This window comes from Mus musculus, chromosome 10, assembly GCF_000001635.26.
Source record: "Mus musculus strain C57BL/6J chromosome 10, GRCm38.p6 C57BL/6J".
NCBI classification, from domain to species: Eukaryota; Metazoa; Chordata; class Mammalia; order Rodentia; family Muridae; genus Mus; species Mus musculus.
This window is the reverse complement of record NC_000076.6, coordinates 37,341,043-37,413,131: the sequence shown is the minus strand read 5'-3', so window position 1 is coordinate 37,413,131 and position 72,089 is coordinate 37,341,043. Positions and strand designations below refer to the sequence as shown.

At 39.5% G+C, this 72,089-nt stretch overlaps 1 long non-coding RNA gene across 1 annotated transcript; it reads left to right on the top strand.

The window, feature by feature from the left end:
* Window positions 1-48,770: 48,770 nt before the first annotated feature.
* Window positions 48,771-52,434, top strand: Gm31202. The gene is made up of 3 exons (XR_380243.2): window positions 48,771-48,893; window positions 51,852-52,122; window positions 52,317-52,434. It is a non-coding gene; the product is annotated as a predicted gene, 31202 (long non-coding RNA).
* Window positions 52,435-72,089: the final 19,655 nt, after the last annotated feature.

Sequence of the window (72,089 nt, the reverse complement as noted above, 5' to 3'; positions counted from 1 at the left end):
GTTTGCCCCCCCACACACACACACACCTTGGAAATAGGTACATGTTTTCAAAATTGTACTCACTAGAAAGCTTTTAAAAATCAAAGTAAACAAAATTTGTGGTTGGAAGTCATCTTTAAAAAAATAATGATAATTACTTATTTTAAAGGCCAACTATATTTTAATTAACTCATCCACAAATACAAAAGATTCTTATACATTTAATTCTTAAAAAATTAAGCCTTATTAAATTACTCAAACTAATGTATGCAGTGATACAATTTCCAACTTTAGGGTCAACTGGAATGAGGCTAGAGTTTCCTCCCTCTGACTAGGCCTCTAAAACTCCGTGGCTGGTATGTGAGTCTAGGGGAGGTAGTGTGACCTATCCAGTGACAGTCTTATTCACACAATGCACTGCAGTCCTGCTCTGAAACACATAGAATATCTTTTAAAAACATAGAAGAGTAGGAGCTTTGTCTGTGTCTGTGGACTATAAAAATAGACATTGCTGGTTCCAAAGAGCAGTTGAAACCATACAACCAAGTATGGACAGACTCCAAGTCCAGTATGAAAAGACTGGTACATACCCACTCATTCTCTTTCCTAAGGGAAAATCAAAGGAGCATGACATGTTGTCGGATGAGTGAGTGTTGAGCATTCATTTCCAGCTGAGAAAGGAGAGGGTTTGCCAATCTTATTAACTCAAGAGGAAGAAAAAACTATTACCATTTGTATGTGTGTTTGTGTTTGTGTGTCGTATGTGTGTGATATGTTTTTTATATACATGTGTATATATATATAATATATATATATACATATACACACACATTTACATGTATATGTATTCATATTGTTTTTCTACAAATACATGTATCCTCTTCTTTACTTGTTATGTGTATCAAAATGAGCCTTTATAAGAAATTGATTCTTGGGTAGAAGTTAAGTTTTAATAATTTTATTTTTATTTTTTAAATGAAACAGTCAAGTAACACAAGACTGACAGAGAATCCTTCTGCACTTATCAGTCTGGCCGAGTAGGACCCTCACAGACTGAGCAGGAGATCTCACCATTGGAGACCCAGGCATCATGGGCATGTGGTCTTCCATTGGTGACCTCATTCCAGGAGCAGTACCTACGGACATCATCCCAAGAGGAGGAGAGCCTATCAATGACAACATGGGAAGGCCTCCCATGTGGGGTACAAGCATCATACCAAAACAAGAAGGAGTGGGAGACTGGGCAGGGTGGGGGTGGATCCAGGATCATGGTCCCTCTAAGAGGAGAAGCAGAGATTAGAGCTGAAGTTCTCCTTTCCATGTTGAGACTCAGGTGTTATTTTGTCAACCAGACTTCGGGCCTGCTCTTCCATCCTTATCTGTGTGTTTTCTGTCACTGCAGTGTGTCTTTCTCCCAGATGGAGAATCAATGGTAAGATACACATCACCATAGTGACAATAAAACTTAAGCACGTTGTTTCAGAGGCAGTCAGTTACCACGTTGTTCCATGCCACTGGGAAAATCGAAGTTAAATATTAAAATCAAATGGGCCAATGCAACCTGTATTGCAAGGAAAACATTTATAACAGCTATGAACTCAACACTGTCGCATTGTAATCCAGTTTCCTTAGTTTCAAACATTCTGCTGAAGTCATGTCCTCAACCACTCCTTCTGGCCAGTAGGTAACTAGAGCAAACCTGTACTATTGAGTAGTTTAAAACTCTTCCTTTTTTTTTTTTTTCCTTTCCTCGGGAAGCTGAGATGATTTACCTATGGGAGTTCTTCCCTAAACATTTCACTCTGGATGCACACGAGACTCCAACCTGTCCCGCATTCCATGAAGAAGAACTGAGGGAGCTGAGAAGGAAATAGGAAGCTTCCAAATGCACCAAAGCCCAAAGCCATCTTCCCTGAACACTGTCCTGGTGGTCAAAGGCTCAGCCTAGGGTTGTTTGTTTGCAGACAGCCCTGGATAAGATCTCTGAGTATTCAATTTCCTCTTCCCAAGCTTTTTCTTAAGAACAATAAGAATCTAAGTCAATACTATTCAGGAGCAAAGACCTGGGGGGGGGGGGGCAGTGAAGGAAGAATACTAGGGATACCAGTGCAAGAGAATGCATACTTATGAAAATACCATAATTGAATCCATCACTTTGTATGCTAACCTTAAAACCTTTTTGAAAATTGTATTAATTAAATAAAAAAATCTAAGTTATAAATGGTAACATACACACACACACACACACACAGAGACAGAGACAGAGGCAGAGAGACAGAGACACACAGAGAGAGACAGAGACACAGAGAGAGAGAGAGAGAGAAAGAGAGAGAGAGAGAGAGAGACAGAGACAGAGAGAGAGAACTCCACTAGTATGTAGCCCTCAATCCTCTCTTCAGGGTGTCCATTTAACCAGTGTCATCAAATCCATGTGATCCAACTCCATGCTCTAAAGGAAGTCAGCATGCAAACATTCTCCCTGTCTGTTCTTGAATCCCCATTTGTGCTTTCTGTGCCAATATTAATGATGTCCCCCTCTTCAGTATCAACATCTGAACAGGAAAAGTCTAGGCCGTGGAACAAGAAGAGCAGTAAGATGCTCCTAGGTTTTTTTTGTTTTGTTTTGTTTTTGTTTTTTGTTCTGTTTTGTTTTGTTTTTATTGACATGACAGCCTGTCTAATTCCTAAATATCTCAGAGAACACCCAGGAGTCTTACCTTTATTACCAGAAAGGCAAAGAAAATTCAAATACCATAAATAGGCTAGAGTTGGTTTTATGTCAACCAAAACACCAATGGGTTTTGAGATATCATAATAAAATGATCAGTTTAGAGAATTTGAAGAGCTAAGTTCTGAAAAGAACGTGGTTTTTAGCAGTTAATAGAATTTGGGATGCACTAATTGTCTGGCTTCTGGAGATAAGCCCAAACACATGTGGGCTGTCTATCATTCCTCCCTAAATCTTACTATGCAGAGGCAAGTGTTTTCCAAAATTACTTTGGTATTTTTGTCTGACTCTAGCTGATATATGTTGAACTAATATGTTTATATACTACCTATTGATTTCCAAGTATGGAAATACTACATTAAGCCAGGCATAGAATGATAATGGAGCAGCCCTGGCTGCTCTTCCAGAAAACCTGGATTTAATTCCTAGCACACACATGATGGCTCACTACCATCTGCTACTCCCGGTCCCAGGAAATCCAACTCCCCTTCTGGCTTCCTCAGGCAATAGGCACACAGTGGAGCACAGACATGCATGCAAGCAAACACCCAGACAATATGTGTATATCATTAAACCTTTGATTTCCAACCCCATCCACTTCCCAATACAGCAGTTTCTGCTTATGAATCCTGATTTTCAGTATTTGAGTTGCTTCATAATAGGAATGTTTTCAATGCTATAAAGCTTTCAGTATTTCTTAAAGTTAATAAACATAGAAAGTTTTACTTTGCTTAGAATTCTAACTTTTCTTTGAAATTTCAATATAACACATACATGAAATAGTTTGTGCTGTGTGTGTGTTTCTGTGTGTGTGTTCTCTCTCTCTCTGTGTGTGTGTGTGTGTGTGTGTGTGTGTGTGTGTGTGTGTGTGTGTGTGTGTGTGTGTATGTGTGTGTGTTTTGCAAGGAGATTGAACCATGGACCAACATATGAATGTCAATTGTTCTGGAACCACTCTACTGCTGACCACCTGGCCAAATGCATCACATAATTACCAGTTTTATATTTTTCTATATCCTTCCTAGACTCTTACACACATGAGTAATGTTTCACGTGTTTATGCACACACACACACACACACACACACACACACACACACACACTCTAATCTAAATAATTGTTTTTCTGCCCTGTTGTGCTGTTATATAACACACAGGGAGAGTCCTGTGACTCTGCCACATTCCTGATGACCTGTTCTTCTGTGTCTTCACACACTTCAAATCCCTTTCTATGAGGAAACACTTCTCTGACTGCCTCTCCTTTCCATGACATGAATTTTTCATGCAAGTCTACTCTGACTTCCTGTCTCCAGGTGCCTTATATCCAGGAAGGCACATGTGATTGGTTCTCTACAACAGGGTTGTGAAAAGACCTGTTGCTGGGAATAGCAAGACACACCTGTGAGGTCAGCACAGTGGAGGCTGAGGAGGGAGGACTGTGAGGTCAGCACAGTGGAGGCTGAGGAGGTTCAAGGCCAGGGCAGGTGGCATATTGATATTAATACCCTGAAAAGAAGGAAAATGGAAGGGGGGAAAATCAGCAGTCAATGTCACACGCCAGAGAAGCAGGTGGCTGGTCTCTTCTTTATGCCAACTGGATTTCCATTCAGTCTACTTCAGAAGGCATGTATTGTAGTTGCTTTCTCTCAGCCTGTGTCCTTTATTGACTAAGAGTCTCAGAGCTCTCCTCAGCTCACTCTTGAATTGTGAAATTACATAAGTGAGGAATATAATCTTCAGATGCCTTCAGCCATTGAAATATGTTTCTCTTCACCTTAATGTGACTGATAATCGAAGTTAGAAATCTTCAGAATAAAAGCATTGCCCTTTGCCTTTTCATTCTAATTGCTATTAAAATTACCTTAATCCTCTTCATCTTTCCTATTATTGTATTTTATTTGCATTCTCATGTATTGTCTCTGGATATATTCTTTTAATTTGAGCTATTCTTTGCAAGCAAAGCAACTTGCAATAGTTTAATAAGGGCATGGCCATGTGTGCCTTTGCTTTGGCTGGGCAGCAAGCCATTGCTGTCCTTACTCGCAGGTACTCACTGGTTATTTCACTGATTCTTTTTAAGGCTTTTCACGTCTTTTTTCTTACTGTTTCTCAGAATTCTAGATGGAAGCCATTGTTGGCTAATCACGCCAATTCACCTGAGCCCATTAGATCCCTTTGTCTTTGATTTTACCTTCTTTCTACAAAGTTATATTCCAAACCTTATATTACTTTTTTGGTCATATATTCAAAGTTGAAGTGCCATTTGCTAGTTTTCTTCTATCTCAACCATTTAAACATGTAGTAACTTCTATTTTTAACTGGAAAAAGTATTGTAGTTTATTTAATTTTTTTCTTATTGAATGTGATTGTATAATTCATACCGTGTAAAGCATACCCTGGGCAATTTCCTCTCAGTAAGCAGCTCTGTATGCTGCATGAATCTGTTTTCTGGTCTGTCTCTCTGTTTATCTTACAAACATCCCAGGATGTGGGTATAAATGACTGTCATGTATAACTTATTCTGTCGTTAAAATATTTTTCTAAGGTAGCCATTCTCAACCTTCATAATGCTGTGACCATTTAATATAGTTTGTCATGTTGAACCCCAACCATAAAATTGTTTTCGTTGTCACTTCACAAGTGTAATTTTACAACTATAATGATTCACAATGCAAATTTCTGTGTTTTCCAATGGTCTTAGCCAATCCCTGTGTAAGGCTGAGAACAGCTGTTCTAAGCCATGAAACCCAAGTATGTCACAGACAGATTGAAGACTTGAGAGAATGTTGCTTTGCTGGCTTTGGGGAAGGATCTCAAAACTGTTGATGGCATGTAAATTGCATTTAAAATAGGAGGCAAAAATAAATGGTGGGCTATTTTCTGGTCTGCTGTGTAACGTTTAATGCTATCAGAAAAAGTTTCTGTTGCTTCTACCAAAAAGTAACTACTTTTGACTTGATTTTGAGCATAATTTTTAAAATAATATTCCTCCAATTATAGGAAAAGAACATGCTTACTGTAGACATTTACAAGTGTGTAATTACAGAAAACCCCAAAGGAAGCAACAAAATCATTAGCAACTACCCTACTCAGGGAAGCCCCTCCTTATCAGTTTGTTTTATAGCCTTCTATCCCAGTGCCTGCAATAGACTTTTGGGAACTTAGAAGGCTGTGAGAGCTGATTTCATTATTATCAACACATAGTAAATATCTTTCATGTCACAGAAACATTATTTTAAGGTAAAGTATCCAAACATAAGGATGGATAGAATCTACTTAATCTCCTGCAGCTAACCTTAGCCAATTGCCAGTTCTTTGTCATCAGAACAGTGCTACAGACACATCCTAGCATATAAGCCAGTTGATACCTCACAGCTATTTCCATGAAGTGAAAGCTTAGAGTGGGCTGGGAAGGGCATTAGTCATTAATAGTTTCAAACCTCTGATATTATGACATGAAAACTTCCAGCCAGACCCTTCCAGTTTTAGAGCACCAATAGCAATGTGCTAGAGCTTATTTGTCTGTGACTTTATTAAAGCAAATTATTGTTTAAGGCTTGTTTTACTTTAATGACTGATCCATGTGAGGCCACAGCCACTGTGTTCAGACATGAGGGCACTTTAATCTCTCACTCCTCAGACAGAGCCTTGATGATCTTCTCCTTCTTGGCCTGAAGGTGCTTCCCCGTCCCCCCTTCCTTTCTTGCCGTGGTATTGATGACTACAGATTCATAATTAAGAAAGAGAGACACTGAAGGCTTCCGTGCTAACCTCCTCCAATCTCTCCCCAAAGAAACAGTTAGGATAGGAAGCCTTTGAAGAGAGTCCCTTAAAGTTGTGATAAGGATGCTGAAGCGTAGCTCTTCATAATTGATGGGCTTTTGAGGGGATGAGGTCGGGGGTGTGAACAGGCATAGATAACCTGACTCAGTTATCTTTAAGACACGGCCACTGGACGTTTGACCATGCTCCAAAGCATATATGGGCAACCCAAATTTGACTTGGTGTATTTTATCTTCTTTTTGTGTGGGGAGGACACAAGGGTGGGAGGAATGAGACCTGGGAAGAATGAGAAGAGAATGTGATAAGGGTGTGTGAAATTTCCAAATAATCAATAAAAATATTCTGGGAAAAAGGCAGCTTATTTCATTTATACTTACTTAATGAGTTCACTTCTATTCAACCAATATTAAATGAGGAAGAGTTAAGTAATAAAGCAAAAAAGTGTTAAGTTCCTATGTAGACATGATGGTACAAACTTATAATCCTAGGACTGTAGACTGAATTGGACAGCTCAACTTAAATGTAACATGTAAATAATTGAGACAAATATTGAATGCTTTCAAAATGTCATGTGGTTGCTGTCTTTTTCTCTATTATTTTAACTTGAGATAAAACATTTCATGGATAGAATAGAAATTTCTCATTTTCCATTTCCATCAATTGCTGTCAACTATTTAATTTCATAAACATCCCCATATCAGTAGATTAGAAGCACAGCAGAAGCTGATATGTGCATGGACAGGCTGTTCCAAATTATCACGTTTAAAAGTGTGAACACTTTGCCCCTTCTTAGAATTGGGTAAAAAACAACCATGGAAGAAGTTACAGAGACAAATTTTGGAGCTGAGATGAAAGGATGGACCATCTAGAGACTGCCATACCCAGGGATCCATCCCATAATCAGCCTCCAAACGATGACACCATTGCATACGCCAGCAAGATTTTGCTGAAAGGACCCTGATATAGCTATCTCTTGTGAGGCTATGCTGGGACCTAGCAAACACAGAAGTGGATGCTCACAGTCAGCTATTGGATGGAACACAGGGCCCCCAATAGAGGAGCTAGAGAATGTACCCAAGGAGCTAAACAGGTCTGCAACCCTATAGGTGGAACAACAATATGAACTAACCAGTACCCCCGGAGCTCGTGTCTCTAGCTGCATATGTATCAGAAGATGGCCTAGTTGGCCATCATTGGAAAGAGAGGCCCCTTGATCTTGCAAACTTTATATGCCTCAGTACGGGGGAACACCAGGGCCAAGAAGTGGGAGTGGGTGGGTAGGGGAGTGGGGGGGGGGGGGAGGGGGATCTGGGGGACTTTTGGGATAGCATTTGAAATGTAAATGAAGAAAATACCTAATTAAAAAATTAATTAATTAAAAAAAGTAAATGTTCACAGAAGCAAAATTATGGTGGCTTAGTGATGCCACTACATTCTGTACGAACTGAATTATTCCTAATCAGATTCATGCAAGCCACATCGTCTCGTTGATGCCTTAGTGCCTGCTCCTCTAATTACCAGCAATGTTGAGCATGTTTCCTTTAGTGTTTTGATTGGTTGTTGTTTCTTAATTTCCAGCATATGCCTTTCATTTACATTGCAATGTGTGTAATTTAGAATTATAAATGCTATTTATGAATCGAGAGTATAAAAACTTGTCATAATTGATTTGAATAAAAATATTTAATTGAGCATAGTTAATGTCTGCATATGGTTTATGATGTGTGTGTGTGCATCTGTTTGTTTTAGACCTACAAATGCTCTCAATTCTTATGTATGCAATCAAGCAGCTCAATTTTTCCTTGAAATTATTTTGTATATTACTTTAAAAGATGATCTGATCTAATTTACCCTCATTTTCTTCTTTTTTTTTTTTGTGAAAGATAGAGATAAGGTAGGCCTTGTTTACATGTAAGTAAATCAATCTCCATCTGTTATTTTGGTTGGCTTAAGTTAGGACTCTTAACTATATTCTATTACATAATGTAACCAATTAGTTGAATTGCATTTTTTTTCTTTTTTGAGGACCAGACTAGGTGGAATTTGCAGAGAATCTGCCAGTTAACTCTGCCTTTCCAATGTTTCTGTCAACACTTAGCTAAAGAGCTCATATCCTCCTCTGTACCCAGCATTTTTAAACTTTTTCCACTTGAATTGACATATTTACATATTGTGTTATTTACATAGTATTTAGATATACTTAAATTTTTAATCCAATTGGTTCTTCATTAATTCATATCAGTGATTAACTCAGGAAATTTTGCATATTCAATACTGTTTTTTTTTTCTAACCACCTTTGTGCTGTTAAGTCATGCTCCAGTAAGAATATAAAATTGGTAGGATTGCTCAGTGGAAAAAGCACTTGCTAAGCAAGCATGGGAGCCTGAGTTTAATTCAAGGAACCAACAATGGAAGTTATCCTCTGTTCTGCATACATGTGCATGTCACATACATGCCTACACACACACACACACACACACACACACACACACACACACACATACAATTAAAATGTTAAAATGTAAATAAAAAGAAAAAACACATTTATAGGCTCAGAAAATCATGCAGGTTTTCTCATAAGATCCTGCATATTTTCAATCAACATCTTTGTGATAGTATTACTGTGATTTTCTCCCAAACTTAAAGTGACCAGCTTTCCTTTTTAGCCCAGGACTATGAAATTTAGATATCTGAGAGCAAAAATCAAGGAGGCCCAGATAAACTGAAATGGCCACCCTATGTCTGCCATACATCTGACACAATGCCAACATTTGGATTTGTCTCATTTTAGCATGTTCAAATTGTTTCTCTAAAAGTCTGTTCTAAGTGGATAGATTTCTATTTTCATTTTGAACATGACATATAAAAAGAGAATTTGAAGCTCTGGGTAGTGTTTTCTGTCTTCAGAGAGATTTAACTTTGCCTGAACATTGAAGTAAGAGTGTTGCATTCTCAAATGGTTGGGATGGCTCAACGCTGTCATGGTTGTCACTGAATGAACTGGTCCCTCTCTAGGAAGGTGTGAGTGAGTCTTTGGGAAAAAGCCCAATAGAAATAGAGAGATTTTACCAAAGTAACTCTTCTGTAGGTTCTCTACTCTACTTTGAGCCATTAGCAAGTCAAGACTGCAAAATGCTTCCTCTGCCCTGCTTCCTCCAATGAAGACTTCTGAGAACTCTCTAGCTTTGTTCCTGCCACCAGTGTTTCTAGCTGATGGGTGCTTTAAAGCAGGAAAGCTTGCTAGTGTAAAGCCTGCCTGGGGTGCCTTTTCCTCTAAGAGCTGAACCCCTAAGTCCTTACTCCTTGGTGGCTCTTCCATGTCTTCAGAGTGGGCTGTTGCTGCTATTGTTATTCAGGTCACTTGAGTTTTTCTCAGTGGACAAAGTTGGTTTTGAAGAAAGTCACCTAACATGGCCCTAAAGAGGAATTGTTCTTTTCTTTCACTAATGAATTTCTGCTTTTCTTTTTATTAGATCTTTTCATCTACTTTCCTTTGGTTTGTTTTATAGACTTTTTTTTGGCCTTTTGGAGTTGAATGTTTATGCTTGCATTCTTTCCACACATTTCCTTGATGGAAGCTGATTTTGAGATTATGAACTAATTTTGATGATTAATAACTAACAATACCATAAGACCTGCTATAGCTCTACCCTAAAATGTTATTCGATAAATAGTTAATGTTTGGCTGTCTGATGTCTAGCATCCACTTCCTACTTTTAAACAATATTCAGATTTGGTTCAGGTATCTGCTTCTCCTCCTCTAGCTAAACTGCTTTGCCCAATTCTGGTTTTGCTCCCACCTCCAATTTTAGGCTTCAAAATGGTTTTGAGTCAAATTATACATTCTGTTCCTTTCTCTGCAGTAATTGGTTCAGGTCTACACATGATCTAATCAAATTTAGCCTGAGTCATCTCAAGAATCTTACTTGGAATCCTACGATAAGAATATTCTTTTTCTCCTCCACAGTAGAGAGACTGCATCATGCTCTGATTTTTCCTCATCTTCATTTTGCAACCATGAGAGAAGCCTGCCAGGGATGAGCAGGATACATGTGTGGAATGGGACAGAGCTGTAGGAGTCTGGGAGCAGTAGACCTGGAGCCCTGATTATACTACACTGGAAGCCATCCTCCAGCTGGCATTTCTCACTGCTGAGCCAATAGATTCCTTTTATTTTTAAGCCACCTTGAATCTAATTGATTTAACACTTTTCTCTCACTCAAAGCCAGTTGTCTTCTAACTAATATACTTGGCTATTCTACACAAACATGTGTAAGAATGATTACATTTCAAAATAGTAAAATTAAAACAAACAAAAAGAAAAAAGGCAAAATAAAAATTAGATTTATGTTAAGATTATATTCATTGGCCAATTAAATCAAAACACAAGCCACTCATTTTAGACATCAAGAACCTTGTTTGATTCCTTACTGCATTCCTAACACCTAGTGTTTGACATTTTTAAAAAGAAATACAGAAAAGTCCATGTTAAATAAGCCTATAGTTATGGTTATGTAGAACATTTTTGTCTAAAGCTATTGGCACGAACTTTCAAGTACTAGGAATTATCATTTTCTTGGTATGTCAGATATCTCAAGCCTGTGACTAAGAAGGCATCTAAGCATCCATGTGGTCTTGTTCAAGTGAAATGACTTGGTTCTAACCTTACCAAAACTGAAAGGGTATATTACAAACAATATATATATTTACATATATTCCAAACGCTTCTATCAATAAATGCTTGGATGTGTTTAGATAGAATATCAGTTTACTTGTAAAGCTTATAAAGAATGTATAACCAAGCTACAAGATGCCTCTAGCTTCACTATTTGTAAAATAAATAACACTAAGATCATTTCTAACTCAAAAACTAACATGAGTTTAGAATTCCTAAGCTATTCTCTCTTCATTATGGTGATCAAAGCTATTCACATTTGCAGCCTATTTTCCTGTTAGTCTTTGTGTGTATTGGGCCTACTGGTTCTGTTTTGGTACTCAGACTGCAATAGCATAATAGGCAAAGATTTCCATGTCCAGAGACCAACAGCACTTCAGCAAGCACTGAAGCACAACTGATTAAAGACAGCATGAATCAGCTCTCCTCTTTACTGAAGGAAACACACACACACACCTCTTCAGAAAGGAGAGGGGATGGGAAGCTTTATGGACAATATGAATCTAAAAGGATAGTATACCAAAAAATGGCAATGAATGGGGCAGGGGTAGTTGAGAAAGGCAGGTATGCTTATACACTCTCCTTGGGGTCAACCATCACCAATATGCTTATATTTTGTTGATGGAGAAGAATTTGAATCTCTGCCAAACTGGTAATAGGAAATGCTTGGCTCTCCATGTGTTCCCCACCCCAACATCTGTCACTGGAGGAGAAGTTGCAGGCAGGAGAAGGCTGAAGGGACTCGAGTCCCACAGCCCTGGATGGTGGAGGAGTGACAGGAGTCCTCAGCACAGTACAGGTGGCAGCCAAGTGGTAACTTTCATGCCAGATGGGAGAGTGTTACATGCTGCCCTCTGGCAGACACAAAGGCCATTGGAGGGATCTTAGAAACCCTCTACTTCTCAAATGGACATATGGTGCCAAGAGGAAGATGCAGAATTTTACCCTAAAAAAATAGTGAACAAAACAAAGATATTTCTTATTTGGAAGGGAGCCACACGCAAATGAAATTACCAGTTTGGATTTTCTGATAAACATAAAACTCTCATAGTAATCTGCAGAACGAGAAAACTAACAAAATCAGTCTTGTCAGTAAAGGACATTCTTCAAGGGAGATATGCCCAACTTCCTTTTACAATCCAATTTCTTCTCTCCACATTAAAATATTGCCTACCCTTTGTCTATCTGCTCATCCCTAAGTTAAACTTTCTTCATGTAACTGACTAGTGGAGAGAGCAATTCCACTCAACCAACATTCCTGTTGGCACGGTAATGGATTCCTTCAAATAGGAAATTGCTACTTTAAAAATCACAGGACGCTTTGAAATCAAGAGAGCTGAGATGTCATTGTGAATTAGCACGGCAGACAAACAGGATCTGGAATGAATTCCTTCCACATTATTTGGACGTGAAGGAGGAAGTAGGTCAGAAAATTATGACCCCTGCATATTTAGCCCAATATACATCCTCATTCCAGGGAGCTAATTGTGGGCTATTGAAAATGAAAGTTTAAAGAGAATAGCATGAAAAAGACATTCTCATAGCTTCTCCTCTGAAGAGCCCATAAATAGCTTGGAAGTTGTCTCCAGGGGACCTTTGCAACAGCTTGTGGGCGGGTAGCTGTAATTAAGAGCAGCCAGATGAAATGTAATCTATTTAAACATCGCCACCATTTTTTTCTTAAAATTATGATTTTTCTCTAGTTTCTTGGCTCAAGAGATATATTTCATTACCCTCCTCGTCTTTCTCAGATATCAAAGCAAAAGTGCAACCCAGTGAGGCAGAAAGGAAAACATTTCTATGAGTGCATAAAATCTTTCAAACTGGGAAAGCACTTAAAAGTGACTAACAGCATCTTATCCTTGATTTCTGTATTTATTACCTGTGTATGAGAACATGGGATATGTAATCATTATAATATTAGGTTCATTTTTTCCCCTACTGAATGTAAAAATGTTCAATCATGAAACTGGAAAGGGTTGGGAGTGATAGGAGAAAGATCTGTGCTTCTTTGAGGAATTCAAATACTGGAAGAAGAAACCTGAAAAGTTATTTTAAAAATTTATGAAACTATACAGAACAAACTAATAATTTTTAAGAACAGTGAGTCAATATATTTCCTAGAGGAAGAAATATATTCAAACACTATTTTATCCCATGGATTAACTGTTGCCAGGACTGAGACATTACCTTTTCTTTCTTTTCTGGAAAGAAATGGGTGCCCCTTTTTGCCACATAAGATCTTTGCAGAGTGAAGGCTCATAACATACTTAGCTAACTAGCACCCTAATTCTGTGTGTACATTTGGGAAGCAATATGGTGTGAAAATGATCCCCATGGTAACCATTCAACTAATAAATTTAGGTTCAGAACGTAATTAGATTTTTAAGCCTTTGGTTGGCCTTCTGTAGAACATCTAATTCAAGGGGTTCGAGGAAAGTTACAGTTTGATTCATTCTTGTACCAGATTGAGTCTTAAATGTCACACCCTAGGTGCCTCTGTCTGTCTGTTCATTCTCATAAACTTGAATGGTTCATGAAATACTATGATAGAATGGTGTTCATAGTTATTTTATAAGCCCCATCAATACCAAATTAAGTCATTAACTCTACCTAAAAATGTAGGCCAATTGCATTTAAAAGATTTGTTTGTTTGTTTGTTTGAGACAAGTCTCTCTATGTAACCCTAACTTGCTTATAGCTCACTATGTGAATCAGGCTGGCCTTAAACTCAAAACTCACAGAGATCTGCCTGCCTCCAAAATACTAGGATTTGAAGATGTGCCACTAAGTCTGGCCCAGCTCAAAAGTATCAATTTGTGGGCTATGGTGGCATATTCCTTTAATCTTCGCTTTCTAGACTCCAAGACAGGCAGATCTCTATGAGTCTGAGGTCAGCCTGGTTAACATACAAGTTCCAGGATAGCTAAGACTTCATAGACCCCCCCAAAAAAAAGTTTTTAAAGAAGTATAAATTTCAAACTTGAGCCACCACAGAGCAAAGAGTTCACATTCTCTGAAATAATGCAGTGTACCTATAAACACGTGTGCCTTAGCATTTGCACACTGTGTAGACATAGCTTTCAGCGAGTTAGAAAGCTGCCTTGATTGAATACTTAAAAATTCTGGACTCATGTCTGCCATCTTTATGGGACCCAAAAGCTCACCTGTTAGTATCCTAAACTCAGAGAATTTATTGTTTCAGAGATTGGGGCACACATACATTCAGGTTAGCTGGATGAGGACCAGAAGTGGCAGCTACTGAGAACTTGCTGGTCTCACCATGATGGTTTACCTCTTAGATTCCAGATGCCACTTGCAAGTACTTCTGTGGGCTTAGTGTTAGGTTTGTCAGTATTAACCTGTGTTCATTGTCACTACTCAGGCTGAAAAACAGGCTCCTCCTTCGTAGTGGAATTGGGTTAGCCGCTGGGGTAATAAAAGAAATATTATGGTTTCCACCCTGAAAATCCCAGCACAGAAAACAGAGATTTACTCTCATTTATTTCATTAGCCCATAATTAACACATATCCGATCATGTCTTTTTATTCTCCCATGTGGAACTTTATTGTATTTTGCTTGCTTGTTTGTTTTGTTGTTATTTTGGTTTTTGTATTTTTTTTTTTATTTGTTTTTGGTGCTGGAGATTCTGGAAGATTCGAGAGCTTATAAAGCTTTGGGATTATCTATTAACTACAACCCATGGGCTGATAATATTAATTCTTTTTTATGTTAATTCTTTTTAGCTATAGAATACATTCCCCAACACAATAATATTTTGTTAAAGCTGCCTTTTTTATCCCAGTAAATCTTAAATATCCACTGAACATATTTTGGAGAAATTTTTATTTTTTTAGTAAAAAGGAGACCACATGGTTTCAATTGGTATTTCGAATAAAAAAACTTATTTTTTAAAATGCACTGAAAATACATTTTGCTTTTTAAACGCACAAACATCTCAGCAGCTGTTATGTGTTTAATTAAATGAGTTGCACATGTGTTTATAATGCACAGCACTGTGGTCTGAGAAAAGCGTCCCTGGGGTGTATGGTCAGCCTTTTGCCTCACTGAACTTTCCTCCGGAGGTCATGGGAAAGGGGTACAGGTTTGGGTTTCCTCTTTTCCAGTCCACATGTCCCCCACCAACTACTGGTGGGTAAACAAACCCATGTTCCAAAGGCGACACCGTGGCTGACCTGAATCATTCTGAAGTGCCAGACCTGTGGGCATAACCTCCGCCCAGCCAGCCCAGCGTGCAGGTCCAGTCTCTCTTCCCCAGAGCAGCAGAAGCCTCACTGGGGATTTGCTTCTTGCTCTCTGCTTTCCCCGGGAGTCCAGATCCCAGATCCCAACACCCACTAGGGCGCATACAGGCGGAGACACCGGTTCTTCCTCAGTGAGCTGAAGTTCTCCAGATGGCAGCAAGCGCCCCGCCCCCACCCCCATGCAAATTCCTGGCAGCAAGAAGCTGTCAAGTGGCTACTGCTGCTTATTGTTATGACCACTCCCCACCCCCTTCACACACACAGGCAGAAGAAAGACCATCTGTCGCCATGGGGCAGAGAGGGACTTTGCAAGTGGCACTCTGTGCAGTTTAGCAGACCCGCGACAGCCTTGGGCTCAGCCATGTCCTTCCTAAGCCATGTCTAACCCGCCCCGCCCTGGCTGGATCCCCAACCCAGCTCCACGAAAGGAGGTGCAGTTTGCTAGATTTCTTTTATGATATTTATTCCACACAGATAGAAAAGCCGGTTGTCTTCCTGTTTTAGTTCTGGGAAAGGAACTGACTTAACACAACATCTCATAATCACTAGTGAGAAATGGGAGCGGAGAGCTAGATAAAAAGTGGACCTGGAAGAGAAAAGTATAACCCGAAGTTCAAAGGACACCGAGGTTATAAGTGTGATTTCCATTCGCTTCTCCAGCTCGACCAAAAGCTACGCGTTAAACTTTGATTTTTATAAAGAGAGAACGAACCATGTCAAAAGATTCTAGGCATTAGAAAGTCCCCAAATATCTTGTCCATATTGGAAATTTGACCCTATTGTTGCGGTCTTTTTTCTTGTTGTCTGATGTTTCTGGTCATATATATTAAAGCACTGCTGTGCTGTAGTTTCTACATTCTTGGTGTTTTCTTAGTAAGGAAAGGAGTTGTCCACTGACATCACTTCAAATCACCCTGTTTCCCTTTATCTGCGTAAGTCTCTTTTATTTAAACAAATAAATAAAACTACGTCTCCATAGACACAACTAAGCTTACAATGCATGTAATTTCTTTCTTTCAAACCTACCACCTATGAATTCTCTTAAGTGTATATCTTTTTTAAAAAATTCCTAGTATTCAATTGTGCTCTGTGTGTAGCTTTTGATTTGCATGTGATAGTAAACTATAAATTGTATTCTCTCATTTTTTTCACTAACATGACACTTTGATCTCACACCAGATACTACCTTCCTCTGAAGAGCCTTTTTTCCTCTGTGTCTTTCATTATGGTTCTAAGAGAGTGTATGACTTCTTGATAAGCACACTCTGCTCTGTCCCTTCTCAGGGGCCCTGACTGTGACAGTACACCCACTACCCCCTGCTCAGGTATGAAATCCACCAGGATACTGGGCACAGCATTGATGTGCTGCCTTCTATTTTCCAGTTTAACCCTTTTCCTCTCTAAAACACCTGCAGAGTGCTGCCATCAGTAACGAAGGTAACATTTAGACAGTCCATTGTTTTGGAGATTTGGATTGGTTGTTTGGTTGGTGGTGGTGGTCGCAGGTTTTTGTTTGTTTGTTTGTTTTGTTTTGTTTTTGACATAGGGTTTCTCTGTGCAACAGTCCTGGCTATTCTGGAACTTGAGTTGTAGTCCAGGCTGGCCTTGAACTCACAAAGATCCACCTGTCTTTGCCTCTCAGAGTGCTGAGATTAAAGGTGTGGTCTACCAATGCCTAGCAACTTTCTTTTTCTCATTCCTCAATTCAGAATCCAAGCATGGTAGAAGATATATTTGATTTTTATTGAGGGCCTCCTGGAAGACTATGGCTTGAATGAACCTAGGTCTCATGGTTTACATCCCTCTATTGATGAACACATATTGTTCTCTCTAATCCTGGCATAAAAAGCAGAACTGCAGTATAAACTGTAATTGGTCTTTACTACTTTGTGGGTTCTTCTTTTTCCTGCCCTTTATTTCACCCACCCGCCAGTTCATCCCCATCACTAGATAAGAGAGAAAGGAGGAGAGAGGGGATCAAGAGATAAAGATCCCTGAAACTAATTTCTCTCCTTCTTTGTTTCTTCTTTGAATGTGACTACTAAGAAGCCGTATCCAAATCCTCTGAATGACCAACAATCACCCCCAACCCCATCTCAAGGCCCTAGCATTTATAGACCCTCTGAAAAGTTCCCAGAATTTCAAACATCACACAACTGCAGAAGCTAACTGTAGCTGGCAAAACCGCACCTCTGGTAAAGCACATGGCAAAGTCAGCTGCTCCGGTCCAAAGCAGCCCCATATCTCCGCACTTGGGATTAAAATAAAAACATATTAGTAAAATGTTTTTATGTTTTTAAAATAAACCAAATTTCTCATGATAATAAACAGGTCTTTCAATGATGGGAAGAAGTTCTCTGGGTGCATACCAGAAGTGGGGCTCTTGGAGCCTAGCATTTTTCTGGAGTACATACAAAATGGGGTAGTTGGATCACAGATTTTTCTCTGGGGCGCATACAAGGAGAGGGGGTAGTAGATCATCACATCTCTCTTCGTGCATACCAGGAGAAGGGTGGGTGGATCATAGTTTCCAAATATTCAATTTTACTAAATACTGCCAAATTACTACTCAAAGAGAGGTTACCATCCTGTACCCAGCATTTTTAAGGATCTGATGTTCTATTTTGAATAACTGTTGGGAAACATCTGTTCCTATTTGTATTCTTCATTTGCTTCTCACCCCCATGCATTTGTGAACTTCCATTTCTATATTCTGTTCATGTTTTATCGGGTTCACAGAGTTTCTGACTCATTTGCTTGATAGCAGCAGATCGATGCATTGGTCCAGCATGTATGTATCCAGTGCAATTATCGCCTGTCGGTTTTCACATCACAAAGGCCTTCCATTCTACATCCACCTACTCTTTGCTTGTGGAGTTCTTTGTTAAGCAGAAAGATTATATTTGGATATTGAGGAGTGCACTAACTTTTCTTCTTTTCATTTGTGTTTCAGGCACTGCTGGGGTCTCCACAAATGAAATCACAAAGATAAATTCCTGTATTATCTTCCATAAAAGCTTTAGAGCTTTCCCTTTCAAAGGTAGGCCATTAGTCAATTGAAGAGTGGGGTTGTTTTCCTTTTCCTCTTTAAATGCAGTGTGTCATGCCAAATTATTTTCTTTCATGTGTAAGCTAATTTTTCTCTCCCTTATGTGAAGAATGTTATCTCAGCCATTTGTATTTTTCCCTATTTTCCCCACTTTACCCTGTCCCATTGTCTACTTATCTATGTGTTTTCTGAACCAGTGGGTTTTTTTAGACAATATTTTTACAATACTTTGTTTTCACTTGGTCTTGACTCTTTATTTTCTCTCTTCACAGTCTTTTATCTTCCTATATAAATTATAGGACTAAGTTTTGAAGTTACTCATAACTTGACTGAAGAAGATAGGACTCAGAGATCAAGTTTTGAATGCTTAATGTATATTATGTGAAGTTTGTTGTTACTTTCAAGTCCTTTTATTGAGCTAGGTCTTTTATCTTTGTCCTACTAGTTGTTATTTCTTTTACTTATCTTAATTTATGTGTTGGAAGGTGCCACATCTTGTGAATCACTATAAGAATCCTTACCGGTGGAGTGTCCTTACTTGGAAGATGTCCAGAGCACTCCATTAAGAAACCACTGGCACTTTCTTTAGATTTTTATCCCATAGTTTTACCCTTTGTTGTGAATTAAAATAGATCAAATTATGTTTTAAACTGAAAAAGCATAAAACCTATCATTTTCAAGTGGCGATTGCAATAAGATGGTGAGTAAACCTTAGAAAATATTATAGTAAAATATGATTTCAAACAATTATTAACTTTTCAGAAATAAATCCATCATTTATTTTTAGATAAGGTCTCATACAACCCAAGATAGTCTCAAAGTCACTATGTCACCAAGGACAACTTTTTATTCTCCTGCCTCTACCTCCCCAGTGCTGGATCTAGACATGCAATCCCATCCCTCATTTCCATAGTGTTTGGGACTGACACCAGCATTTTATGATTTACTAAGCTATGTGCCCAACCTTAGCCATCTTTTTGATGGTCTATCTGATCTGAAATGTATGTGTAAATTTCAAAATTCTAAAAGCATCTCTTCCCTTCTGATGCTATTCTAGAAGACCTAATAATCCTAACCTCAGGCATCTCCTTTCTTTTTACTTGTTTTAGTTTTTCAAGATAAGGTTGATCTACGTAGCCCTGGCTGTCCTGGAACACATTCTGTAGATGGCAGGCTGGCCTTGAACTCAGAGATCCACCTGCCACCTCCACAGGGATAGATTTAAAGGCATGTGCCACTACACCAAGCACCTCAAGCATTTTCTAACAAAGCAATTTCTAATCCTATACTCTAGCTTCAATACCAACCTTGACTATAATCTCAGTGTGGAACTGAGTAAATGTAGTGATTTGAATGAGAATGGTCCCTATATACGCTTGTATTTGACTGATCCCCAACTGGAGAACTGTTTGAGCATGATTAGACAATGTGGTCTTGTTGGGAAAGTGAGTAGGCTTTGAGGTTTTAAAAACCCATACCATTCCCAATTGGCTCTGGCTCTCTCTCTCTCTCTCTCTCTCTCTCTCTCTCTCTCTCTCTCCCCCACCCCTATCTTTAAGTCAAATGTTAGCTCTCAGCTACCCCTCCAGTGCCATGCCTGCTTGCTTTCTGTCATGCTCCCTGCTATGATGGTCATGGACCCATCTTCTGAAACTATAAGCTCCCAGTAGATTCTTTCTTTCATTATTTGCCTTGATCATAGTGACTCATCACAGTAGTAGAGAGGCAACTAAATTAAAACACTATATATGTGACTCTCATGGTTTAGATATACAATGTCCCCTATAGGCTCATGAGTGGTCCCTAGGTGGTGGCATTGTTCTGGGAGGCTGTGGTACCTTTAGAAGGAAGGAACTAAGTGAAGGAAATTAATTCCTGGACATGGCCTTGAGAGATTCTAGCCTAGCCCATTCCTTGTCCTGTTCTGCCTCCTGATCTGCGGCAGTGACAGCAAACAGAAGAATTGTGCACCTCACTACCACAGTCACTCACTACCAAGCCTTACCCATACAATGGACCACATCACCTCAGATGAAAGCAAAATCAATCCTTCATCGGCAGTGTTGTTTCTTGCTAGGTATTTATTTATGGCAAGGAGAAAGGAAACTAATCCAGCCTCCTGTCCTGCAGGTCTTCTGGGAGACTGTACCATTTTTATCTTTACAGTCATTGATGTTTTGCCTATATGCATGTCTAGTAAGGGGCCCTATCCTCTGAAGCTTGAGTTTCAAAAGTTGTAAGCTACCGTGTGGTTGCTAGGAAATGAACCTGGTACCTCTGGAGAAGCAGCCAGTGTTCTTAACTGCTGAGCCATCTCTCCAGACTGTACAATTTTTAAATCTCCTTTTCCTGAGCTCCATTTTCATTCCTTATCTTTACTTTTGCAATTGGATAAGAGCACCATCCAAAAGGAAGATGAAAAGTTTTAATTTGTATATTCACTTTTGTGAGATGAGAGTCTCTGTGTACACCAAATGTTTTTAGTCAATTCTTTGACATCTCATCTTCTTCCTTGTAGAGTTCCTCTGTTTCCAAAATCTTTAAAAATTGTAGAATGAAACTTTAGTGTAAGACTAGAGATGTAGGACAGTGGTAGACTACCTACCTCACATGGGAAAGGCTCTGGGTTCAAAACCTGATACTACAATTAATTGATTGGTTAAATTTTAAAAGTATAACATTAAAGAACAGATCATAAAGACATAATTTGATTTAAATATAATGTTTCTAAGTAAACCAAATGACTCAACAGTCCTATACTTATCTATATTCAGCTACGCAGGCTGGGGAGTCTGATTTGCTTTGTCAGTTTTAAGTTACATCCAACTTATCTTCAAAGCGAAACACAATTTTAAAAAAGGAAGATTTTCTTTTACTTTGCTTAAAATTATCAGTATCAGACAGGAAATTTTGAAGAATCACAATAGCATGTCAATCCAGGAATGACTGTAGCATTTAGGGTTAATTTCTTCTAGGACCTAGGCTGTTTCCCATATTAAAGTACTCAGAAACTTGTCTTTTAATGTCTTGCATGATATTTTATCAACAAGAAAACAGGCTACTTTGTCTTTATGAGGTCTATATTAGAAATTTTTAAATCATACCTAGCAAAATGCTATTCAATTTCACTTAGTTTAGCTCAAAATAGTAAATGTGAACAATATAATTACACAGACTGAAATTTTCTAATTTTCCCCTACATTGATACCATATAGTGACAGATGATGTAACTATCATTTGTTAAGAGATCTGTTCTCATGATTTTTTTCTTTTTTCCTTCTTCTTCTTCTTCTTCTTCTTCTTACTCTTCTTCTTCTTCTTCTTCTTCTTCTTCTTCTTCTTCTTCTTCTTCTTCTTCTTCTCTCTCTCTCTCTCTCTCTCTCTCTCTCTCTCTCTCTCTTTTTACACAGGAATGAAATTCTTATTTTAGATGATTATAACATGGAAAAATTCACTTTGTGAGACTCAGATGAAACTAATTTCCAGAGACTGACTTAGGCATTTACCTGTAACTATCACACACCATATATCACAGTTTTACCTTATGTTCTAGCCAGTCAGATTACACAAGTCTTTGTCATACTCAATTTTGTTGCTGGTCTACATCTGGCCAAAGATCTTACATCTTCACAGAAAAGTTGGCAGCATATGGGCAGTGAACTCCTTATAAGGAAATTCCGTAAGTGCTGAAAACATGCCCTGCTCTTTCAAACAAAAGTCATTGTTTTTAAAATTGTTGGCAATGAAACTTCCATTAATACCCTTGTATTAATACCCTTCCTAAGGGGAGATAGGACTTTTTGTTGTTCATGCTCACTAATTCTTTGTTCTCTGTTGTGTAGACACTTCTGCCCCCCTTTTTTTTTTTAATAATCCTATCTATTTTATATTTTTATCTTTGCGTCTTCTATAATTCAGTTCTGTGTTTGCAATTTTTGCTAGCAACTTATCCTGTGGTTCCAGAATCTTTCTGGAGTGATTTTGAGGTGGGAAGTATATTTAATTGCATATATCATAATGGACATGGTTTTTGAAATAGGTAAATTATAATCAAAATTGTGTCACTTACCTCTGTGACAATGTTAGACCATTTACTTAATACTTTGAAGCCACAGACTCTACCACTTAAATATTTAAAGTTTATTAAAAATCAACAAATATATGAAATGAATCTGAGATACAAGTTTCCAAAAGCAAAGTACAAACAAATCACATGAAAGTATTATTCTGAAAGAGAAATTTTAAGCACCAGAAAAACCTGCCTAATATACAAAACTAATTGGAAAATTTAGAAGTACATTTGTCCCACAAATATGCATTGCAACTGTCAAGTTCACAGTATGCTTGCAAGCAGTGTGCACGCAGATCAGAGTTCAGTACTGGCTGTGGGAAACAATTCGTGGGATGGGTCCCCAAGGCACCATAACTGCCAGGCAGTCCACTAGGCATTTTGCACAAAATCCATAAAACATTACTTTGGGTAGATTCCTTGGCCTCTTTCTGCAAGGTCTGTGTTCCATTACAATGTCACGCTGTGAAAAGGGCTGACTTTTACTCCTGGCAGAGGGGAGCTTTTTGGTATTTCATCAAATCTGGGATATCATTTCTTGTAAAACACATCATTATTTTGCATACCACTCAGAAAGATTCAAAGACTGCCAATTAAATTATGTTATTCTTTTCTATCTCTTAGAGTTTTCTATTGGAAACATAATAGGTGAATCCATTCAGATTTATTTGGGGTTGTATATCATACATATGCCTCTATAAAAAACAGAAAAGTATTAACAAAATAAATAGGTGAAGGCATTTGAAGAGCTTTTTCATGTTTTCAGCTGAGGCATCCTAAATTGTGGATAAGAATCTTTGATAGGTGTGTTTCCCCACAGCAGCAGCATCTGTGCCACTGGGAGTGCAGACGATACAGAATTTCCTATGAGAGCACCTCTGTGGATCACAGTACTTTTCTCTAAGCAAGTGACACAATTTTGCAAGGTTGTGTGCATACAAACAAACAGGACCATCCATAATGTGAATGACACCTAACCAAAACCAGTCACAAAACACATAACCTGGGAGTTCAAATCTGTGAAGACCTGCACACCTGAAAATCCGGGAAACACTGTGTCAGTGTGACCCAGACAGAGGCTCTGATATTTCCTAAGGGTGAAATGGCCATAGACTATGTTTTAGGCTGTGCAATCATTTTCTTCTGATGTTCATTTTGTTCCATATTTGGGGAGCTGGAGGGGTCTCTAATTTTATTCTGTAGGGACCTGTGTCTCATTCATCGCCTGCTTAAATTCTACAAAACAAAAATATAATCAGTAGCCAACAAGGGTTTGTAGGAAGTCCTCTGAGCATCATGACTCCTTATTTCTTATATGAGCACTTGCTGTTACAAAGAGTCACAGAGATGGGGCAGTCAGTAAAGTGTTTACTGAGAAAGCATGAAGGGCTGAGTGCAGGTCCCCAGCATACAACAGCAAAAAGTCAGGAGTTGTGGAATATGTGTACAATTTCAGCACTAGGGGACTGGACACGAAAAGGCTGCCAGGCTTATGGCCAGTCAATCTAGCTGAACCAGTGAACTACCAATTCATTGAGAGACTCTGTTCCTAAAAATAAAGTGGTCCCCAATTGAGGAGGACAATGCATGTCAACCTCTGGCCTTCATATATACATACAGGATACCCACAGCCATGTGTAATGTATATACATGTGAATGAGCACACACAAAGATGCATATGCTGTTTTAAATTATGAGTTGCCTGCTCTTTTCTTCTCTAGTTGCAATTATTTTGATTTTTCTGGGTCCTGTTTCAATAAACTGTGTTGAAAAATAGAATGTGTTCTGAGCCATTTTCTCTGTCCTCTTCTCCAAGAAACCATTATCTCTGCTCCCACAGAGCTGCTTAGTTTTAGTCAGGAATTGTTATGTGGGCACAGATTTGTACTAATAGTGTCACTTCCCATGGGCCAAGCATATTCAAACCACCACAGCAAAGAAAACATGTTATATGTGGAATTTAAAGAAAACTCTTAAACCTTCCTATATTTAAAGAAGAGACTCATCTGGGAGGAGATGATGAATGTAGCAAATGAAAACAAATTTAGATCCTTTTAGATTGTATAAGATGTGAATAGGACACTTTTTAAATTCACTGTATCTATTTTTTTATTTTTTCATGATCTAAACTAATGCTGGACCAATGACCAAGGTACCTAACCACAGCCTCCCCATACATGAACTGGGAATAATAGTGTAGAGGGCCATAAAGAACAAAACTAAAGTAAAAATGATAGGAATTATATCAACTGAAGGTCAACCCCTCCTCCCAAAGGGGCAGCTGCTATGTTGCCCCACACAGCCACTGCCTTTTGTAATGCCTCCAAATTATCAGATTTTATTCTTTTCTTTCCTTTTCTTTCCTTTTCTTGATTTGTTATGAATATCAAGTCTACACCCCAATCACACTGACTTCCCAGTCCTTCCATATCCATCCACCCCACCCTTGTGAGGCCCCTCCAACAACAGCAACAATGACAACAACAAACAAGTCCAATTTGTATTATCTATTTACTCATGGAAGTGTGGTCAAACTCTTGGTGGCCTGCCTCTTAAATGTAACTGACTCCTTCCCCTCCCACACCCCTGCCAGAAACCATTGATTATGGAGAGCTAACTTCAGAATCCTTATCATACTTTGTAAAGAGTTCTCTTCAATGATTTCCTGTTGAGGCTGCTCTTTGGGGAGGCTCGTGAAAGTAGAGCTGTCACATAAGCCTTCCATGTTCTTCCTTTTCAACTGTGTGTCTGCAGGAATATCAATGCCAAAGCAGCTTCCTTGTTCTTTGTAGTTGGCAGGAGCATGATTTATGGGCTTCCACATGGTTTCTGATGACAGCACAGACACAAACCCATCCCTCTCTCCCTTCAGGGCTTCAGTAGGACCATCAAATGAACCTAAACAAGGCCCTGAGAGGCAGACATCACCATGGTCTCATGTGGCATCACAGAGTACCCACACCAGCAGCACAGCCCGTAGACATCAATGTAGTCTCAGGCTGTAGCACAGACCACAGATATCTGCTTGGCCTTCAGTAGTAACATAGGCCATGCACATCAACACAGACCCTGCCTACAGAAGGACCATGGATTCCAACATGGCCATTGGAGGCAGCATGGGTCTAGACATCACCATGGCCTCAGATGGCAATGCAGGCCACTCAGATCGATATAGCGCCATCTGTAAAAGTGGTGGATATTTGGGCGCGGATGGAAGGTAGGTATGGAATTTGTTGATTTTAAGTGTCCACAACTGCTGCAGAAACTGACAACCTACCAAATATTTTCTCTGGCTTTTTAGCAATCTACACTTCCCAAGCTTCTGTGCTTTAGAGTCATGTGACTGGTTTCCAGTTGATAGCAAGAGATGATTGCTGTGTTCTAGTTAGGAGACCGGAGTACAAAAGCACATGTATTCTTTCCTTTTGCACAGCTTATGGCATTGACAACCTAAGCATCTCTACCAGGCGCAAGTTGAAAATACTTGCATTACCTTCAACTTGAATAGCGTTGGCACTCTGCATTCTGGACCGGAACTTGGAACAGTCAGTCTTGTCAAACTGAGAGACATAAACTTCAGTTAAATCATTGTATTTCCACTGGTTAGACCAGTTTAATGGGTGCTAAAAATACATTTACCACCATCATCCAAAAATAAATGATGCAGGGTTTTGACCTCAGAGGTCCCATTTTGGAATCTTCCGTATAGATTTTTGTTTTTAATTTATCAGTTGCAATTCTAAACAAGGTGTTTCTTCATTTTCTTTCATGTCAAATCTCTTAGCTTAGTTTTGAAGAGAAATATAAGCTAGCAGCTGTTTCTTTCCATTATATTCTCCCCCATTCTTTTTACATTTCTACTTTTATTTTTCCCTAGTCTTCAGCTTTCCCTTTTAATATTTTCTTTACCTGAGTTTTCATGAGTATACACATATATAAAGGGCCAAGTGTATAAGTCCAAGATCATTAACAGATCCATATTTCCACTGATTTGATTTTCTTGAGTTCTTTATCCTCACTAAATTTTTCAAGGTTTATACTAGACATAACAGTGGGCTCCAACAAAAAGTTTTACTAAATGAATTCTAATTAAAAGATTTGCTGTCACAAGGATTCTGTCACATGGCATTGTACAGAGGCTGAGAGAGGAACAAGGTGCCTGGTGTCTCTTCCCCTTTTCTCTCTCATAGATGCATTTGCAGTGGTAGAGTTCTTCCTGTAACAAAGGACAAAAATTTGATGATAACCTTTAGTAGAATTCTTAACCTAAGTCTTTACAGAGGTCCCACTATCAGTGGAGCACCAAGTGTCAGAGTGCTGTTAGCACTTGCCATGGACAGGAACCTCAGCAAGAGCTTCCCTTGTCTAAGCCACTTGTATGAACTACAAAACAGCAGCAAGGTATCTATGCAACAAACTGCTGTTCCATTTAGCAAACAACGAATTGTATGATGTTGAGTTCTGAAAGTCCAACAACTAATAATCTGAGTCAGGATTCTGATGCTGATAGTTGGGCTCCAGTCTAACTCTAGAGCCCTTTCTCAAATGCTTTAAGTAAGAAAAAGGTACTTTTCCAGTGTCCCACACTCCTGGGTTACAACCAAGGTTTTCTGAGTCATGATACAAGGTTCTCTCTCTCCATAGATCCAACGACTGTTACCATTTTTTCTTCTCTTCTCCTTCCTCTTTCCATGCCTGCCTGCCTTCCTTCCTTTCTTTTTTCTTGTTTAAAATTTTCACATAAGAAGTCAGTTCTCTATCTTGTTAAGGCACAGTCTCTCTTGTTTCTTCTCTTCGAACTCCAAGCTAGCTGGCTCACTGGGCTTCCAGGAGACTCTCTTGTCTTCACTTCGCATCTTGCTTTAGAGTGTTGAGATTACAGACTTGTACCATAATATCTGCCTTTCTACACAGAAGCAAGGAATCAATTCAGGTCATCACTTGCATGGTAAATATTTGACCCACTGAACCATCTCTTTGGCCTCTCTATTGTTTTTCACAATATCTCAGAATGAAGACCAGATTGACCTGATTCCATGATCCCCCTGCCTCAGCCCACCCCCTTCCCCTCCTTGTTAGAATTGTAGGTATCCACCAAGATGCTGTGTTCAGCTGGTACCAAGTATTGGGAGAAAAAAAATACCCAGAGTCCAATTAAAATCAGATACTAAGCCTGGCTTACTATGAGTACCAACCACTTTCTCTGGTCCGTGTCTAAAACAAAATGTTGACACTAAGTTTATCATTTTGATGGTATAGCTATAATACTCATGTAACTTCTAGGATATCTTAAAATACCTCATGTTGAATAGTCCACACATGTAACATCTAAGTATTTGACTGTGTTTCTCATTTTCTTGAAGAAGTTTAACTACCATGTAGATATGGTTACATGCTTTCTTAAGCTTCCATTTACCTGAGCACTTTATACAGACATTATATATGACATCTTTGTTGTTGTTGCTGCTGTTGTTATTGTTGTTGTTAGCTTGGAGTAGTATGCTAATATTCTTGAAACAGAGATCAATATCTCAGAACCATCCCATGGAAAGCATTATAGCAGGTGAGAAAGTTGTAATAGCTTAGTTACCTGGGAACTACATATAGAGGACTAGTCATCTTTTGTTATAAAACAGCTTTTACTTTATGAAGATTATACCATGCCCGTGTTCAACAGATTATTATAAGCAGCATGAAAAAGATGTGGTGACATCATGAGGTGGTTAGATTTTTGAAACATATGAAAGAACTATTTGAAACTGAAGTTAGGCGAGCCCATCCTCCCTCATGGTACCCCAATATTATATTATATAAACTAAGTTTATATGTATACATGAAGTCAAGGAAGAATTAAAGCAATGATCTGGGTAAGTTTAAACTATGGGTCACTTTCACTGACAATCGTGCAATAATTTTGGTTCCTTTTGAGTTAACTAAAATTATTTAGGCAGATGTGTAGTAGTAAATATTACCTAGATTATTTTTACCCCACTTTAGAACATTTATTTCCCAAATAAAAAACATAAACCATTGTATTTATGGTAAGCCTTAAAAGCACTGGACATATATATATCAACCATCTATGCTATTTTATTTACTTCCTGTCAATAACCCTCAAATATCACTTGCCATGTTCTACCTCTGCCACTCCTCTTCCAACAGGCCTGGCCCTCATGGCCAGTGCTCGTGATCCACCTATCCCAAAACCCCAGGAACCTTCAGCCCCACCTACCTCTCTTCTGCCCAGCCTAGGCTGCATGGCATCTTTATTAACACATCATGGATAACTTGGTGATAAGGTTTAAACAACAAAAGTTGGTATAAGTGAGGATTTGTTAGTCTTGGAGCAACCAGAACTTGGGGTACAGATTTTTGCATTTGGATACAGGTGGCTCCAGACCAACCTCCTACATAGCTGCTTCAGTGTCTCTATTCATTTTCTATCTAAATCAATAATCTAACACAAAGGGGAAACCCATAGATGGGTATTTGATTGGATAGTTCATATTTTACTCAGAGGGTGAATTCTGGGTGCCTGAAGAAGTCAATTCAATGGCAAGATCATTCTAAAACACTTAAAACCAGCTCCATTCAGTTTTTGGTGAAAGAAAACAGATGAGTTGAATCCTAATAATTACAATGTTCTGGTTCTATTCAACATTACAAAGTTTGGCAAGAAAAATAATGTGTCTACCATGCCAGGACTGGGTAGAGCATGGCAGCCACGATTATTTTAATTCAGCCTTTTTGAAAAAGCCTTCTATATGGCAGATAATATTATACCTGTTTAACAGATAAATGAAGCCAAGGCAAGAAGTTAAAAATAATAAAAAAATTTCAACATCATATCTTTAATACTTGAAACAATGGAGAAAATTCTTTGAAAGCAAATCCAGTATTCTATCAATTTTAGAGATGTGTAAAATATTTCTAATCAATGAACTGAAATCCAGCACTCTTCGGTGGTATTTTAGTGTCTAATATCTTAGAAATATTCCCAGGAATATTATTTCATAATATTAAATTTTATGATATTGTATCCCTCAATATTTTGAAAACAAATTAGAAATTTTAATTATTTCAGAAAGTCAATAAGTTTAACTCAACAAGTCTAAACAAATGAAAAACAAACGTTCCAGAATACATAATTTGTTATTTCTGTTAGTTACTAAATCAAAGAAGTAAGAGTGCCATGCAAGTAGGATGTAATGGTATCCATAAACCAAGTGTTATGGTTGTTTTTAAAATCAACTTGCTACAAATGGGAATCACTAAAACAGGGATCGTCGACTGACCAACTGTCTGATTGTCTCGATTAATTGTGGAAAGACCCATTCCTAGTGTGGACAGTACCCTCTGGTAGCAGCCCAGTGAAAAAGAAGGAAGTTAGCTCATCTCTCACCTTTGCCAGCCTGGCCTTCCCTCTAAGTTGACTTACACAGTTGCTGCCTCTACTGAGTCCTTCATAATATCAGAACTAGCATTTCCCAGTATTCCTTATGGGCTGGGGACCAGAGGACTGCTAGGAAACTTTCAGGCTCCCTACATCAGACTGGGACTTCTGAGGCAGCCCACATTGTGGTGGGCTGAGTAGTTGTCTCACAGATGCATATTATGGACTAACTGATGAGGCATTCAGTCTTAAGAACTGAGTATCCAGTTCTCAGATTCTCAGATATAATTTAGCTGTTGGTATAGTAATTTCTGAGGTGTGTGCATGTGCATATGTGTGCGTGTGTGCGTGCGTGTGCATGTGCGTGCGTGTGTGTTCATCCCCTTGGTCCTGTTCCTCTAGAGAACCCTTAATAAAACACCAAGCCTAGCTCCTGGGAGTTGAAGCAGAAAGAACATGAGTCTGAGGTACCTAGAAAAACTATGTTGCAAATGCCACAAAAAAACCAAATAACCAAAAACAAACCAAACCAAAACAAAACAAAAACAGAAAAAGAAAAATTTGATCATGTAATAGAATGAGTATAATTTTCTAATTTATTCCTTGGATTAAAAAAATTGATAAAAACCTCATCCTAATTTTGGAGTTTACAGTAGGTTTCTACTATCTATTGTTTTGGTTTCTAGGGTTTTAGTTAACTGTGATCAGCAACTGTATTGATATTTTTAATGCAAAATTATAAAAATAAACACTTTTAAAACTGCATTGCATGTCATACTGACCAGCATGATGAAATAATTTGCCACTCATATAGACATTTTATTACTCCAAAGCACTACTAAGAAAAATGAGTATTCAAGTAAATATTTCGGAAGAGAATGAATTCACTTTTTAAATCATTTTAAAAATTATTTTTATGCTACATGTGCTTTGCCTACATATATGTCTATGTATCACATATGCCTGGTACCAGCAGAAAGCAGAAGAAAGCATCAGATCCCCTGAAACGGGCAGTTCTCACCTTGCCTGTACGTGCTAAGAATCAAAGCCACATCCTCCAAAGCTTTCAGTGCTGCTAACCACTGGGCCATCCCTCCAGCCCCGCACTGTCATTGTTTACTACAGTGTATTGTTATAATGTCACTATTTTATTAGTTGCTGTTAAGTCCTTACCTAATTTGTCAATTTTATCGTAGGTATATGTGTATGACATATGCAAAAGCATCACATTCATATGCTTAATACAATTCACAGCTTTAGACGTTCTATGAGGAGGTTCTTAGACCATCTCCCTCCAAAGAAAAGATTTTAGAAAAAAAAATAGAAATTACTGTACTTTGAAATATACAGCTATCTAAACAGTTGGATTAAGCAACAGTAAATTCCAACTAACGTGAAGATCCCTGAAGTGCTTCAGATAACTACATCAAAGAGTCTCTCACCACAAGTCAGTCTTGTCACTGTGACTCAGAGAAGCACAGATGAGAGGAAGACTTGGGGGGGGGGGGGGCAATGACTATTGTTCTGACCTTGAGCTCAACTTGAAAACATTCCTTCCTTCTCTGGTCCTGATCCGTACATCAGCTCACTCTGTTGAACAAGTCATGCTTGACTCCAAAATTCCATCAGCTCTCTCTATTAATTCCATATCCAGAAAGATAGTCTGTGAGGATATGGCAGACACTGTGCTGATGCCAGGCTGCTTTGAAATGCTGTGGGTTGGCAACACGTGCTATAGGTTTCTGGGCTATGATTTTCCTGTTTTTAAGATTCATGTAATAGAATGTGTATAATTTCTAATTTATTCCTTGGATTAGAAAATTAACAAAGACCTGATCCTAACTTTAGAGCTTACAGTAGGTGTCCTATTATCTATTGTTTTGGTTAAGTACTGGGAACTTCGTTTCCTTTCTTTTGTTGTGTAGCCAACCATCGGTTGACAAGTTCAACAACAGATGAGGAAGACACACTTTTCTTGGTAGACATCCACCTCATCTTCTTGTCTTCATTGACTCTCAAACCATTTGGACTGATACATTCATAATACAGGAGACTTGTGCACACTGTTCTCCTTGCAAAATATAAGCCCAGATCCTTTCTGTTTCTTACTAAGATCTGCTATTCAAATAATGCTTATATTCACCGGTGATCAGTTGCAAATATGTACAGTTCCTCTAATGCATATCTATGATCCGTTTTATTCTGGATGAAGCCAGATCACCCAAGGAGACCTCTTAGAACTGTCCTGTTGCAGGGTTTCTCTTCCTGGGTTGCACTTTTAGCTTGCTTTGACTATGAAAAATCGACAATTCTCTCAAGTCAGTTCAAGTCTGGAAGAACAGAGTGACAGTTGGACGGGGCTCCAGAGAACGGTTGCTCCACTGTCAGCTCCTGTGGTCCATACTCCTCTACTCCAACCGAGCAGCAGGATCATTTCCCCACCTCCCTAACCTCCCCAACCCCACTCCTCATCCTCCTACCTCTGCTTGCTGCTGTTGTTTCAGTGATTGGTTTGGGGTTTAATTTTTTGAGACAGAATCGTACCATATAGCCCAGGCTAGAGTCAAAATTCATGATTTTCTGCTTTGACTTCCCAGGGACTCAAGAGTACAAGCAGGCACTGCATCTAACTGAGAAATCATTCCATGCTTCACTCTATGTGTTCTTTTGTTCCTACTTCTTGTCTGGGTTCCTTTTGGCCATCACAAGGTAACTTTTCTCTCTCTCTCCTTCAGGTTCTGCTCACATTTCCAAATAATTGCCTCCTTCTGTGTCCCTCTTGTATTTAAACATCCTAAAAAGCACATCTGATTGTGTCCCCTAGACTTCAGGCATCCTTTCCCAGGCAAGTCTGTAAACAGTGGTTACTCTTGAGACAAGTGTCTCTCCTTTCCCCAAGCCAATTAGCTTTGGCCTTTAGTGTTGGCAACTGTGTGCAGGCGTATGTGGTGGATGTGAGAGGGCACAGAGCACAGCTGTTTGTGGGCAAGCCAAGTTTGGCTGCTCCCTTTCCTTAGAGAAGATCCCTGGTCAGGGATGAGGACTTGTCATCAGTTGTCTTAGTTTGTCATGGGAAAAATAATATACAAGGTATTTATTGAAGACTTGATGTTATATTTGTTTTAAGAATGTGTTAGCTGTGTCTCCATGTACCCTTACATAGATCTGGGGAGCATATGGGGAGGAGGGAGTGCTCAGGGCTTGTCTTGTTCCTTAAAACAAGTCAGAATAGCTTTGCTTATCATAGACTTCAAGTTAGTTTTGCTCTTGTGCACACCAAAACTTTGGGGGACAATACACTTGCAGTATGTTTGTCATCTAGCATCATGATGGGGTTGTATGGAGTGTGGCTAGAATGTGACTGGTCTCTACATTGATCATGGTTTCTGTTCCTATTTTGACTGGATTTTATTTAACCAGATCTCTTTTCTTTGTTTTGTTTGTTTGTTTGTTTGATTGTTTGATCTCTCATCCATGTATCTTTTTAAACATCAAGTCTTAATTTCAGAAGCAAACAGACACTAAAAAATGATTAAAGGGATGATTCTTTATTTACACAATTATCCATATATACTAGGCTACATTTCCATGACAACCAGTCATAGCATGTACTGATCAAATATGACCAAGTCCTAGTCTATAAAAACACTTTTAAAAATTTTGATGAATAGATTAATTATTCAGTGTTGTTGCCAAAATATCAGATGTCACATATTACTCAGCAAACATCAAGCAAACAGGCATTCAAAAATAAGATCATTTTGAAGAAACTGTCTCTTTATAATATAATGTTGGTAACAATATTGTCAGACCTCATATTGGGATTCCTGGTAGCTACAATAACTCTGTGCTTTCCACCCCATCAGAGTTTTGAATAACATAAAAGCGGGAGTAAGGTTCATAAGGCTTATGAGGGAAAAAAATGAATTACATTTTATAACCACTGAAAGAAAGACAGACCAGCACTTCTTTCTCTCTCTCTTCATTGTAGCCTTGCTATTCATAATTGTAACCTGACTTTGAATGAAGTTGTATTTTCATGTTTAGTGTCTTTTGAAACATGCAATTCCATAAGCATTCCATTGTGATAAAAAGCCCTTGTGTCTATCGAAACAGAGAAAACACTGTATCGCAGCTACTGGTGGCTGGTCTCTGGCAACTATTTAAAGGAGACAAAAAGAGAGAGAGAGAGAGAGGAATTCAATATAATTCAATCAAAGACTGAGGAATACACATGCAAGAAAACAAGGCTGGATAGAAAGTTGGTAAAGTTGGCATTGTTACTGAATGTAATGCTTTGCAGTACTTGAGAAAGGGCTAGAAAGAGTGTGTTGTGCTGGCAAGATACAACAGCTATTTCATATGTATAACCACTGAAGTTCACATGAAGATTTAGCGCACTAGGGAATCTGATGTGAGGATGTCACCATGTTTCTGGGAGGATATATAGGCAGCCAGGAATTCTTTTCATTGGTCAAGGAAGCCAAGGAATGGAATGTCACCAGTGTCCTCTGTGTCCTGTGACCTGCTCTTGTCTGTGTCCTGTACCATTTCAACATGTCATCAGGGACGACAGTGTTCAAAGGATGCATGTGAGAGAGAGCACAGCCATTCCCACTGTGCTTGCTCTTAGTCAGCCAGCTTTAAAAGCTTTCTTGTACTCAAAGATAAAAGCCCTTGACCTTTTAACTCAAAACTGAAATGTCTGATGCTTAGAGCCGATAGTCTAGTGTGTCCTCTGGATAGACTCCGTTGTGGGTCCCAATGGGAGCAGTGATTTGAAACATCCTCTTGGTTTCAGATTCTTATTCTCCACGTTTTAAAGGGGAAACATCATTGAGGGTGAAATTTGGACTCATAAAACTCTGCATTAATTACATACTGACTCTGCACTATTAAGACAAAGTCCTTTGAGGTCTGGCCATCAGATATCTTTCAGAGGAGAGGGTCTGGGCTGTTATTCTTACTAGCCCCTGAAAGAGCCCCATCCTCTCTCCTGCAGCCCCTTTTGTCCCTAGCCCTTCTTTTTTTCAATGGTTGCCATGGAATCAACCATTAACATATGAAAAGCCATACACAACACTCTTCCCTTTACCCTTTCTTCCCCCAGGACCAAATGCCTGTTGCTAAAGCCTTGGACCTTAATATTCATGTAAAGGAGGGTGGGGTGTGAGAACAGAAATAAAATTCTAAGTGAAAACACAAAGACATGTTCAATTTACATCCTCTGGAGGCAAAATGGTCCATTCTATTTTAAAGAGATAGAAGTTTCTTAGTTTCTGTCTTGTTATTGAGGAGGCCCCATACTATGATAGCCATAGTCCCCCACTATTACTAAACTTCACCAAAACATATTTGAATTCCTTCACAAGTCAGAGGACAGACATGCATACTTGTTAACATACTATGTCAATAGCTTTTGCTTAACTAGGGGAGCTAATATCAATAATCAATTCTTACATTTAAAAATAATTTTTAATTTATTTAAAAATTTGGCTTTGATTGTGTCAACTCAAAAAACAATTTTCCTTCTTAAGAAGAATAAAAGCTAGTTCATTCTGGATCCATTCTGAATGACCAGAAACACAGATTAAGATACCTCAAAGTCCATGTTTGAACTAGAAGCAGTTACATGAAGTTTTATAGTTTTACAGAAAGTTGAAAGTCATAAATCAGGACAGGCTTAAAATACATTGGTGGGCATATCTGAGAGGTGGTTACAGCAAGGTTGAGGAAACTTATTTTATAGACCAAAGATGTTATCTGTTAACACTGTTATCTTTGGGCTTGGTAGAAGGTCTGTTAAATTAATAGTTTCCAAAGGCTTTTATCTATTAGTCACAGGATGCTGGTTCTGACACAGAGGCACACAAGGAATAGCTGTTGAGGTGTGCAGGTAAAGTTAACCGAAGATAAGGTAATTAGCCTCTGGACCTGTAACATTCAAATCTCTCCATAGCACTGAAATTCTAATCAGTCAATCAGTCTCAGCAGACACAACTTTCTAGAAGGTCTCCTTCACAGTCCAGAAGAGACTCAGAATTCTATATTGAAAAAAAAAATTTTATTAGTTATGCAGACTACAGTTCCTAAAATTGTATAGTCTAGAATTGTGGTAGCTTATTTTAATAAGATACACATTTCTGTCTTTCTGTATGTCGTCAAATTAATACTATATTGTTTTCCATCCTTTTTACTGTACACCTTTGTAACTGACTCTACAAGACTGAACTCACTGAAAAGTTGAGGGTAGGAGTGCTGAGGAGAAGAAGCTGTGCTTAAAATTCTTGCCTGCAAGCATGAAGACCTGAGTTTGATCTCAAGTACCCATGTAGAAGCTTGTTTGGAAATATGCTCTTTGTGGTGCTTTGTATATGCTTGACTAAGGGAGTGGCATTGTTAGGAGGTGTGGCAAAGTTGGTGTGGGTGTGGCAATGTTGGTGTAGGTATGGCTTTGTTTGAGGATGGCTGTCATTGTGGGGGTGGGCTTTGAGGTCCTCTGCTCAAGCTCTGACCAGTGTGGAAAAGAGAGCCTGCTCCTGCTCCTTCCTACCTTCAGAAGGCAGTCTCCACCTTTGGATAAATGTGTAAAACTTTCAACTCCTCCAGCACCATGTCTGCTCTCAGGTTACCATACTTCCTGCCATGATGATAGTGAACTGAACCTCTGAAACTGTAAGCCAGCTCCAATTAAATGTGTGTTTTGTTTTGTTTTGTTTTGTTTTGTTTTGTTTTATATAAGACTTGCCTTGGTCATGGCATTACTTCACAGCAATGGAAATACTAAGACACTCCTATTAGATTGTTGAGAATTGAGGAAGTGAGACAGAAGGTTCTGTAGGATTGACCTAGCCCCAAGTTCAGTAAGGGATCATGTGTAAAAAGATAAATGTGGACAGAGGGTTAGGAAGACGACTAATGACAATGACCTCTGCTCTCTGAATGGATACACATGTATGCCACAGACAGACACACAATCACACACAGAAAGTGGGACAAGACTTATTATAATAACAAATATCTCATAAAGCAACATTATACTTCATATACTACAGTCATATAGACTATTCTAAAATTACCATCTACATAATATTCTGACCAAGCATATAGACAGCATTTCCTGGCTTCCAGACAGTTTTATTTTCAACCACAGCTGCTCAGGCGCATGACTCTTTAATCTAACAAGTGGAGCCTTGTGGGAAGAGATTTGTTAATAGTGGAAGCAATCATAGTAGTTAAGATAGAACACTTCCCATTTGGGGCCTACAGTAGTCAACTGTTTAAGTTCTTCCAAGGAGAGAAATTCTGGTGAACATCCTTCTGCCTTTGATTGACCACAGTGATTTAGACAATACACTTGAGTATCTACAGATGGAGTTCATCAGAACTCATTTGGTTGTTAATGAAACAGCCCATGTAAACAAATGAGCAAGAATACAAAGGAAGAGAATTATTGACTCTTGGAATTGAAAGACATTGAAGACAATGGATTTAGGCATTAGTGAATTAGTAGGTCAATGGATACCCAGGATGTACCATCTGCCCTCTTCTTCTTTTTACTTCCTTACCTTCCTTCATCATCTATCCCATTTCTCATGGTAGGGCCACTTTCTACTCTAACAATGAAGACTCCCTTTGAGTATTCCAGGAAAGTACCTAAAGAAAATTCCAGATGCACATGTGCTCTGTTTAGCCACCCTCTGAAAGAAGTCACCATATTTTTTTTTTTTGGTTCCCCTGTATTATCATCAAGAAAAGATATTCACCAGTCTGGCTTAGCCAAATGCCTAATTTTGTTTATCTCTTTAGTCAGGGGTAGTTACCCACGTTTTTTTCCCCATCTTATTCTGTATCTCAAGGTTCAATGTTTATTACAGAATGAGATAAGAAAACTGCCAAAGGTGTCTACAGAGAAGAGTTACCCATATTGCACACAGGCCTCTATTCTTCCATGCCTGAAGTTAAGCAAAGTTCATGTTAAACCAGAGTTTCTAGAAACCTACTTCCTTAATTATCTATACAAGTGAAGGTAATAGAGTATATCTATTATCATAAAAGATATAATATTTAAATGTGCCTCATATGAAATTTTATCGTGTACCTATGCAATGTGCATCCTGGAAAAGCTGGAATAGAAAATGATGCACAGACAGAGGCCAATTGTATTGAAATCAAGAGTTTTCAAAATAAGCATCAGTCAGTCAAGATATAGTTATTTATTTCCCATGTGATACAATTATGCAATTATGCCTTTTGATGCAATTATGCCTTTAGATCCTAGGGGGAGAGAGAGAAGGGGAAAGAGAAAGAGGTAGAGAGAGAGAGAAAGAGAGACACAGTCAGAGACACGAGATGGCAGAGGTAACAATCAATAATTCCATATCAAAATGCCTGGGAATAAATGAGAAATAGAATTGATTCTTGACCACCAATACAGTCAGTAAGAAACTGATAATGCCACACACCTCCCAAATAATAGAAGCCTTGAGCCTCGGGATGCCTTTCCCTTCCTGGTACTCACTCACATCCCTAGATCCTATGATAGCCTGTACACCCCATGGTATTAGATGAAAGATATTGGATTCAGGCTTCAAAGGGACTGGCATAAGGCATCTTGAAACCCCAGGCTTGTCCTTGATATCATGTTAGCATTCAAGTTAAAACAATTCAAGCGCTGCTGTGATTTTTTAGAACATCAGGAGTCCCCCGAAGCCTCCACTCCTCATTCCTATAATTTTCACCTATCAAGCATCTGGGTAGGTTGATGGGAGCTTATCTCCAGTTTGTGACACTCTGGAAACCTCCCAGTCACCACACAAAAGGTATGGAAAAAAGGAATATGAAAAATCTAAAATCTCCTCAGGATGAATCCATAAATAATTTAATTTATTCAAAAGTTCTGTGCAACTGACAAGAGCTGCTGTAACTAGGACCGTTGTTGGGACTTAAAACATATCTGTAGTCTTGATTCTCAGCAATCACTTCCCTTTCAGGTTGTTTTTGATCAGTAAACAAAACATCTGGGAGAATGGCCCGCTGACAGTCATACACCGCTCCATTTACTTTTAAACCACAGTGTTGGCTTTGAAACTCTGGTCTAAAACAGTTTGTTCAACAAGTCTCAAGACATTGCTGTTCTTACTACATTATATTTCACTAATGCTGGTTATTATAAACTCATACTTCTCTTGATAAATTAAGAGCATTCCTACAAAATGGTCTGTACTGTGCTAAGGAAAGACTCCTTTATAACCAGATAACCTTCCATTTTCCTTCTTCAAACATAGCTCTGGAGCCAAGAGGATGGCTAAGTAGGAAATGAACCTGCCAACAAGTTAGATGACATGAATCCAATCCCTGGACCTCATATGATGGAAGGAGAGAATTGACTCCCACCATCTGGCCTTTGACTACCATGTATGTACTTGTACCATGCAAGTCCACATTCAAATAAATTTTTTTAAAAAAAGTAACTTATACTTTTACATTGAATTTTAGTGCATTTCGACCAGAAGCCATCACTTTTTAAGACTATCCTACCTTGATCTAACTTTAACTTTAAACTCTACCAATATTTGGATGAAATCAGTAGATAATCTGCAATCAATTGAGCATCTATTAAAGGCTTGGCTACAACAAAACTATTGAGGGAAATAAAGTGGAAGAGAGATAGCTTTTTCTCTTGAAATATATAGTCTTTCCAAAGACACATTGCTTATATAAGTAAAGTATTTTTTAAAAAGCATACTAAATGGGAGATTTGCTAACATATGGCTTAGATAAAAGTTGAGCCCCTCACTTTGAATTACCATTATAGAAAATTCAGTGTGTATGATATAGTTAGGTTCTGGGGACACTAGAAAGATTAAAACTCCCTCACACGGCTCAATACTCAATGAGTAAAGCAGATAATACAGGTAATAGAGATAATTGCCCCAGTGAGTCACAAGCACACATTCTGAGGGTGTAGCTATAGGAACACAGATCAGGGCTCTTAAATCACGCAAGAACAAGGCTTCTCAACCTCAGAACAGGTTAGATGCTGTAACTCATTTTATGTTGTGGCTATCCTGTGCACTGAAGGGTATTTTTTATAGTCCCCTTTAGAGTCTGCCTACTACATTCAGGTTAGCAACATCACCACCACTACCACCACCACCACCACCACCACCAAAGCTATGCTAATCCAAAGTGTCTACAGGCATTACCAAAAGTTCCTGGGGGTTCAAATAGATGGAGGATCATTGCTTCAAAAGGTTTCAGAACAGTGTTAAAGAAAAAGAGAGACTTGCCACCCTGCTGGTGTGATTCAGGTGGGGGCTGGGGAGCAGGGGGGTGGGGCGGAGGGCTAGACAGTTGAAAATCAAAGGATGTGATAGCTGTATCAGTGCCATGTGTCTAATTAGCTCCTGTTGCATTGCAGAAATTCAGAGGCAATAAATAATATCCATGCATATTTACTGAAGAATGGGAACATAGGTGGAGGGCTCTGAGCATGCTGAAATCTACTGGGCTTGGTAGAGTTTCCTAGGTAAGATGGGATGCCAACCTACAACCAGAAAGTACTACACTAGTATATCTGGAAAGTGTCCCCATGAGATCTTAACAAAGAGGATCTGAAATCTCTAAGGCTCTAACAACAATTGTGATTTATTTCATCATTCTAAATAAGAATTCCTTTTGAAACTACATTTGTATTCTTCATCATAAAGAGAATTTTCTAACTGTTCAACTCTCCTTCCCAGAACCTAAGCCTGTCCTGCTGGGAAGAGATGCTCAATAAATCACTTTGCCATGTCAAGGTCACTCTTGACCTAGGCTTTGAATAGAAGCCTCTCCTGCTGGGGAGAAAAGAAATTGTGTTCTAAGTGTGGGAGTTTTGTCTCTGAAATGTTTCACTTGTATATGCACCCACAAACAGGCTTGGAAAAAATGGATATGCCTTGTGATTTTCTGATTTCACATTGTTGAATCCATAGAGGACACAGTCCATGCACGAGATTTTAAGTTTCCCCTACATTTACCAGCCTGCATTTGCCAAGCTTTGAATGAGAGCAATGAATCAATGAAAGGAAGCACTTCTAAATTCATGTCCTAATTGGCAGGTAGACTTCCAAACTAACAAGCTACTTACTAGCCCTAGAAATAAATGTTCTACCTCCCCTCTGTCTACATCTGGACTTGGTAGTTCATTTGGTGAGTTGCATTTTCTGTAAAGTTAAGCATAGTTTCATTTCTAAGTTTGTTGGCATGTGTTAGCACTGCTGAATAGCTCAATCCATATCTTCCAGAAATGTTAAGAAAGCCTATCTGAGATAGTTGTCAAAACAGTAGATTCAGCATTGAAAAACTTGTCATCATTGAACTTTTATAGGACACAGTACACACATAAGACTTTAAGTTTGCCCTGTATTTACCAGGCTTTGAGTGAGAGCAATGAGTCAGTGGATTGAGTCTCAGATCTACCGTCTTCCATTCAAGTCAACTGATAGAGTCTAACATGATGTTATATTTAATGGGTTTCTGAGAGTTATGACGAGGTCAGTGGATAGGTAGAGTAGATGAGCATCCAAGGGCTAGTGCTTGTTTGAATGGTGTTTGTAATGGTTTCTGAAAGCTAACTACTTTGGCTTTCATTATACATAGAGCCTAATGGAGAAGCCAGTCAAGAGTCTGTCTCCAACTGTCCCCATCTCACTGACTGCTCCAGCTAACCTCAGATGCTTTTGTTAGTTATAGCCCACCAGCACTGCTGCTCTGCCAATAAGAGTTTCTTGAGTTATCTCAGCTTTGAGTTCGTTGTAGTAGTGGCAAAGGTTTGAATCTGCTCACTCTTTCTCTCTCTCTCTCTCTGAGAGAGAGAGAGAGAGAGAGAGAGAGAAAACTGAGGTGAGGGTCACCATAGCTAGTTATATTTTTTAGAATCATGGAGGATATGGAGTGGCTTTTTCTCTTGTGCCTGAATGTGCAGACAAGTATGTCAAGTGTCCATGGTTTGTGTTTTTAACAAAAGATCTGCATGATGCATACCAGGCAAGAGAACTGTGTGACCTCTCTCTGACCAGCCTTCATGGGCATTCTTGCATGTTGCCTCTTCTAGTAGGAGTCAAAAGGAATGAATTAGTCTCTGGCTCATTCCTAAATGGGTTCTGAGTAATCAGAACTCTGCTGTTCCTTTCTCAACCATCTGGGCACAGCTACCAGGACCTTGTGAGATCATTTTTCCTGGGTCAGTCCACCTATGAGAGTACAAACTGAACATATTTCTCCATTTCTTGGCCAATATGAGACCTAGAAATAGGGATTAGAGGAGCTGTGAATGAGTTGTATAACGGTGTCACACATGAGTGTTTGGCTCCAAATATGGCAGGATGGAGGCAGGCTATTTGAAGAGGCCATACCTAGAACCAAAGGCCAAGAAAGGAGAGACCAGATCTCTCTAGACAACAACTCCCAGGATGCAACTCTAAGGCATCAGGAAACGTAGGACCCAGCCTGTAGATTACTGATAAAATCAATATGGTTGTTATGAGAAGGACTCTTTCCTTCATCTAAGGATTTTCAATTTTGGACCATAGCTCTTTAGTATTTAAGCTTACAGCATGTGGTCCCCCATTTCACACCTGGCTTAGGCCTCCATGTACATTCAGTGAAGGCCTAGAGCCCATGACTTTGCCTCATGTTCCTCTCAGACATTTTCTTACTTGAAATCAACAACCATGGATGGTTTCCAAAGCTTTTTGAAGGCCCTGAGAATGTGCTCCAGTCAAAAAATACTCTTTACTTTTATTTTACAGCAGGGTTTGTTAACTCTGGGTCCAGCCAAATTCCTCTAGGTTCCCATTGTGCCTTTGGTCTTCCCAGCTACTTCCTAATAGGATAATGAATCTGTGTCCATGCAATAAGAGGGGGGAACTGAGGGAAGTGTAATCAACCAAATCAGGAAGTGCCTAGCCTCAGGACAGAAGGCTTCTGCTCCTTTGAATTCATGTTTTTTTTGGGGGGGGGCAACAAAAAAATAAAAGGAATGGTCTCTGTTATTCTCTTGTGAATGTGGATCATGATAATGACCCTGGTCTCACAGGAACACTGTAAGCAGTATCTTGGACACCAGGGTCTGTTTATAGCACACATATTAAAATGGGTAAGAAATTGTCACTTATCTCTGACTTGTTAATCTTCCAGGATTTATTGGGGTTTTAGACAGGATACATGGATGTGTTTTAGGAGGAGAGGAAAGTGGTGAGTGTTAGGCAATGAAAGCCCATGAAAAGACTGAATTCACACTTTATAAGTGTGGCACCACTGTCAACATTGCTTCATGATCCAGCCAGACTCAGACAATAAGAAACTTAGAGCCAAACAATAGTTATTTGCAAGCAATGAGTTTCCCAGCAAATTAAGCATGCACTTTCACAAGAATGCTCTGGAATCTAGGCAAGAGCCATGAGGACCACCAAAAAGGTCTCCAGAGTGACCAATGGCAGCTATTGTCCCCTGAATGCCAACGGAACTTACTTCCCCAGAAGAGGAGACGAGTGACCCTAAGACCAAGTTACTATGGAATGTCCCAAAGGTCCCTGCCCAATCAAGGGCCTCATCCTGAGCTGAGACAGCCAAAGTTATCTCTCACTTCTCTGAGAGCAGGCAGGCAACATAGAAGGCCTGCTTGCTCATATTATGAAATCCAAGGCTGGGGTTTCCTTAGCATAGAGAAGAAGGGCCATCCTTTCACACCTGCAGTCTTTGCTGTTGGCTGACAATATGTACTGTGCTAATTGGCTTCCCAGATGTCTCTTTCAGAAAGGGGAATTATAGACTCAGGTTGGGCCAAAGCCCAGTGTCATGAGTGTGGACTGTGGACTTAGGGTCCTTTCTGTCCTCCTTCATTATGTGGTGAGTAGCGAACCAGGTGCCAGATGCGTCACCCCTGACACAGACTATCCTCAAAGCACTACATGTTCCACAGATGCATCCCTACATAACAGTTCCTGAAAATAGAACAGTGACAAACGTAGTGTGGAGCAGCCTAGAGTACTTTGCAATCGGGAAAGGAATTAAACAGCATTCATTCTTTACCACATAGGCCTATCCAGAGTATCCTAATGGGGTACACAAAGATGATGCTTTATCTTCATTCAAATTTGGAATTACTGACCTATTTAATGGTTCTGCCATTTCCCCACCCTCCAAAGAAGCCTGAGCCAAGAGATATTTTACACACTGGAATGAACAAGACAGAAAATGCTCTCCCTTTGCAGACTGGTTCTTCCACTTGCCAGCCATGTGATCATGTCTCAGATATTTAATCACTATGCATCTCCGTTTCCTCATATATATAATAGAGCTAATAATAGCCGCAACGCAGAACCATTACACAGATGAAATTAGATAACTCTTGATAGTTGTCCAGTAGGTGAAAGTTTCTATGGATGGACAAAGAACACGATGTTCAGAAAGGACCCTAAGTCCACCCACCTCTCCTTGCCCCATGTTCAGTTTCTGGCTCAGCAGGAACACCTGTGGTGAATTCTGCCTCTGAGCCATGTTACTGCTCCCTCCCCTCCCAGTGCAGCAGTCTAGTCATTCCCATGGCAAATACTAGTGTCAGGATCTATGTTTAGAGAACATAACTTCAAAAAGCAGTATCAGAGGCTCCTTCCCTCCCCCTCCCCACTATCTGTCATGCCTGCCATGCATGGTAAGAAACAGACTCAGGGGATACTGTTTGAGAAAAGAGGGGAGTGCAGTTTATACAGGTGGTGACTGACCCATCAACAAAAATAAAATATTTTAAAGGTCATTTAACGGCCCCTCCCCCTTTATCTCCTCTGAAGCTGAATGGCTGGATGTGGCCAAAGGGTTCTTCTCAAAGACCAGGGCTCTTGTTGGCTTCAAAGTTACTGTAAACCCAACACCCCTACTTTTAAATGCCATGCGTGCTTCTCTGTTGAGTGTATGTCCCAAAAAGAGATGCGCCCCAATCCCTCTCCATCTATGTTCATACCTTACCTAGAATGTAGCCTAGATCTGTGACGCCACATAACGCTTGTGGTTATCACAGAGCTCAATTATCACTGACATTATGCAATGGTGTTTTGAAATTTCTTGATGCTCTAATGACTGATAGCATACTTTGGCACACTGTTCAGCCTGATCTCATCCAGAACTTCTCAGACTCCACAAATGAAGTACATGAATAATATGAATGGCATTTGGTACTCAATGGCTTGCACACCTCTTGCATAATGGCGGTAAGTGACAGGGAGGGAGAGTGAAGGGAAGACCTTAGTCAGAGAGTCAAGACCATTGGAACAAGAAATGGGTAGCACAGAATTGTTCAATCAGTCCTCATTTCCTCAGAGGAGTGGGGAAGTCGCATCTTTTCTTTCCTTTATCTAGCTTATGGATCTTCTGAAATGACTGGAGGGTGACTGAAGACAAACTCCATCCTTCTTTGCTGGTACCAAGTATCATTTTGCAAGCATGGAACAAAGGTTTGCTGCTGACAGAAAGATATGTCAATGGAAGCAACTTCCACAGGTGTCACTGAACATAGCAACACGTCAGAGGAGTTGGAACAGAATGTAGGGCAGTCTAGGAGGCTCCTGTGCTTTTGCCCCAGGAAGAGTTTGCCATTATGCAGATGAAAGACTTGCTTTGTTAAAGCTTTGTCTGGCATGCACAGAGGCCTTCTAAGTCCTTAATCCAGTTTCTGAGAGCAACTAGAGCATTCACCATCATTATTTAAAGCAAAGAGAAACTAAAACCAGCAAACAAGTATTAATCCCTTATGTCTTTGGACATTGTGCTTTTCCTAGGGAATACAATAAGTATCTCAAGCAATGATTCACAAAAAACTACAGCAGCCTCAGCCAAATATAAAACCAGAGGGAGAACTGGAGTCTAATACCACAATGTCCAGGCTTATTTAAGGCACCCCCACCACCCTGTCCTATACTTATGAAGACTCTAGCATAGCACTTGAGCAAGTCTTATTATTTGCAATATGGGCATATAGCACACAAAACCACATTAATCATAGAGTTCTCAGTTTGGCATCTGCCACTATTCTATAAAGGCCACTAAAATGTCATGGGAATCAATGTACATTGAACTCATTCCCAGTGCCCCTTGTGAGAATGATAGCTTCTTGCCAGGACCAAAAACAGTGCAGCTGAATGCCATTGGAAATAGCAGTGGCTATCAACTGAAGACCACAATCCCAGGTAGTCTGGGATTGTGACAATGAGAAATGTTCCACACAGTATTCCTTGTAGTAGTAGTTTCTACAATTATCTACCATTTGCCAATTATTGAACCTGCAACAAACTAAGATTTTGGAATCTTGCAAGAGAAATTATCCAAGAGGAAGCACAGGAAGGCATTTTTGTCAACAGAACATTCTTAATGGGTGCTGAAAGTGAATAGTTAGAAACTGGTTTATACGTAAGTTTTTATGGAAATGGATGTTGGGCTAATAATTTTTTTAAAACTGCCAGTTTGGAGAGATATCAAATCATTTTATCACCACCACCCCGTTCCCTTTATATCTTATCCATTGCTGGGAAAATTTCAGGAAAAAAAAATTCTCTTCTAGAAAAATAACTGAAGATCTACTAACGTTGTTCATGGACTTAATATAGCAGACTCACTGTACTAGAGAGAGTGAAACATGTATCCTTCGGAGATGTCTAATTTAGAACAGCAAATAGAAGAACTGAACAGAGTCTAGTTTCCCCAGAAGTCTTAATTACTAAATCAATATAATTATATGATCAATTAAATTGACTGTGGATCAGCTTAAGTGGTTCAAAAAAACTCATTGATTCTTTCTTCTAAGTAGAATTGCATTGGAGCAACAAAGTCTTTTCTCTAAGTATTTAACACTTTTTTTGACTGTCTTAATCAACTTTCCCCTTGACAAGACATCTCAAACACAAATACTATTTTGTACATAAAACATTAATTTGTTAGTGACCCTCAAGCATATTTTAAAATTTGTCCAAAGTCATTGCCAACTTTGATACCTGGTGTGTCCCTTAAAACTTCATTTCCCGCTCCACACCCATTACCTCAATCACAGATCTTCTAACTGGCCCCTCGTTCCCTCTTTGAGCTCATCTCTTGGTACTTTTGAGCCTGAGAACATACTAGCTCCTACTGCCAAAAATCACTAAACACATAGCTGCCTGGGGGCCTTGGTACTTGTCTTTCATGCCTAGAGAGATCTCATCCTTAGATATGGTCCATCACATACCATCACATCATTGTGGTTTCTGCTAAATGGTTCAAGACCAAAAAGGTGTGTCTGTAAAAAAAAGTTTATTACAATTTTACACCTCTAACTCTTCCCTTCTTACCTTGTTTGCGTTCCTTCACATAATCACTGATACATTGTGTATGTCCCATTCTAGATGATACATATTGGGCAACTATGTTATGCTTTACACAGAAAAAAAAATATGGGAAAATAGAGAAAAAGAACAAGAAAGACACCATCTCCCCCAATGTATTTTAAGTCTTGCCAAAGAGAAAATATTTACTTAAGTGAATTATTTCAAAGCAATGTAATATTTGATGAACTTGCTGGCTGTAGTTCATGAGAGTAGAAGGTTCTAAACTTCCAGTGAACAAAATGTCACCTACTGACAGATGAACTGAGTTATGGTCTGAAGATGCTCCTGTGACAAGTCTTTGTTCTCTATGTTGTTTTATCCCCTACCCCAACAACAAGTGAACAATTGTTCAGTGAATCGGCATCAGTGAGCATTTCCATGTGACAGATCAATTTTCTTCCCCCCAAATGCTGATTGGTTTCTGGGGTTCTTGTGAATGAATTGTTTTTGATGCCAGGTAATACACTGACTTCATGGCTTTCAGCTAGATTAATGATGCAGAGGGTTCTCGCGTGGTCCACGTGGAGATGCTTCACTGTCTAACCTCAGCATTCCCAGGCAGAGCTTCTGACTATACCGCAGCCTTTGTCATAATGCTCTGATATAGTAATAGATTTTTTTCCTTACTACAATATCCATAAAAAGATCTTTTCTCATCGCTGGGTGTGTTGCCACATTCCTGCACCCTCAATACAGTTATTAAAAGGTAGAAAAGGAGGATCCAGAGTTCCAGGTCACTTTCAGCTACTTAGCAACCTTAAAGCTTGCTTAGGCAACATGAGAACATGGGACTCCAGCTCAGAAAACAAATGGTATCTCTCTTGGCACACGGTGAAGTATTTCCAAGTATTTCCAACCAGTGATTTTTCCTGTGAGCACCTTGCTTCTCACTATTCCCATGTGTCTTCATAACAAAGTATCTAACCTAAGCAAGCTTGGAAGCGGACATGAAGCTAACTAATTTTGTATATGAACACAAACAGTTTGGGCTTTGTCCAAGACTCTGACCGAGATGTAGGACAGTTCCTATGCTGTCAAACATGATTAACCATCCCAAAGGGGAAGTTAATTACACAACTCTCCATACAGTGAGGAGAGGGAAGCAGTTATGGGAAATGGGAGAAAGACTGTTCTCTTGGTTCTGGGGAGTGTCGATAGTTGATACGGAAGATTACACTGGAACAAAGATTGCATTGCAGGCTTATGTCATTTGTGCTCCACTTGTAGAACATTATTATAAACTAGTGCTATTGTCTTGGTGGACAATGGAAGGTTTTATTTCAGCATTGTGTACTGAATGCCTGCATGGTCTCTTTCTTCTCTCCTCCAGATGCAGGGAGATATTCAGTGTCAAGTTTCTAAAGGAGCCATGTAAAAAAGAAGAGGTCTGAGCATTTTCCTCCCCCAGCCTCATGTGAGCTTTCCAAGGCCACTAATTCCTATTGTTTGCAATGCAAGAGATCACTGCATTACTGTATAACATCCCTGGAAAACTCTACACGAACAAGAATGAATACTAGCATAGATCTCAAAGGCATGACTCCTGGTTCAGGTGCGTGAAGAGAGAGCCCGATCCAGAGGGGAAACCATATTAAAACGAAATTCTCCAAACATTCTACTTTTAGTTAAAAATCCCTTATTTTTCTTACCCTTGCCTTGTTCTAATTCCACACCCATACATGAATATTCTGAAGTTCTATCTACCTAGAACGACACACATATATGAGGCATGGCCTCTGCATTGATGATAATCGTTTTAATATAAGCACCAATTATCACATCATCCACTGGGACCTATGTTCTGTAGCATTGCCATAAGTCACAGTCACCTAAACTCTTGTGTTCTAGCTAGCATCATGTTCTTTTCCAAGCATTTAATCAGAGACTATCCTTATTAAATAAAAACTCCCTCACAAGTAGCCAGTCAGAATTTACTCAAAAAAAGTTAAGAATAAACACGATTCTTTTGTTTCTTAACTTGGACAAAAAGACAAAAATATCCCAGGTAACACATGACAACAATTCAATGTCACTGTCCTAAACTTCCTATACTTTCTGTACCAGCTTCGACAATCAAGGGCCATAGATAATAGCTCAGCCTTAATTTTTTCTAGTTAGCCTGTTCATCACATGTTTGCACTGATTAAACCACTTGATTGTGATATAACTGCCATGAAAGCTACACCAACCCACTTCTTTCTAAAGAAAATTGGTTTGAGTAACTGCTTCATCTCATTCAATTCTTCGTGTCATAGTTTCCCCATTATCAAACCAGAGATGCCTCGTGGGTCCAGAGGCCTGATGAGAGTTGAGCAAGAGCACCATAGGCTCTCAGCTCTTGAGAAATACAGGTCCTGGAAATCTGGAAAGAGAATCTGGAAGCATATGGGATGCAGGACTGTGATACCCAATGCTGTTGGACAAAAACCCTTCTAGTTACTGAGTCGATTTCATAATGTTTCTAGGTAATGAAATAACTGCTGTAATATTACCAGCTAAACATTTTGGAAGGCTTCAAATAAGCAGGACTAATTTTATTGGTCCCATTAATAAAGACAAATTTAATTCTCTGTGAAAATCAATACTAATGATCCCAAGTCATAGCTCTTCCCTCCTCTATGTCTTTGTTTGTTTGTTCGTTTTTCAGTATCCCCATCATTGGTTATCACACTAAATCACCATACTTCTAACAATAACTTCCCAAGTGGCTTGGCTCCCTCTGCTGCCCCTCCCTCTCTAGTTATTTATGTAGATGGTCCCCAACCCCATATTCTTTAGATTCCATGCTGGTTGTCAATGGCTCAAAAACCCTGATAGACGTGTCTCACCTATAAAGTTGGGAACAAACCCCTAAACCACAATTTGTCTTTTGACTACTCCTCCATCTCAAATCTTCCTGCTTCCTAGATCAAAGCTGAACTGCAAATGAAATGTAGAATGCTTTCTAGTGCAGACCCATGTGAGCTCCATGTGGTTTCCACTGTACCTGCACAGCCTTGTGCTGCCCTCACTGCTCATGACCAAAAGGAAGTGCATCTTTCAGCTCCAGAAATTATCCTATTGTCAGAAACCTTCCAGATTTCTGAAGCATGTGTTGTGTCTCACAGTCATGTCATATCATCATTACCTGCACTAGACTGAGATGCAATGCAATGACAGTGGTCACACCTTTAGAGAACAAAACCAAGACAATGCTTTGAGGGGGAGGGGTAGGAAGTGGTATTGATTCAGCTACATGAGACTCTGCCTAAAGAACAATAAAAGTTTTTTTAAAAAACATATATTATGTATTTTAAGAAGAAAACATAGCTGAGGAAAAAATATTATCTTTAAGAGCAAAGAAAACTAAATGTTATCTGTTGTGTTATTTTTTTAATTTCTATGACAAAGCTCCAAAACCAAGGTGACTTATAAAAGAACAAGTTTATTGGGGACTCACAGTATCAGAGGGTAGGTCCATGATCATCATTGAATGGAGCACGACAGCAGGCAGGTAGGCAAGCATGGCACTGGAGATAGGAACTCACATCTTAGTCCACAAGCAAAAGACAGAGTGTGCTACCTGGGAATAGCATGGGCTCTTGAAACCTCAAAGCATACCTCTAGTGACACATCTCTTCTAACACCCCCTAATCCTTCCCAAACAGTTCACACTGGGAATGAAGCACTCAAATATATTGAGTCCCATGGGGACATCTTCATTCACTTCATGACAACTATCACTAAGAAAGCATATGAATAATACACAAAACAAGCCATCAAAGACAACTGTGATAGGATTTTGTAAACTTTACACAAGCCAGTGTCATCTAGGAAGAGGGTGCATCAATTGAGAAAATGCCTCCATCAAATAGATAAGACTAAGGGATCATTGTCTTACTTGAGTGTTGATGTGCAAGGTCCTGGCCCACTGTGGATAGTGTCACCACTAGGGTGGTTTTGTGTCATGCCAGAAAGCATTCTGAGCAAGCCAGCAAGTAGCATTCCACCATAGCTTCTGCTTCAGTTTCTGTCTCCAGGTTCCTGCCTTGAGTTTCTGCTGTGACTTCCCTTCCTGATGGAGATGATCAGGACATGTAAGCTAAATAAACTCTTTCCTCCCCAGGTTGATGTTAGTCATGGTGTTTTACCACGGCAATAGAAACTGTAAAACAACTTTAGGGGATGGAGGGTCCAAACACTATACTCACATGAAGCCTGTCTGCATGGGTACTAAATATTCAAACACTGAATCCTGTCTGCATGGATACTAAATATCCTCACCTGGGCCTGATGACTCAGGTCTGTCATCTCAGCTATTTGGAGGCTGAGTCAGAAATATCACAAGTTCAAGGCTACAGAATGACTTCAAGACCACCTGGGCAACTCAGTGAGACCCTGTCTCAAAATAATAAAGAGTAAAAAGATACCTAGGAATATATTTCAGTGATAAAGAGCTCAAGGCTTTAGGATAAATCTCTAGCAGCAGGAAAAATGTAAAAATTCTCAGGCTAACTCAACACTTTTGCAGGTCAAGACCAGTGATTCTTTCCCGAAAGAGGATGTGTTGGTATTTCTGAAACTGGCTGGTCCTTTGCATCACTAACTGCTGTGTAATTCTAAGCCTTGGCACAACTATGATCAAATCACAACGATGATTCAGTCCACAAGACAGTGCATGCCTATGTAATGAACTCCATTAAAGCTGTACAGAAGTTCAGACCAGGAACTATGAAGCCCTGCCCAGAGACTACGTTCACACTAGTCACTGATCATCTTTGTAAAGCAAACCACAAAAGTTGGTAAGTAAATGGTGATTTAAAAGTGGGAAAGAGACACTATCGTATTTATGAGAAAGGTCTTAGATAATCTGATAAAATAACATAGTCTCTATTTTTGAAATGAAGAGATATTTAGTTTTATTTTATAGAATTATTTCTATTTTATGAGTTTAGTATTAGGGTATAATAAATTCTTTGGTTTTTTTTTCCTATAGGAGAGCATTTATTATTCGTCACACAATAAAAAGTAATTATCATACAACTATATTACCATTGAACAACTTAATTAAAGAAGTGGCCTAACTGTGTTGCCTTTTCTATCAAATGGCCTAGCTCTGAAAAGATGGTGAGTATTTCTTGTTTTCCAAGTAGAAAGTGGGTTTTCTTCCTTTTTTATTGATGTAAATTTGTTCTTTGATAAGTTCATACATGTCTACAATGCATTCTGACTCCTTTCACTACCACCTTTGCATCTCCTCTTTTCCTCACAGGCAGAATATTTTGGGTTTTTTGCTGACCTACTACTAGAGCCATTGGTATGACCACAGTTTGGAACCTTATGCGATTTTTAGGAGGGTGTCCCAGAAATACAACCAAAAGTTCTTATCTTTATTCTGCAATTCCTCTTAATTTTTTTAAAATTTTTCAAAGAACTATTTTAAAAAAGGGAAAGAAAAATAATAAAAAAAAAAAAAACCCTGAACTTGTGTTAATCATTCAAATGTTGGAGCCCATATAGGATTAGAGAGCATGACTGTGTTTCCTTGGGAAAGGAAATAATAGCGTGACCAACCAATTGCTGTAGAGACAGAGGAAGATGAGGCTAGAGGGGAGCCGGGAGCTGTGGAGAACAGAGTACATAAAATTACTCTGGAGAGAAGAAGACAGCAATCTGAGCCTTTTCTTCTTCCCAGTTTGGGTGGTGATATCCTCAGATCACTCCTATAGTCGATCGATTCAAATCTACCTTAATCATTCATAGGAATGCCATAGAGTTTATGCCAGGAGGTTGTAGCTGCCATGTCCTAAGCCAACTCTCTGAGAAAATTGCATCAAACAGAGCAACCTGCACTGCAGATACCAAAGGAGATGGTGCATCATGAAGAAGGCTTGCAATTCATCATGGAAACAAAGATGCAAATGGAACAGGAAATCAGGAGGCAAGAAGATGAGAGTATATGGTTCTCCGGATTATAATTTCACTTTTTTTTATCATGAAGAAGTTGATCTTTTTGTTGCATTTTCACACTCAATTGTTTTGAGAAGAATTTCATGTTTATTTCATGTTTGATGCATTTCAGTGTTTATTGTTTTGGAAATACTGGTTGATCTACAACAAGGTATTACATATTTAGATAACCTAACACATCATTCACTGACAGTGGGACATGGGGTGAAAAACAACAGTCACACAGCTGAAAACAGAGCTAGACACTTCTCTAAAAGGAAGGCGGTCTTCTGACACATGATAGAGATTGGTTCTAGCTCACCAGGAGACATGGGGATTGGGACAGAAGGCAGCTGTGGGAAGAAGAAAATCTTTCTAGCAGCTGAAGACTTGAGGGGGATGTTGCTGCAATCTCTGCCATTAAAGAAGAGAGTGAATGATCTATCTTTCCAGGCTATGCTATTGTTTTCCTTGTAGGTTCCCCTAAATTGCCTTGTGTTGCTTTTCCTAAACTGTTGATGATTTTTCTCACTCCCTTCCTTCAAAGGGGAAGTACCTGGCTTATGTAGCATGCTCAAGGCTGACCTGGTGCCCTAGTTGCTTGTTTTGCTGTAATAAAAAACCAAGACCAACTCATGGAAGAAAAGATTTGTTTGGCTTAAGTGTTCTGATCATAGTCTATGGCTGAGGGAAGTTGGGGCAGGAACTGAAACAGAAGCTGAGGAGGAACCCTGTTTGCTGGCTTACTCTAGATGGCTTGCTCAGCTTGTTATTTATACAATCTATGACCACTTGCCCAGGGGTGGCACTGCCCACAGTGGGTTAGGTCCTCACAGACCAATCATTAATCATGAAAATGCCCCCTACAGACTCCTATAGGCCAATCTGGTGAATGCATTTTCTTAAATGAGGCTTCTTCTTCCCAAGTAAGCCTATCTTATATGAAGTTGACCAAAACCAAACCAAAACAAAACGGAACAAAATCAAATAAACAAACAAAACCTACCTAGCACACCTAAGCTACAAAGTGAGACACTGTTCCTAAAATAAACAAACAAAACTCACATGTTAATCTACTCTACCTGAGTAAATATACTCTCTGTCTCAGGCCTGAGCTACAGCCTTGGTAATAAGCCCTGAGCCATTCTTTAGCCTGCTGTGACTCCCTTTCCTGTGCACAAAACAGCAACAGTGCAGGAGGTTCTAAGATTTACCTTCCTGAACTAACTCAACAAAAAGGGGATGCTGAGTTCAGCACATGGTGTTCAGTATAAAGGTCTGCAAATGCGATCACTTTGGGGCTGTGGTTTTCATCAGACAAGCCGAGGTAACATTTTAATGTGATCATGTGCACATACCAGGGCCTGATTTTCCTAAATTGCTCTCCCTAAATGGAATTCCTTTACCAAAGCACAGACCCATTCCCCCGCCCCCCCAAGGGGCATACTAGTGTCGTTCTCCAATGAAACTCAATTCTGCACACATTAACTCCGAGGCAAGGCTCTAGTAAATCCACTTAAACCCTTCCATTTACTTATTGTGAAATTATTTGATTCCATATTTTCTATTTTAAAAGATCAGAATATGTGTAGCAGTGGGAGATAACTCCTTAGGCTTTTGACTTGTACATTCTCTCTTTCAGAGAGTGACTCGTTCATTTTGGTTAGATGCACGTTTATCATGATGCCGTTGGCTGAGTAAGACATAATGTTGATCATTTTGCTGATAATGTAAGGCTTAGAGAAGGCTAACACTTGTGCACATCTGCCTTCTCCAGCTCTTCCAACACTGTTAAAGAATGTCTTTTTAGTTGGATTTTTGAGATGTGTATTTAAAAAAAAAATCTGAGTAAACTTAATTTTTGGAATCTTTACAATGCTGACAGTGAGCATTTCCCTGCACACAGCCTTTAGTAGAGCAGCCAAGGTTGTCATGGTGAAATGGATCAGCGCTGTTTGCCAGGCAGCCCATGGAACTGCAGACAGGCTGTTGGTACAGAGCTAGCTACACAGGCCACCAGTTCATTATCTATAGCTGAATCTAGGTCACTGGGATTTGTTGATGCTGCAGCTGATCCTGAGGTACTTCTGTCTCCTTCAGTGTTCAAAAATGGCCCATGCACACTGGGTATCCCTTGTGGCTGCAAACACTGCAGGCTTAGATCCTCTCCTTCTGCACGATAAGTGTTAGTCTTTGCATTTAATTAAAAACTCTCAACCGTTTAAGCTGGAAAACATCACAGGTTTGCCTACCTCCGTGTGTGCCTCTGTGTGTGTGTATGTGTGTGTCTGTATGTGCATTCATGTACGCAAAACTTGACATGGAGATATCACACTGGAGCCTGCATTTCTCTTATTAAAATGCACATTCCAGAGGCATGAGCTCAATATTACAATCACATTCCTCTGTGAATGTAAACATTAGCCAGCAGCAAAGCTTGGCAGCTCTTAAAAATGAAGAGTGCTCAGGCTTTCCTCCATCCACAGCATGTGCCGTTTTCTCCCTAGGTACATAGTTTCACTGTGTTTGTGGTGGTGTATCTCAAATGGTAGGATTGTGGTGGTCTGGGCACGTGGTCAAAGACCAGAGCAGAAAGGCTTCAATATCTTTTCCCATTCACTGGTGCTGCTGACTGTGCTCTCCCATGATTGTCCTGCTATGTAGATCAGGCTGACCTCAAATGAACAGAAATCTTGACTGTGCCACTCAATGGGATTAAAGTCACGAACCACCATCCTTGGCTACCATGGATTTTCAAATAAAGCAGTGGAAATGACCTTTTTTTTTTTTTTTTCTGTTTTGTTTTAAAGCAATGTCAGGAATGGAGGTACATGCCTATAATCCCAGCATTCTAGCAGCTACGGCAGGAGGATTGTATGTTCAAGATTAGACTACACTGTCTGGTAAGAACCTATAGTGGTGTGTATTGCAGGAAACATTAAAAGAGAACAAGTTTTCGCACTAAGTCCGGCTACTCTCTACCCCGCCAACCCCACTGCCTCCATGGCTAGCCCCATGCAGCAATTGATTGCAGTCTTCCTAGCTCCAGTTCGCTTGCCTCAGTGGCTTGTTCCTAAAACCACAAACCCCTATGGTCTGTGGTACCATATTCCAGTAACACAGTAAAACAAAAGTCTTGAAGCTTATAATTAACCAGTAAGATTTATATATCAATAAATTCTCAATTCACAAGATGGCCACACAATAATTTCTGTGCCAATTGATACTGATACAAGCTGCCCACCTAGATTAGTCAAGTTACCCCAATTATTTTATCCCAATATAGTAGCATATCTACCCATGGCTATTCAAAGCCATGATGGTTCTGCATCATCCTGTCCATAGATCTTGCTTCCTGTCTCTCCCTCCATCCCATCTCTCAACTCTTAGCTATACCTCCCTTTTCCCTGTCCAATCACAGGCCTCCTGCTGCACTAAAATTTTAATGTAATTGGAGAGGGAAAATCCTGCCACAGGTTTGACTCAGAAAAGTCCCCATAGGCTCATGTATTTGAATGTTTGGTTCCCAGTCAGTGGAACTGTTTGGGAAGCATTAGGAGTTATGGCCTTGTTGGAAGAAGTGTGTCACTGGAGGTGGACTCTGGGGCTTCAAAAGCCCACTTCATGTCTCTCTCTCTCTCTCTCTCTCTCTCTCTCTCTCTCTCTCTCTCTCTCTCTTTCTCTCCATCTTGTGAATCAGATGCAAGTGCTCTGCTACTGCTCCAGCACATGCCTGCCTGCCTCCCTACCATGATGAACATAGTCTAACCCTCTGAGATTGTAAGCAAACTCTCAATTAAATGCTTTCTTTGATAAGTTGCCTTAGTCATGTTGTCTCTTCATAGCAATTGTAACCTAAAGACAGAGTCTATCAATCAATCAATCAATAATAAACAAAGGAGTGAATAGATAAGGCCATGAACTATATTTTGAAATAAAATCTTCCTAGACATTGTTATTTTTATGATCCTTTTCTTCCCATTTGGGTTGGGTTTCCCATGTGAAGTAAGTTACTTGATATTGAGCAATCTGTTTTTATTTAGATTGTACCATTTGAGTTAATATTTCCAGCTTCTCAGGTGAAAGAATGTATATACTCAGATCCTAGCAAGTCACCAGCCTTGCACTGTGAGTCTTTTGTTAATTTAGGTAGAGAGGGAAAAGCAAAGCCTTTCATCTCTACAACATTAAGATTGTGGCATAGGAAGATTTATTCCATGGGAAAGCTGAAGGAAATGGGGCCCGAATGAAAAGATTAACCTTGCTATGAAGACACAGGAGAAAGTGAAGATGATTATAGAAAAAAATATAAAATAAAATGCTTGAAGCCGATAGGAAGTGTAGTAATTGCCTTCTGCAGACAGGCACCCTGTTACTGATGACTGCAGTAGAAACTCAAACCCGTGTTTGCTTTGTGAGGATGGTCATTAGCACTTTCCTGCTCTGTGTCAGTCTTCCCTGCATCGATGCCTGATCAACATCTCTGTTGTATCACTTTCAGATATGGGTAATGGGTATTGTGCACATGTGTGTATAAGAGACTCTGTGTGTGTGTGTGTGTGTGTGTGTGTGTGTGTGTAATTAGTTCAGCAGCAAGAATATCAACAATGGTTACTGGTGCTCAGGTGTTCAGTTGTGTATTGTGATCTCTACCTCCAGACCTCAGTCAGGTTCTGCTACACAAATAGGGCAATGCTCCAGCCATGTGGCCTGCATGTGCTCCTTCTAGAAAAGGGTATACATTCATACTCTCATCACATCATTTCCTGCCAAAAAATACACCCTTTCTTACTTGAATCCTTCCCTCCACTCAAAGTCTAAGTACCCACTCCCTGTTGCACGAATTTCTGTGCATTCATATGGCACTACCTATGTGCTGTCAGCAATTACCTTGAATAATCTACCTGAGTGATCCTATCTCATATCTGAAGACAACGCTTCCTTATGGCAGGACTTGTGTTATAACTTCTTCTTCCAGCATCTACCATAGGTCTAGCATTTTAGAAACAAGATTTGACTTCAGAATAGTATCTGGGGAAAAAAAAGAAATCTATGCAAATGCCATAGCTATAAACTGGGAGGATATTTTCATCTGTGATATGTCTTGCTGCTTGAAAGTGAGGAGGGTATGGTGCTCAAGGGTGATTATATACAGAAAACTCAAGCAAATGTAGAAGCCCAGGAGTGAGTCCTGAATGCCCCATATTCCTTCTTTACATTCCATTTCAATATCCACCAGTTCCTCATCTAGACAGTTTGCACTGTGGAAAATGAAGAAATTAAAAGCTATACCCTTAGAAACTAAAGAATCTTTAGCATATTATATAATCTCTTTGAAGTGCAGTTTTTCACTTGCTAAGGGAAGATTATAATTCTTATCTCAGAATTCCTGCTGTACTCTCATGGGATTATTGCAAGATGAGAGGAAATCATGTATGCAAGTCCCTGGCAGGCACACAGTGGCTACCAGTTTTATTTCTAATTCTTAGATACAGTTTATTACATGTGTTTATGTGTTCACTGGGATGAAGCACATGCCATGGTGCATATGTGGAGATCAGAGGACAATGGTCAAGTCTTGACTCTCTTTTTCCACCACCAATGTCCTGGAGGTTGAACTAGGGTTCGCAACTTTGGCAACAAAAGTCCTTACCCACAGAGCCATCTCAACAGCCCTACTTACCTATTTTATGACATTGTCCCCACCCCCCAACTTTCCCATTTTCTTCTGTGCCAAATTAAAAATAAAAAACTGTATTTGCATAGCTATTCAAAAAAGATTTCAGGGACTGTAGACATGGGATATATCTGCAAGTGGGTGCCCGTGAAAGATGAGGACCTGGGTTCAGATCCCCAACAAACACACATGACACACACAGCACACGGAAAAGCCACATGTAACAGAACATGCTTGTAATCCCAGCTCTAGACAGGCAGAACAAGATGGTTCCAGTGGTCTTCTAGCCAGCTAGTCTTGTCTAATAAGCAAATTCCAGGTTCTGTCTCAAAAAAATAAGGTGGAGCGTGGTAGAGAAAAACATCTAGTATCAAGTTCTGACCTCTTCATGCACACACACACACACACACACACACACACACACACACGCACACACACACACACCAGGCTTCAGCTTTATCTGCATTTAACATTTAACTAAAAGTTTTTTGCTTCCAAGTTTCATTTACTCATGAGAAACATTCCACAAAGCAATCAAAAAAGGAATTGATAATATACCAGTTTTAGAAGAGGAAAAACTTTCTTTAGGTTTCCTATAGGACAGCTTATACATACAAACTTATTCAACTACTCAACTGAGCACAAAACTTAACCTAAAATCCAGAGAATCGGGATTTACCTGCCTGTGTGACTATGATAAAAATCGCACATTCAATTTCGTGCTCTGGACCAACCCTCGAAAGGATCAGCCTCCTTCTCCTCGATATCCAGGCTCTGCATCCTTCTGGGATGATTTGTTCCCCTTGTGAACAGTATGGGACTATGAGGTCATCTGCAGTTCCAGGAGGATAGGCATAGTCAAAAGAGGAGGAAGCATTGTGCACATGGCAGAGCTCAATTCAAATGATTTCATATCTGGATGCCTTTTTTTTGCAAGAGACTCAGTTTAGCTGGGGGTGGGGGTCAGTGATAATTCATGAAGATGGTAGTAATATAATGTTTTGTATTTGTGAGAATATTATATAATTTCAATATAATAATCATAATTTATATTCTGAAGACAAACTTGAAAGTTGATTTGTAGCCTTAAACTCTCAACAATTTTGCTTTCTTTGTCTTTTGAATGCTGGAATTACAGGCATGCCATTATGTCTGGAAAAATAAAATGTCAAAAGAATACATGTACAATGTTCTCAAAAGACCTAAAACCCTAGGTATAAATTTATTAAAAGTTATCCAAAGCCTTTATACATAAAACTATGGCATTGCTGGGAATTTTTTTTTTTTTTTGAGAAATAGGATATAAATCACACACCTGGCAAGCCATTAAAAAAAAAAAAAAAAAAAAAGACGACAAGATGATTCTAAAAACTGTATTGAAACACAGGTAACTAAGGGAGGAACTTCTATTTATTAAAAACAAAACAGAACTTAAGACTTTCTATGCCATTAAAACCATCAGGGTGGTGAAATAGATGTCAGAAATATGTTGTATCATGTCGTAGGCAAAGATTTATTAAATGAAGGCAGGAGAAAGAATTAAAGATAGCATTTAAAATTCAATCCTTTCACTAGCTTATTGCATGATGAAGAAGTATATCTAGAATGTGTAAAGTACTTTTCAAATCAATACAGTGAACAATGTAACATATTAAAGGGAAAAAGGCTTTTATAGACTTCTGCTTTGTTTTTAGCTTGTCTGTGTTTTGGAGGCTAGGTCTAGTCTTATAGCTCAGGATGGTTTGGAACTTGCTATCTCACTGAGCTGGCATATGACCTGCAGTGACTTCAATAAATTTTTCAGAATATATAGTCATCCAAATGTTCAACATTGGTTGTTTAGAAAGTGTAAATTAATCCAGAGACGACCCCACCTGGGGATACAGCCCATAATCAGCCACTAAACCCAGATACTATTGCATATGCCAGCAAGATTTTGCTGAAGGGACCCTGATATAGCTGTCTCATATGAGGCTATGCCAGTGCCTGGCAAATACAGAAGTGGATGCTCATAGTCATCTATAAGTCATCTATAAGAACACAGGGCCCCCAATGGAGAAGCTAGATAAAGCACCCAAGGGGCTGAAGGGGTGTGCAACCCTATACATGGAACAACAATATGAACTAAGCAGTACCCCAGAGCTCGTATCTCTAGCTGCATAAGTAGCAGAAGATGGCCTAGTCGGCCATCATTGGGAAGAGAGTCCCCTTGGTATTGCAAACTTTATATGCCACAGTACAGGGAATGCCAGGGCCAAGAAGTGGGAGTGGGTATGTAGGGGAGCAGGGCGAAGGGAGGGTATAGGGAACTTTTGGGATAGCATTTGAAATGTAAATAAAGAAAATTCTAATGAAAAAGGAAGTGTAAATTAAAATTATGCTGTGATATTATTTTGTATCTATTATACTGGCTGAAATTAAGAAGCTGGCTGAATTAAATATAACATACTTCATGTATAAATGTGAAGAACTAGTTCTCATGCACTGCCTTTGAGAATACGGATATGAGGATATTGTTCAAATACTTTAAAATGCACTTTGACAGTTTCTACAAAGGTCAAGCACCCTTGATGCACTGCCTAGCTATTGACTTAAGAAAAAACACACATGTGCACAAAGAAGACTTGCGTATAGATATGCACTGCCATTTGGTTTACAGTAGACCAATTCAGAACCAACCCAACTTCTACCAACAAATGGATACACACGTTACATTTATTTATATGACACAATAGTTACTCAATGGTGTAACAATAGATACCATCAAAGGGATGAACTGTATCCATACTTTGAATGAAAGGACACAACATAATGACTTCAGAACAGAAATGTACATTAAAATAATAAAGTCAGTTTAGTGGTTTCCCCAAATAAGTAATGGAAACTACAAATGATACATTGAAAATTCTGAAGGGTTTGAATATTCTATCCTTCAGCTCCATGGTGTTATGAATGCATATATTTAAAATATATGAATTTTGTTACATATAAATTATACTTTGGGAATATTTTCTTATTGAGTATGGTCAAATTTCTTAAAACATTCTATTTCAATTCTTTTGTAAAAACCCATAAAGTTTAGAACTCCAGAGCTTAGAGGTATTGGACAGGAAAAACATGCATTTGAGATCAAACTGAGCTACATAGCCAAGATCCATTCAAAATTATGAATAAATTGAATAACAAGACCCCAAACATGAAAACCTTAATTTCTAGCACAGAGATTATTCTATACTGCGAGTATCAGCATTGCTGGTCTTGCAAATATTTCAACTAATGTGATCCTTGGAATGCTAGTTTCAACACTGTCAAGATAGCAAATAAGGAAAGGGGCTCAAAGCTCCCAAGCTGAACTAGACAATAATCATGCCGACAAAAGTTTTTTGTAAGCATTTTGTTATGTAAAATTACAAACTACACTAGAGAACATAACTCGTCTAAGCTTCAGCAGTCATTATACACACAATCTGGAGTACCTGTGCCTCTCTATCTCTCTGCAGTCCCCAACTTAATTATTTTAAACAATCCTAAGTTCCATATTGTTTCTTCTATAAGTATAAATGATCTGGAGCTATGAATCCTTAACTGGGGACACATTCCTATCCTCTACCTGAAATGTTTGCCCCCTGTTCTGAATGTACATGCCCTCTCTGGTCTTCCAGAAGAGATCTAGACAGGAAGAACTCACCTGTGTTCCAATCTGAAAGGCTCCCTTTCACCTCAGCCCAACAAGATCCCCCACCCCCCAACCCCCGGTCTTTCACATCATTCCCCATAATTTGTAATTAATGATCACTCATTTTTGTCTTTTTCCAACTGCATTCTAAATGCTACTTGTGAGAGTCCTAGCCCACACCAATACAGGGATTAATAAGTATTTATTTCTATGAATCACCTAAACATATAATCAGCTACAACTCCAGCAATTAACATTTATCCATACTTGGTGATACTCTAGGTAATTATTGAAAATAAGTTGATACCATTCATTCAGAATGTCCTAAAAGTTTCCCCATAGGAACCATCCAATAGATGTGCTTTTTTTGTCAGAGGCACTGAGTGTTCCATATGGAAGAAACATAAGAAAAACTGCATTCTCAGGTCTGTAGCTTTTAGATAAAAAGGCTCTTCGGATAATGTTTTTGTCAAACAGATAACAAATCAGAAAACATCTAATGTTACAGTGTGTATGAAGTACAAATGGCCATATCCTGAGATCTTTGTCTAGAAAAAATAGTCAAATAACTTGAGTCAGAATTTAATCTCCTGTAATATCAGACAAAACAATTCTCTTTTATAATGTGCATGTGTAGTACATTCTGTAAACTATTTATTCAACAGATATTTATTTCCTACCTATGATATACCCTGACTCCTTCTAGATAATCGCAGATATAAGGAGCAACATAGCAATAAAGCTTACACTCGATAAGTGTCAGCTTGCAATAGTGCACCCTCCTGATTTAATTATGAGATCATGGCAACATAGATGAAAATGTTTTGTTTTGTTTTGTTTTGTTTTGTTTTGTTTTGTTTTATCATTTCTCAGTAAAATCAGGATATACATTTCCTTGTTTAGTATGTAGTACAAAAGTTGCAATGTGGTCAATTACCTTCATCATCTTCCAACATCCTCAAAAGTTAGCCTTCTCAGAACACAAACATGTTATCAGTCAGATGGTGAGAAGAGTTGACCCTAGGAATTTCCCTTCTATGGACTCACCAACATGGAATGTGACTGCAGGATCCCAGGCCTTAATAACAACTGTGGGATGACAGGAGAGATAGAACAAGAAACTCGATGGAATTTAGAGCATTCAGCATACCTAGTACCCTTTTGAGTTTCATAGGATCCAGAGACATAAAGATTCAACCAAGTCTTATTAAAAGGAAAAAGAAAAAAGAAAGAAGGAAAAAGAAAAAGCACTCTGTACCCCACTTTCTCCAAGGAGTTATACAAATATTTCCATCTTCTTGGCTCATAGCTCGGTTACTTTTGCCAGTGTCCTAAGGTGCATTTGAGGCAGTACCGATACTCTCTTGGATGCTGCGTGTAGAGTCAGGGACAGGTTCAAAGGTATGAGGTGAAGAGGAAAGAAGTAGGCCTGGACCTTGAGAGGGAAATCTTCTAGAAGTGGAGAGGCTGCAACAGTTTCTCTGTATCCTCACCATGATGTCACCACGCACCACATCCAAGAGAGCATTTCTCACTTCCCGATAACATTCTTTCCAGTCTGAATATTCGTTTGGTTTTCTCCTGGCATCTCTGAACCTCTGGCAAGACTTGCTGCATCATCTGGAGAGTGTGGATGCACAAATACCTACTTCATAGGACAACATAAAGAGTGCAACCCTTGCCCAATGAGGCTGGGATGTCTTCAACAATCAGAAGTTGACACTATGGTAATCTTATTTTCTCCCCGCTTGAAAAGAAAGAAGCATGCACTGCATTTTTTTAAAAAATTGTAAAGTAATGTAGATTTCTTATTTTAACAGCTCAGATCTCAGTTGCCAAGTAACAAACCCTACAAGTTCTCTGTACTTTCAGTGAGCTTTCAACATTATTCTCTGGCTTACTTCAGGGCAAGGAGGGACTTGTTGCTAAATATAATGCATGCTCTTCCTGCAAGAAGTTAGAGACTTTCTCAGGAAAAACCAGTGAGTAAAACCGTGATTGAAAGCTCTCTCTAGCCTTTCCTCTGAGCTGATGAATCTGTTACTAATTCAGGACAAATACTGATTGTTCCTGCTCGGAATGAGCACTGATTTGAAGAGCCAGAGGCATTTTTGAAAAAGACAGGATTATCCTGCTGAATTCAGGAAAGAATGTGGCAGAGGGCAAGACCGAATGCCTCCACAAGATGTGACTCTAGGCAAACTTATAGAACATTTTCTTAATTAGTAATTGATATGAAAGGGTCTAGCCCAGTGTGAGTGGGCCTACTCCTGGACAGGGATCCTGGATTCTTCTAAAAAGCAGGCTGAGAAAGCCCTGACAGGCAAGCCAGTAAGCAGTACCCTTCCATAGCCGCTACATCAGCCCCTGCGTCCTGGTTCTTACCTTGTTTGAGTTCCTGTCCTGACTTCCTTCCATGGTGAACTGTGTTACAGAAGCATAAGCCAAATAAACCTTTTCCTCTCCAAGTTTCTTTTAGTCATGGTGTTTCATTGAGGCACTAGAAACCCTGACTAATCCACTGTAACAAACCATAGATGTTAAGACATGAGTCCTAGTCAAGATACTGTGTTCCGGTGAATAGCCTACACTATTCAAGAGACCTTCACCAGAGGAGGCAAACCTCACTGAACTTTAAAGAACCTCGCTTGCAGCCATGCCAAACATCTGGCTACATGATGAGACATCCTCACTCTGGTCCAAAGCAAAATAGGTCACTTTCTTAGTGTTCAGCAAAACGCTTGTGGTCAACAAGTACACCTATGATTATACTTCCCCCAAACTGAAAGTTGTGCTGTTATTGGTGTTAATTACAAGCACCATGTTTGTATGGTACACACACATAAACACTCCCTTCCAATTATTGTTGTTCACAATTCCTGAGTCAGCCAGAAGACACTCTTAAATAAGGACAACGGATGTTTCACTATTAGGACAAAATAACAAGGTCTTCCCTGAGTGGATGGTCTTTTCTGGTCGACTTGTGATCTCTGTCATGGATGTAGCAGGCTAGCACGAGCCTGGCAAGGAGGCAGTGTTGATGGCTGCCAACAGAAGCCAAGACTGCTGCCTGATGAATATTGGTGAAGAATTCAGAGTGGCCCGGAGCAGAAACTGAGTAGAACAGGGACAGCCAAGGTTAAACGTGGGTAGGGGGAGAGAAGTTAAAAGAAGGTGGAACCCCAAAACTGTGGAAGGTCACAATCTTGTTAAGTAAAATATGAGAAACTATGGGTCCTGGAAGATGGAGGATTCTAGGGAGCTTCCAATTCCCTAAGGGGTAGAATACCAGTAGCGAAGGGCCGAGGCCTATAATATCAGCTGCTGTTAGGAACTCAAGGTTCCTACAGAGAGACTTGATAGCTTTGGCAGTAACCACCACCAATGCAAACCAATGCTAGCTGTTGTTATGGATGAGCAGTGGGGGCATGGACCAGGGATAGCTGTGTGTGCCACCATTGATAGTTAAGACCCGGAGCAACAAGCCTCTAGCCTAAGTTGCTACAGCTTTAAGTTCTGGCTTGAACAGCTTTGAGCCATAGCCTTTGGCTCTCTGGTCCCAGATTCTAGGAAGGCTTGAACATGCTATAGTTGAGGAAGCTAACCTTTGCCTAGTCAGGGTTTTCATTCTGAAATATGGACATACAAACAAGAATATTGGACAGTGAGTTGGCAACAAAAGCAGTGGAAATGGAAGCACAAGTTATATTCATGGCCAGAAACTTGACCTCACTGTACAGCAGAAGCATATGCCCAGACCCTCAATCTCAGTTCACAGCAGAAACACACACACCTAAACACACACAGCCTTACCTCACTCCAGGAGTACAGACACACACACACACATACACACACACCTAGACCCTCAGCCTTACCTCACACTAGGAGCACACTCACACACACATGCACATACACACACATATACATGCACACACACACATACTCAGCCCTTTCACTTCACACTAGGAGCATACACACACAAACCCTTAGCCTCACTCCACACCAGAAACACATGCACCTAAGCCCTCAGCCTTGCTCCATTCTAGGAGTGCACACACACACACACACACACACACACATACACACACACACCTAGACCCTCAGTATTTTCACTTCACACCAAGAGCAACACACCCAGACCCTCAACTTCACTCCACATGAGCACATATAACCAGACCATCTGCCTCTTTTCCATACTAGGAGCACACATGACCAGACCCTGGGAATCCTGGATGTACTCACATGAACCACAAGACAGTTGACACAGATCCTTCATCTCCATTACATGTGATTTGAATAAAATAATGTGTGAGATTAACTTAGATCCTTCCTAACATAGTAGCAGCATTTTATAAAATATAGTTCAGGGCACACATAATAGAGATACATACCTGCAATCGAAGCACTCAGCAACCAGAAGCAGGAGAATCATGAGCTCAAGGCCAGTAGCAACACAGTGAAACTTTGCTTAAATTAAAAAAAAAAAAAATCTCAAATGTCCATTGCTGTCATCCTGAGTTCAGGTAGCTGTTGGAATCAGGGGATATGATGAGTTGAATACCTATGGCCCCCATAGATCCATTCTTCTAAATGTTTGGCCATAGAGAATAGCACTATTAGGGGGTGTGGCCTAGTTGGAGTTGGTGTGGCCTTGGATGACGTGTGTCAATGTGGGGGTGGGCTTTGAGGTCTCCTACTGTTCAATCTCTACCTAGTGTGAAATCAGAGTCTGCTTCTGGCTGCTTGTGGATCAAGATGTAGCACCCTCTGCTCCTCCAGCACCAAGTCTACTGATAGGCCACCATGCTTCCTGCTATGATAATAATTGACTAAACCTCTGAAACGCTAAGTCAAATCCCATTAAATGGTTTCCTTTCTAAGAGTTACCTTTATCTCGGTGTCTCTTCACAGCAATACAATTCTAAGACAAGGGGCATCTGGATTCTAAGCCTGGAGTTTCCTTCCCACGAGGATGACGCATTCTCATGAAGACTGACAGCTGGCTGACTTCCTGAGTAGTGCCATAGGGGGCTCAGATCTCAGCATCAAACCCCCAGAGCCATGAGTTATCTCCAGACTTAGATAAACTACCTTCTCAAAGAACCCATTCACCACACTGTCATCAGTTCTCTGGAAGATCAGCTGCTGTCCAGAGGACGTTGCAAAATAGTGAGAGACCCAGATGAAGCCCCCAAGTGTCAGCAGCTCCTATGACAAAGGACTCTGTAACAAAGGTTCTTGTACCAGTGGACCCTGTACCCTTGGGCCCTTTCATCTTCTGCCCCTTCCCCTAAAAACTTACCAGGACAGTTATGGCCCCTCCTATACTCAGGGCTGGCCAATTCTGACATGTGTATATACTTTCTGTCCCCCCAAAAGCTATTCTGCCAACTGGCATCTTGTCCTGTGCACCAACTGAAGGTCTTCACCTGACACCCAGGTCATGGTCATCTTTTCAGGAAGTCACAACACAGAGCAAAAGTTATAATATACTACTCCATCATGTATGTATGTAGAGGCCAGAGGTCAGCTTTGAGTGTCATGTGTCTTTTCTCGGGCCCCCCTAGCTTGTGTTTTTTGAGACATGGTCTCTCAGTGACCTGTTGCTTGCTGATTAAGTTACACCTGGCTTTCACACAGAGATGTTGAGGATTGAAATCAAGTTCACACTAACATAGCCTATACTTCTCTGGCCATGCTGTCTCCTCATCCCTGAGACTAAATATTTTTCAGCCAGCTCCCTCTGACATATGTGTACTAATATTTTCTTAAGCTGAAGCAATAGCTATCATCAGATAAAATCCCCTCCATTAGACTCTCTTGGGCTCTCACCCAAGACTTCCCTTCATCTAGTGGGCTGAAAAAAAAATCCTTCTAGAGTTTTCAGGGACTTCTGGGTACAGCTCATGGACTAGAGTTTCCATATAGTCTGTGTCTAGCTTCTCTCCAAGAAAAGGCCATTGAGGGCAGCATTCCAAATCAGGTATCCTCCTTACAAAGGGTTAACACCCACTTCACATTTTTCTGAGTTGTTTTTAGTAGCAAGCTGAAAAGTTCTTTCATGTATGCCCAATTACACTGGAAAGTGTCAAGCCTGTGAATTTAGAAATTTGCTGTCAACACTTTGCTGCAAGTAGATATTAATTGATTTAAATCACCATGGAACGCCGACAGAAATGTACTAGGCGCCAAAGGCTTTCTGACTGGGAAAGGTAAGTACAATGGAATAAATGGGTAGAACTTTCCATTTCTTTACTAATGTTGCATACACACTTAACTCAGGAGTACTTGGACTCTCACTTTCATTTATAATTAGCTAGCTCATTTTCATTTGCCTAGCCCTCTGTGAGTGGTTTTAAGCTGTTTCAAATCAAAGAATTCAGTGTTCAAAAGGAGCTTATAGGTTAATGATAATGTTTTCCTCAGCTTTACCTATTTCACCAGAGTACTAAGGGGATGTAGTACTCATATGCATTGTTGGGGAAGAAGGGGGATGTGAGTATCAAAATGTACTACATAGTTCAAGGACAGATACTAATTCTGAAATTATTTAGATTACTTCCCTACCTTATCAGTTTGGGGTCATAGAGAAGATGTTTGTGGTATTTACCAGTGCCCTAGATTTCCTGTGGAATGAGAGGATGTTTTACTGTGCCATCATCTTGAAATTAGGTTTATGGCATGTGTGACTTTTTTTAGTCAGTGAAATATGAGTGTCATTCCAAACATATATATTTAATTGCTGGTGTGATACTATTCCAGCATCCTTCTCACCTGTCTCAGCTGCCATGGAAACACATGTTGATGTGGAGATACCACATGAAGCCATCCCAGGAAAGGATGCTACCTTTAAGAATCATAGTTATTCCCCAGACTACAGATGACCAAGAAAAGAACAGGGCTTGCCAAGTAAGGAGGAGGAAGCACGTTTGGATCCCAGGCACTCACATAAAAGTCAAGCTGGGTTAGGTGTACTTGTACCCCCAGCAATGGGAGGAAAGTCAGACTCTAGTCCCCCTGCTTGTCAGTATTCGGTTGTGAGCTCACTTTGTTCCTAGTGAAGGTTCAGCTACCTCACCTATGAGAGAACATTAGGAGGAAGAAAGGCAATGACAAATATAAACCCATCATATAGTACCAGCATAGCATTAGCACAACAATGCTGTTTGTTTCATTCATTCATGAAACACACCGAAAATTTATTCCACTCAGGTTCTCTCCTTGAAGTAGATGACAACAAGACCCCAAAGTTGTCATTGTCATCAATTAGTTCACAATATAGAGCACTATTTGAGCTGGGGTCTTTCAAATGTTGTGTTATGGGGAGTGTAACTCTGAAGTTCTGTAAACTCCTAAAGTTGTGAGCAGAACCGGGCTGTGTTCTGTATTCTACAGAGCAGTGTTGAACAAGCAGAAGTTCAACTCGTTCGCTAGACCAATAGGGGGATGTGTGTAGTGGTCATCCTTGGGATTTTCAGGCCCACATTCCTCTTCTGGTAGAACACATTCCTTCTCTTGGAAAGGTCCCATTTGCTCCTCTCAATTCATATGGTTTGGATGGAGGGTTGCCTCACCAGCTGGCTCCAAGGGGAAGCCCATGACTCAAGCTGGGCCAATTGGGTTTTTTTTAAAGCATATGCTTTCCATCTGGTCCTTCACAAGTTAACAGAATTTAAGCCACCAGCTGCAGATGGTCATCTTTACCACTATGTGAGCAAGTCTGCCTAAAAATAGGAGCCAGGGGGAAATGCTAAAATAGAAATGTGGAGAAGGGCAAAATTGTAAGAAATATTATTAGACATCTTCATTTCAGCCAAAGTCAGCCTGGCATTTTCAGTTGCATGAACAATAAATTTGAGGGTTTTTTTTTTTTGGTAAAATCATTAGAATTGTGCTTCTCAACAAACAATAAATGCTGCCCAAGATGTGGGGAAAGCGGAACCATACATCCTGTTGGGGGAATGAGAACGTATGTAGCTGCTATGGAACTCAGTAATGGAGGTTCCTCAAACCAAACTAAAAATAGAGGTTCCAAATGACCCAGCTGTACCAGTCCTGAACACACAAAAGACTCTAAGTCAGCAAACCATGGGCATCCTTGTACATGCATGTTTATTGTTGCAAAATTAGCAGTGGTCAAAATATGGAGCCAAATAGGACGTCTATCCACACATGAATGGACAGAGAAATGTGATGTATGTGAACTGTGAGATTTTATTTGTTTGTGCAGAAAAGTAAAATGATGATATTTACAAAAAAACAAAATGGCTATACATTGGGATTGTTTTATTAAATACAATTAGAAAAACCAGTGCTGGGAGTTGTCTCCCATATGAAAGTGTTACATTTGAATGTACATATACTCATAAATAGGTATTTGCATATATATGAATGAGAGTATGTGTGTCCACGGTGAGAGTAGAAAGGGACAATGAGAAGCAAGAAGAGGTCTAAAAGGAGGGAAGACAGAAGAGGTTAATGAAATATATGTGTCAATAAAACTGTAGTGAACTGCTTAGGGGAAGAAAGTAAAGCAAGAATGTTCAGATAAGAATAAAATTTGATACACATGCACGAACACACATAGGAAATTTCACAATGAACCCATTTCTTTATGTGCTAAGCAAAAACAAACAAACAAACAAAAAACAAAACAAAAATGAATAAATAAATAATCTTTCCTTTTCAGAGAATAATCTAGCTAATTCACTATAACACACACACACACACACACACACACACACACACACACACACACACACTTACCCTACATAGTCACTTATTTGATGCCTCTAGATATTATGTGACACTCTCCTTGCCCACTGAATCAACAAATCTCTATTATTCTTGGAGCCTGCTACTTTACCTATCCCCTTACCTAATCCAACCCCACCACCAGGATTGCCACAGCCCTCATTTTAGTTTTTTTCCTCTGCATCTATTTTTTTTTTCTAGTTATAGTGCAGAGACACACGAACAATAACAGGGATTTTTTTCTCTAACTGTCTCTGAGCCACTTGATGATCACAACCCTACCACTTAAGTTTCCTCCAACATCTCTCATATCTTTAACATAACAAAGTTATTCTGTGCATTAGCCCAGAAACATTCAGTATTTAGACACTCAATAAATATCTGTGAAATAAGCGAGTTATCCTGGAGTCTTTTATTTTATATGTGTATATAATGTATATATCTGTGAAATAAGTGAGTTATCCTGGAGTCTTTTATTTTATATGTGTATATAATATATTTTGATGACATTCATATCTCATTACTGTTTTCCCCTCTATTCCCCATTGATCCCCTTTCTTTTTCCTTCTACTTTCATGTGTGTGTGTGTGTGTGTGTGTGTGTGTGTGTGTGTGTGTGTGTACATGTTTTCACATGAGTAAGTGGAAGGTATCTCTCTCCTGCAACCATTAGCCTTGATCCTCAGGGAGAGGTGGAGCTACATGAGTCCCTCA